This window comes from Equus caballus, chromosome X, assembly GCF_041296265.1.
Source record: "Equus caballus isolate H_3958 breed thoroughbred chromosome X, TB-T2T, whole genome shotgun sequence".
NCBI lineage: Eukaryota > Metazoa > Chordata > Mammalia > Perissodactyla > Equidae > Equus > Equus caballus.
The window spans coordinates 111,520,834-111,592,922 of record NC_091715.1 but is presented as its reverse complement, the minus strand read 5'-3'; positions in this window follow the sequence as shown (position 1 = coordinate 111,592,922).

Genomic DNA, 72,089 nt, shown 5'->3' with positions numbered 1-72,089 from the left:
AGAAAGTGAAAAGATACTCCACACAGAAGGAAAAATATTTGAAAACTGTATATGTGTTAAGGGACTGGTATTTTGAATATATAAAGAACTCTTACAACTTAACACCAAAAAGATTAACAACCCAATAAATAAATGGGCAAAGGACTTGAATAGACATTTTCCCAAAGAAGATATATGAATTACCAACAAGCACATGAAAAAATTCTCAATGTCATTAGTGATTAGGGAAATGCAAATCAAAACTAAAATAAGATATCACTTTACATCCATTAGAATGACTATAATAATCATAATAAAAAGAACAATAACAAGTGTTTGCAAGGATATGGAGAAATTGGTACCCTTGTGAGTTGCTGGTAAGAATGCAAAATGGTTCACCTGGTATGGAAAACAGTTTGGTGGTTCCTCAAAATTTAAAGATAAAATTACCATATGACCTTGAAGTTCCACTCCTAGGTGTATATCCAAAAGAATTGAAAGCAGGCATTCAATAAAACATATGTACATAAATGTTCATAGTAGCATTATTTACAATAGTCAAATGTTGAAACAGCTCAAATGTCCATCAAGGGATGAATGGATAAATAAATTGTGGTGTATACATACTGTGGAATATTACTTAGCTATAAAAATGAATGAAGTGCTGATGCATGGTACAACACGGATGAACCTCCAAACCATTATGCTAAGAGTAAGAAGCCAGACACATTATGTCACATATTGTGTGATTCCATTTATAAGAACATCCGGAATAGATAAATCCATGGAGAAAACACAAATTTGTGATTGCCAGGGACTGTGGGGAGAAGGAATAGGGAGAAAGTGTTTAATGGCTAAGGAGTTCTACTGTGAAGAGATGGAAGTATTTTGCAATTAGAAAAGGGTGGTGGTTGCATGACACTGCGTTTTCTAAATGCCACTGAATTGTTCACTTTAAACTGGTTAATTTTATATTAATTTTATCTCTATAAATTATTTTAAAAATAATGGTCCAAAATTTTTTTCCAAATTTTATGCAAAACATGCAAGAACCTTAGGGAACCCTTACAAGAATACGTAGAATGAAAACTACACCAGGTAAATCATAGTGAAACTACTAAAACCTAAAGATAAACACAAAATCTTGAAAGCAGTCAGAAAAAAAATTCACTTTACACACAATGGAAAATGATAAAAATCATAACTTATTTATCACCAGAAGCAATGGAAGTCAAGAAAAATGGGGAAAATATCTTTGAATTGCTGAAACAACAACAAAATTTTTAATTAAGCATTCCATACACAGTGAAAATATTCTTCAGAAACAAAGGTGAAAGACCATATCAGATAAATTGAGAGAATTTCTTACCAGCAGTCAGGCACTACAAGAAATGTTAAATGATATTTATAAGATTAAAGGAAAATGATGCCAGATGGAAACTGAAATCAATAAGAAGGAAGAAAGAGCAGTGGGAATGGGAAATCAGTGTGTAAACATGAAAGACTATTTACTGTTGATTTTTCATAATTCAATTTCCTTAAAATATATCTGGCTTTTTTTTCAAAGCAACATCGTTGTACTGAGGCATTTACAACATAAAAGTAAACAATAGCACAAAATCTGGATGGTGTATCAGGTCTTATTCGTGAAGTGGGAAATGGGACAGCATAAGTCAACATGAGAGTAGGAAGTTTAAAGTGTGTAGTAGGAAGTATGAAGTAGGACATGTGAAGTGTCCTGAGTGAAGTTTGAAGTGGTAAGTGGTACAATATTCAATCAGTGCTTTTACTGTTATTCTTAAAACTGTATGGATCCATTTTATAAACATTTGTATGTATAATATGCATCACACTTAGAAATGTCTAGTCTAGTTTAAAACTTCAGTCTCATATCAAATAACAAGCTCTTCCTCTCCCCCAGCAAAGGCTAGGAATATGGCCCCAAGGCCTGGGGTCAAGAGGGCATACTCTGCTAGTAACTTACATCCTCTTTCTTCTCAGTATTGGACTCTCCTCTGCTATCAGTTACGAGGTGAAGAGGTGGGCAAAAAATAGAGAATGTCTCTTTAACTGATAGCATTTTGCAGACTTCTTGATTATAGCTGCTGGTTTTCTGACTATCGATGTCTCTGCCCTCTGTGTGACAGGCACTCAAATGTTGACTCTTCCATGATGGGCACATATAAGCATTTTTGAGGATGCTTGGGATTTCCCCACTGCGGAGCTCCCTGCCCTTTTCATTCCCTATCAAATTCTTCAATGAGTAGTCCACTGGAGAACACACACCCAACTACTTTTCCCAGTGACAACTTGAACTGTAGATACTCAGCTATTGTTCCTATGTTGAGCTGTAGAAGTAGAAGCTGCTCTCCTGACATCTCTTAAGTCCTTCCTTCTTTCCTTAAGTCTCTGCTTTTTCTGATCAACTAGGTATGGGGCATAATAGCAAGCCTGCTGTCGAAGCGAATATCTAGCCAGGGAATAAAATGCTTCTCTACTCTTCTTACATGCACCTCAAACTTTATGACTGTTTTTCCTTGGAATGCCACACAATTTGGTTTCAAGAAGAAAATAGCACCCCTTCCTCACTGCCACAAGGAGGCAGAAGAATCACTTTAATAGTATTCTACCTTCCCTTGTGCTCCCCTTATACACTGGGGTGAAGTAGTAGGGTGGTGATTGATGGGTGATAGTATGGGTGAGTTGGGACACCTGCAATGTGACATCTGGACTCAATTCTAGGAAGCTTGATGGAGGCTCCTTTTAGAAAAAGGTACGTAGTGACTTAGTTTCATTTTTTTTCCTTTTCAGCTGTGGCTTCTAGTGGACAACCAGGGCAATGAGAAAAGTCCTCATTCAACGTTCTGTTACATTAGACCCCCACACTTCTGTGACCTTTACCAAGTTTCCTATATTCTCTTGATCTCACTTTTTATATCATTACATTGGAAAAAATAATGTACTTACCCTTACAAAGTTTTTTTTTAAAGATTAAATAAGTGTGGATGTAAAGGGCTTATATGAACTAAGTGTTCAAGAAAATTTTAGAGAGTACTTTCAGTTGTTTATTTGGGGAAAAACCTTGATTTCAGTAGAGATGAAACCGACACAATGAATGTAATGTCTCATGACTTTTGGGGAAAAAAATCTCTTACAGAATTTAAACTTTACTACATGTTCTTAAGTCAAAATAAATTATATCACTAGTAAAAATAATACACGAATCAATGGGTTGCTCATAGAACTATAATTATCCTTCGGTGAAATACATTTTCTTAATTTTATCATTGGCTTTAAATTTGGTTATTCTATGCATTTGATTAAAGAAGATATTATTCTTTGGAATTTGCTCAATTTTTTAAACCTAAGGACTTTCATTACTTTGCATTGTTTTCTTCTCCAAAACAGCAGACTACTTATACTGGATTACCCACTTTGAAATTAGGAACTGAGAGGATTCGTTATGATATATATATTTGATACATAAGTAGACATGATAGGCTATTTGATGATAGTATGTCTCATAATTGGGAGTTAGTTTGATAGTTGTGAAAATTAAGGGGGCTTATTTATATAAAGCACTTAGCAAGGCTCCTGGCATATTGGAAAGCCTCCATAAATGCTAGCTACGATTATAATGATTATGAAGCTTTCTACACAGGCTTTTAACTATTATGACCATGCCAAATTAACTTGTAATAATAGAATGCTAATAGGAGAAAAGTAGAGCAGGGCAATGATAATTGAAAACTATATTTATTCACACAATTTCATTTTAAAAAGCACATATTTCATGTTATTAAAAGAATGTTGAATAGGGGAGATGGAAAATACAGTAATTCTTCTCCAGAAGACTGTCTGGAATCAATAATTTCATGGCTAATCACATATCAAATGGCATTGATAAACATTTTTTTCTATGACATAGTGGTAGTTTTTTTACAGTCTGCTAAATTGAGAAAACATAAAAATGATGGACATGTGCCATAAAAGTTTAAAACATAAAACATATATTTGACTTTTTTCACATGGGGCCTTTGCTTTGAGTATACAAAATCAATAGTTTGAGCTGCACATTATCTTTCTGCTATAAACTATATCAGATAACTTATTTTTTACAATTTGAGTTTCCTTAAAGTGGATAGGAGACAAAGAAAATTGGCAAGAAATCTGAGTTCAGAAATCTTCTAAATGTTAATGAAATTTTCCTTATGTTTGCAATCTCATCCACTCCAAATTCAAAAGCAATGTTTAGAAACACACTTTTAATCATATTTTCCAAAGTATTGAAATTAGTTTTTGTAGAAAAAACAACTGTCTTTTGCAGTTATATTTCATCACTTTACATAATATTTCCTTAAATTACTTAATACATTAACATGTACAACTAGCATAAATAAGTTTTGGAACACACTCATCACATTCTTGGTAAGCATAGAATGTGAGTAGCGGGAGGAAAAGCATGTGAAGGCACTAAGAATATGGCCAACTGGCAGTGAGCTTTAGCCTGTCCAGGATATCACTTAGAATGCTTTATAGAAGAGACAGAATGCTATCGATTATTTCGGCAATTCAGTTAACTGGTAGTCTGGTAAAGGAGCTTCTTTGTATTATGTTCTAACAAGATGACACTTTAAACTGCTACAACTGAAACAATTGATCCAATTGATCCACTTAGTTGCCATCTCTAGGCAGTATTGATTTTTATCAGTGAGTTTAGAATTTTACATTTCCTTTTCCTTTTTTTTGAGGAAGATCAGCCCTGAGCTAACTGCTGCCCAAACTCCTCTTTTTGCTGAGGAAGGCTGGCCCTGAGTTAACATCCGTGCCCATCTTCCTCTACTTTATATGAGGCATGCCTACCACAGCATGTCTTGCCAAGCAGTGCAATGCCCGCACCTGGGATCCTAACCGGCCAACCCTGGGCTGCCAAAGTGGAACATGCGCACTTAACCGCTGTGCCACCGGGCTGGCCCCTACATTTTATTTTCATTTTTACTGGAATTAAGAAAATTAACTGGATCTCTTTGAATTTTAAGTGAGCTTCAAAGAACTCATGTATTACTATCCTCATCCTTTTCTTTCTTTCTTTTTTTTTTTGAGGAAGATTAGCCCCTAGCTAATATCCACTGCCAATCCTCCTCTTTTTGCTGAGGAAAATTGGCCCAGAGCTAACATCCATGCCCACCCTCCTCTATTTTATATGTGGGATGCCTGCCACACCATAGCTTGATAAAGTAGTGTGTAGGTTCACACCTGGGATCCAAACCGGCGGACCCCAGGCTGCCGAAGTGGAACACATGAATGTAATCACTGCACCACTGAGCCCCTCATCCTTTTCTTAAAGATGCCCTCCCAAAAGGTAAGTAATTTAAAATGTACCTGGCACATAATTTCAATCTAGTCAAATCATAGACTATTTCTCTTATAATAAAGGAGCATTGGTTTTGTCCCTCAGAATGTGTTACGTATTTGGGAGATGGGCATGGTCATGGGCATCCTCTCTTGGTGTCTGCTTGCATCACTAATTAACCTTAAATAGATATGAAGCCCTTCCCTCATATATTGTGATTCAGAGTTCTAGATGTCCCTTAGTTCCACCAAAAAAGAAATTTGCATTTTTTTTTCTCGTTTTCTTTTTTCTTTTGGGATGATTTTCAAAAAGTTAAAGTAGAAAATTCCATTTTTACCCCACCATTTTTAACAACTTTTTTGATGAGGAAGATTTGTCCTGAGCTAACATCTGTGACAAACTTTCTTCTACTCTGTATGTGGGTTACTGCCACAGCATGGACAATGAGTGGTGTAGGTCTGCGCCTGGGTTCCGAACCTGCAAACCTGGGCCACAGAAGTGGAGCGTGCGGAACATAACAACTTTGCCATGGAGCCAGCCCCCTACTCTGCCATTTTAAAACCAGATTTCTCAATCAAATCTTTGCGAGAACAGCTAAATTTAAAGAAATTTAAATAAACATCTAAAATCAAAGTCATTCTTCATACACACAAAGTTTTCATAATTTCTTTGGAAATTAAATCTTCATACTTGATGCACATTATTTCAAAGATCACTGACGTAATGATCTATTCAGGAATCCCAAGCCTCAAGTGAACAGCGAGGTATGAGAAGAAACACTTTTTGGTTAAAATACAAATAATAGAGACTACCTTAACATACTGTTTTGTTTTGGAATAATTTATGATTTACAACTCTGATGTTTTCTATTATAAATTTCCACATTTTCTTTTAGTATTATTTTTCTTAATTCTGAAAAACTTGCTTCACAATTTCTTATAATGCAAGTGTTAGTGATAAATTCTTTAAGTTTTCTTTTATTTGAAAATGTATTTGTTTTTCCTTCATTAATGAAGGCTGGATATCAGATTTTTTTCTAGCACTTAAAAATGTTTTTCTACTATCTACTGACCTCCATTGTTTCTTATGTGATATCACTGTTCATTAAATCATTTTCCCCTGATTTAATGAATTATTTTTTCTTGTTGTTTCCAAATTTTCTCTTTATCTTTAGTTTTAAGCAGCTTGATTGTGATATATCTAGCTCTGGTTTTTGTTGTTTTTATCCTGTTTGGGCTTTACTGAGTTTCACGAATCTGTAAATTTATACATCTCACCAAATATGTGGTTTTGTTTGCTGTTATTTCTTTAGATCTTTTTTTCCTGCTCCATTTTCTCGTCTCTTTTTCTGGAAGTCAAATTACATTTATGTTAGTTATCTGCTCATTTAAAATTTTTGTGTGTTTGTTGTTCAGATGGGATAATTTCTATTGTTCTATCTTCAAATTTCCTGACTCTTTCTTTTTCTGGCATTTCCATCATGCTGTTAAGGCCAGTCAGCAATTTATTTTATTTTAAGATATTGTATTTTTTTAATACTGGAAGTTCACTTTTGTTCATTTCATCGGTTCTCTTTTTCTGCTGAGATTTCTTTGCATTTATAACAAGCACATTTTCTTTAAATCCCTCATCATAGTTATAAAAGCTGTGTTATAAAATTTGTGAGTTTTACAGTAATCAAATATTTATAAAATCTTGAGGTTGGTCTCCACTGATTTTCTTTTCTTTTAGAATTGGTCATTTCCTCAATTCTCCATATTTTGAGTATTTTGGATTGTACATTAAAACTGGATATCCTATCTTGTGGAGACTCAGGATTTCATTTTTTTATGTTTTTCTAAAGAGTATTATTACTATTTTTAAAACAGATAGTTAATGTGGTTGAACTAGTAATGAGAACAATGTCTCCCCTGTGGTGGATGACAGGTCAGATCTCCGTTCAGTTCTTTTCCCTTAGCGTAACTCTTTGCAGTCTGTCTCATGCATGTGTAGTGCAGGGGGCAGTCTGAGACCTGGTCAGACACCATTCATAGTATTTGGGGACCTCCCTCCCTGGCTCTCTTCTTTCTGTCATTTTTCTCTTTACTTTTCAGTGGCTGTAGTTACCTAGAACTCCTTCCCCTGGTTTTTCAAGCCAGTTAGACTACACACTTTCTATGGGAGTATTAGCCACAAAGCTAGCACAAATGGCGGCCTGCCCTCAGGCTAAAAGCCATTAAAAGAAAATGGAATCTCACCTAGTACCTTAATTTTTTTTCCAACTGCCAAATCTGCTCTAGTTGCTGCTTGCATTTGGTCACAATCCAGTGCCTTAAAATATTCTGTTAAATGTTTTGTCCAGAGTAGTGTTATCTGTGCAAGGGTTGCTCTGATAAGTAATGCTTGGCCATTACTGGAAGCTGAACCCATTCTCTCTTATATGTATTCATATGGTACACGTGAGAAGACAAAGTAGTCACATGAATACTCAAGAATACCAAGATGAGTTGCTCTCTAGGTTTGGCTTCAGAGAAAAATACAGGAGGTGGTTTGATTCTTATAGTTGCTTGATATTTCTGTCTAAGTAGAAAATTAAGGGGAGAGAGAATCCTATGATTGGTCTTCAAAATAAAGCAGAAAAAGTAGACTATATTTGTAGAAAAGAAGTATGAAAACAGATATGTTGGTTTTCTAGAGTAGTAACAACATATTGTCAAATGTGTTTTGATCTGCATAGATAATCCCAAAGGCATATAATTTAGTGAACAAAATTGTAAATTATACATATATATGCACATATCCATGTGTGTGTGGAGAGACAGAATGTTAAGGTACATATTCTTCATGTTCTCAGCATTTAGTTGAAAATGCGTGGGGCAATACTCTAATCACAACTTACCTGTTCCTTATCTTTGAGCGTATCCTACCACATCTTGGTTTAGAAAAATGTGTACTTCAGCCTTAAAAAGCAAGGATTTTTTAAATGGGATTTACTCTACATGGATCACTAGGTAACTGAAAGACTTATAATTTAGCAAACGATAGTAATTATTACTTAGTGTATTACTGTGTTTAACTGTATGTGCTGTAAACGAAGAACCATACATGTAGTAGCATAAATTTTCTCCAATAAGTTAGTAATACTGGCAAGCATAAATGTATTATTAGATTCTACTCCTTCCACTGCCAATAAATTACTAATGGTTGCTGTAAAGGACTAATTTCAGTTTTCTTTAATATTAAGTTTTTCTAACACACTGATTCCTAAGTGTAAGGGGTTATTTCATGTGGTTAACTTGAGCAGAGGTACGAAAGTAGGCAGTAATTGTATTTCTTGGATTACTGACAAATTCAGAAAAATTGCAGATACAAGTAATATTTTTTCTCCTACATTTTTATATAATCATTTGAGTATTGTCTCCATCAAAATAGCTAATGGTGTTTCATAATAATCAGCAAGCTCATTTTTGCTAGTTATTCAGGTTCAAAATCTGAGTAATTTCTGACTCTTCCTTCATTCTCACAATCAACGCAGTCACAGCCTCATAATGTTCTCCATATTTGTTCTTCCCTTTTGATTATTATTGAAATTGACCTAGCTCTGATGTATAATGCCTCATGCTCGTATTACCACTATAGATTTATCACAACTTTCTTTGTTATCAATATCTTCACCTCCCCTCTATCCTGTACACTGCTGCTACTAATAGTAGCCCTAAATATTACTAATAGTCTTAAAATATTGCCTTTTAATGTTAATTGCTCGGTCATTAATACTTGATGGTTCATTATTCTGTAGAGCTTAAACTCCTTACCCTGGTGGGAAATATCCTTCCAGCTTGAGCCATCTGTTTCACCAGTCAAGTCTACTCATTACCCCCAAGCATGACATGGGATACACATTGCTGCAGGGTAGGGGCACTATAGTTATTTTTAAAATTTTAATGTTTTAAGACTCTATCTTGCAGTTTTTTTCATAATCCAGTGTAGGTAAAGATTACCTGGTATATTCCTAGGCTCCATCCACAAAGATTCTGATCCAGGAGAAATATTGTTTCTCTGTCCGTTTGTTAACCATACTTATCCTCCAAAGATACATATTTTATCTTTTAGTATGAAGCCTTCAGGATTACTCCAGTCAAGTAAACAACTCTCTATAATGCTCATTCATTCAGCTCTCAGAGAGGATTACCATCTTTTTTAGAATAGCCATCCCACTCCTTTCTATCCCCTTAACCTGCTTTATTTTCCTCCACAGCACTTATAACTGCTTGATATTACAGTATATATATATTAGTCTATATTTTTTTGTGAGGAGGATTGGCCCTGAGCTAACATCTCTTGCCAATCTTCCTCTTTTTGCTTGAGGAAGATCGTCCCTGAGCTAACATCTGTGCCAATCTTCCTCTATTTTATATGTGGGATGCCATCACAGTATGGCTTGATGAGCTGTGTGTTGGTCCATGCTTGGGATCCGAACCTGCAAACCCCAGGCCGTGGAGGCAGAGCATGCAAACTTAACCATTATGCCACTGGGCCGGCCCCTATTAGTCTATTTTCTTATTGATTGTTTTCCCCACTTGAAAATCAGCTTCATAAAGGTAGAGACATTGTGCTGTTCACTCTCACAGTATCATCAGAGCCAAGAGCAGCATAGTAGGTACTCAGTAAATATTGTTGAACAAATTAATTTGACAGCATATGGGCCTTTTATTGTTAATTGTCTTTTCATGAATGTTCCTGATGACCCAACAATATGGCATGTTCTTGAGGGGAGGGCTTCCTTCATATTTCTTTTTATTTTACTTTCTAGTACCTAATCCAGTGGTTTGCACAATAAAAACATGCACAGATTTGTTGATATATATTGTTCTACTGACAAGGGTCTGAAAATGATATTAATTGATAACTGATTGAAGTTGTATTCTTTAAGTAATTATGTGGAAGGCAGAATAACACCACCCCTCCAAAGATGTCCATGTCCTCATCACCAGAACCCGTTAATATGTTACTTTGTATGACAAAAGGGACTTTATAGATGTGATTAAGGTTAAGGACCTTGGGATGGGGAGAATATTCTGCATTATCCAAGTAGGTCCAATCTAATCTCATGAATCCTTAAAATTGAAGGACTATTCCCAGCTACAGAGAACCAGAGAGATGGTAGCGTGAGAAGGACTAAGCTTGCTGTTTCTGCCTTTGAAAGTGGAGAAGGAGGGCCATGAACCAAGGAATGTGGGTGGCTTCTAGAAGCTAGAGAAGACAAAGAAATAAATTCTCCCCTAAAGCCTTCAGGAAGAAATGTAGCTCTGCTGGTGCCTTGATTTTAGTTCAGTGAGATCCACGTTGGACTTATGATCTACAGAGATTGTTTTAAGTCACTAAGTTTATGATAATTTGTTGTGGCAGGATAGAAAATGAATGTAAACAATTACAACAATAAAAAGCACTTCTTTCCATATGAGAAATGAAGCAGATTTGTGCAGTGCTAGGGAATTTTCCATATACGCTCAATTATAAGATAATTTTGAATATTAGGAATTTATTTTCTCAAGGATTTTTTTTTTTTAAAAAAAGAAAGCCTGTGGCTAACTTAAATATAAAAAATTGTCTAAATAGAAGTTAGATAAACAAAAGCCTACTTATATTATTGACTGAAAATATTTAATAAATTAATTACACATATATATTTAAAACCACATATTTAGAAATGCTGTATTCTCCCTCTCTCACGTTTCATAAAACAATTTTATTCACACTCCATTGGGAAATTTAACATCAGTTATCATCACTAAAGTTTCTTCTTGAGTGACTTAGCACAGTTTTCAAGAGCACAACATATTCACTTCTGCCTAAGATATTTTAGAGAAAACACTTTTTGAATCTACATATGATGTTGTCACTAGAAATGTATTCTAAGACATAGAGTGTATCTGTTATTCATCATTTCTGTGCCATAATCATTTATATATTTGCCTTTAAAGTAGTCTTTAAAAGTCCTGTTTACAATGGCATCTAAAATTTGGAATTGTGAGGTCATTTACCTTCTCCACAATCATTTTAAATTTAGTATTAATTTTTTTTTGCCTCTCTTTTTTCCTACCAATTCTGCCTGGTAATTTTTATTAACATCCAAAACTAGCATTAATTGGGGTTATTTTAGACTAATGTATCTTCCTCAAGTAGTTGTTCAAAACAAAGTAATTGAGAAGGATCCTGTAATATTAGAGAGGATCTATAAGGATTTCTTCTATGAGATAAAGTTTTGGAGATAAAAATTCAACTTATATTCAGGAAGATAAATAATTTAATTCCTTTTACTTGGTTTTCTTCACTTTTTATGGATTCTTTTTTATGTTAACACAGATATTTCGACAATATCCTACTTAATTGCTATCTTCTATTTTTTCCAATCACCTATTAATGAACCTGATTAATTTAAACTGATTCTAATTTCTAACAATGAACAATGATGATGCAATAAATATGGCTTTGCATATATCATTACATGTTTGCGTGAGTATTTCTACAGGATAAATTCCTAGAAATAGAACTGCTATGCGAAAGGGAACAGGCATGACAAATTTTAGAACTATTGCCAAATTGACCTACAGAATATAAAGAAATTTATTTTGCCATGCATAATGGCATGAAAATGTGCTTCTCATATCTCTGATGGTAGGGAGTGTAATTGACCTGTGGTCCAGCTGCAGCACTTTGAAATCCATCACTGTGCTTGGTCTGTTCAGAGGCTACTCTTACTGGTTGCTCCTAGCCAGTAAATAATCGAGCACAGCATAGATACTAAGATAAATCCATTTCTGAGACATTCAGGACTGCTCTGATGGGGGACTTTAGCTCAAGGACTCCCCAGTGACCTTGCAGAAGTCTCTTAAAACTACAGTGCAGTCTAGAATGCCTTCACCCAACCTTCATTTCTTTCTTCTTTATCTTTCTTTTTCATTCACAAAGCCACATGCATGTGTAGGACTATGAACATACCTAGGGCTTTGCACATGCCCAGAAACATCTGAGAAGGCCCTAAGCTTTCACTTCTCACCAACCTTGAGGCTTTAAGAAAGCAGAAAGTGAAAGCTAAGATGAAGTTGTAAACTGCCTGGCTAAGTGTTTAAGACATGCCCCAACACACACACACAGAGCTCTTCTGCAAAGAATAGGAGATTTATTGGTCCCAGGTATCTAAGAAAATCTTTATATAATAATTAGCTGCCTGGTAAGCAACCTGAGCAAAAACATCAGAAGTCACACATGACAAAGAATACAGACTTTACAGTTTAGAAACTCCACTAAAAAAACAAACAACAAAAAATGAGATACCACTAGACACATTAGAATGCCCAAAATCCAGAACACTGACAACACCAAATGCTGGCAAGGAGCTAGAGGAGAATTTGACTTGAATATTTCTCAAATAATATTACTGAAAACGTCCAGGTTTCAATAAAAATTGCAACATATGCAAAGAAGTAAGAAAGTATGGCTGATACATAAGAAAAGAAGCAGTCAACAGGAATTGTGTCTGAGGAAGCTCCAATGTTGCACTTACTAACCAACACTTTGAAACAGATACTTTTCAACACATTCAAAAAACTAAAGGAAATGAAGCCTAAAGAACTAAGGAAAATATGAGAATGATGTCACCAAATAGAGAATATAAACAAAGAAATATAAAGTACTTTTTAAAAGAATGAAATAGGGGGTTTGCCCTTGGCCTAGTGCTTAAGTTCAGTATACTCCACTCTGGTGGCCCAGGTTCGGTTCTCGGGCATGGACCTGCACCACTCATTGGTGGTCATGTTGTGGAGGTTACCCACATACAAAATAGAGGATGACTGGCACAGATGTTTGCTCAGGATGAATCTCTCTCAGCAAAATAATAACAATAATAATAATAATGAAATGACAATTCTAAATTTGAAAAAATAAAATAACTGAAACGAAAAATTCACTAACAGGGCTCAACAGCAGATTTAAGGAAGCAAAAGAAAGAATCAGCAAATTTAAAGATAGTTCAATTGAAATTATCCAATCTGAGGAAAAGAAAGTGTTGGACACATGTGACTCAAGAGAAAATCAAATGACCATTTCTGGCTTTGAAGATACAAGGGGGCATGAGCCAAAAATTAATGCAGACAGCTTCTGGAAGCTGAAAAAGCAAGGGAACAGGTTTTCTCCTAGAGCCTGCAGAAAAGAACACAACTATGTAAACATCTTGGTTTTAGCCCAGTGAGACCTACTTAGACTTCTGACCTACCGAAATGTAATATAAAACAATGGGGTATTTTAAACCCATAAGTTTGTGGTAGTTTAGTACAGCAGCAACAGAAACCTAATACAGATTTGAAAAAACATTCTCCAGAATCAACTATATGTTAGGCCACAAAAGAATTCACAATAAATATAAAAGGAGTGAAATCATGTAAAGTATGTTCTCTGACCACAAAAGAATGAAATTTAAAATCAATAACAAAAGGAGATTTGGAAAATTCTGAAATCTATGGAAATTAATCAACACTCTCCTAAATAACCAATGGGTCAAGGAAGAAATCACATGATAAATTAGAAAATACTTTGAAGTGAATAAAACAAAAACACTAAATATCAAAACTGAAGGGATACAGAGAAAGGCAATGCTCAGAGCTAAAATTATTGCTGTAAGTGGCTATATTAAAAAAGAAGAAAGATCTCAAAATCAGTGTCCTAATCTTTTACCTTTAAGAAACCAGAAAAAGAAAGAAGAGCAAACTGAATCCAAAGCAGGCTGAAGAAATAAATAATAATGACTAGAGAGGAAATAAATAAAATAAAGAATAGAAAAATAATAAAAGAAATTCAATAAAACCAAAGTTGTTTTTCTTTTGAAAAAATCAACAAAATCGACAAACATTTAGATGGACAGATCCAGCAAAAAAGAGAAAAGACTCAAATTATTAAAATTAAGAATGAAAGAGGAGTGAAAGCATATGATATTTGTCTTTATCCATCTGACATTTCACTTAGTATAATACTGCCAACGTCCATCCACGTTGTTGCAAATGTCAAGATTTCATCTTTTTTATGGCTGAGTATTATTCCATTGCATATATACCACATCTTTATCCATTCATCCGTTAATGGGCACTTAGGTTGTTTCCAAGTCTTGGTTATTGTGAATAATGCTGCAATGAACAATAGGGGTGCGAATATCTTTTCAAATTAGTGTTTTTGTATTCTTTGGTAAATACTTAGAAGCAGAATAACTGGATCATATGGTAGTTCTTTTTTTAATTTTTTGAGGAATCTCCATACTTTTTTCCACAGTGGCTGCATCAATTTACACCTGAAACTTATACAATGTAATAAACCAATGTTATCTCAATAAAGTAAATTTTTAAAAATGAAAGAGGAGGGGCCGGCCCAGTGGCATAGCATTAAGTGCACACATTCTGCTTTGGTGGCCCAGGGTTCGCCGGTTCGGATCCCGGGTGTGGACATGGCACCGCTCGGCAAGCCATGCTGTGGCAGGCATCCCGCATATAAAGTAGAGGAAGGTGGGCATGGTTGTTAGCTCAGGGCCAGTCTTCCTCAGCAAAAAGAGGAGGATTGGCAGCAGATGTTAGCTCAGGGCTAATCTTCCTCCAAAAAAAAAATTCTAAATAAATGAAAGAGGAGTTATTTCTACTAATTTTAGAGAGATAAGGATTATAAGGGAATATTAAGAACAATTGTATGCAAACAAAATAGATAACATAGACAAAACGGATAAATTCTGACAGTGACACCAACTATCAAAACTGACTTGAGAGGAAATAGAAAATCTGAATCAGCCTATAACAAGTAAACAGATTGAATAAATAATCAAAAAAAATTCCACAAAGCAAAGCCTAGGACCAGGGAGCTTTCTTGGTGAATTATAACAACCATTTTAAAAAGATTTAACACTGATCTTTCATGGACTCTTCCACATAATAGAAGAGGAAAGAAAAATTTCAATTCATTCTAGGAGGTCACTATTACCCTGATACAAAAATAAGACAAAACATTACAAGCAGAGAAAACTACAAACCAATATCCCTTATGAACACAGAACGAAAATCCTCAACAAAATATTAGCAAACCAAATCCACCAACATATGAAAAGGATCATATGGGAGTGAGGTCAGCAAATGGTGGAGCAGCAAACAGCAATTCCTTCACAGAAACTTTGAAAAACAAGCAGGAACTGTCAGAACCAATTTTGTTAGAACCCTGGAAAACAGCCAAAGTTTTACAGCAAGCAAGTGAACATTAACTCAAGAAAAAGGCAATTTAAAAATGGTAGGAAATCTTTTTGGCATTTTCACTTGCCCTTACTCCACCCTCTCCTTGGCTCAGCAGTTTCAGGCTCTTGTTACTGGTTCTAGAGAGAGAAGAGTTGACCTTATTTGCAAATTATAGTGTTTATCTGTTCTAATCTGCCTGGGACTACCCGAAAGACTGACACAGGCTGCCATTTCTTTTGTGCCTGAATAAAACTCACTCAGGGCAGAAAAATGACAGGCATTGCTCAAAAATATTGTAAGCCTAAAGAAAAATCCACACCCAACTGGGGCCATAAATTATGGTTGAGCATAAAATAGACCACCTACAGCCTGGCAGGAAAATCTGGAGAGAGAGTTGCTTTGGGAAATAAAGACATTCAAAAGCACATATGTACACTGAGGAATTTAGAAAGCCACATGCATGTTCCAAGACAAGGTACAGGCTCAGAAAAGAGAATTAGAGGATTCAGCTAAATTTTCTGGCAGTATATAAAAAAGATCATCTTTCCTCTAGTTTCCAATGACATGTTCCTCATTTCCTTCTGAGCCCTCACCAGAAGTGCCTTTAATGTTCATATTTCCACCAACATTCTGTTTATGATGACAGGCAATGTGTATATTCCCTAAGATGATACAGGCTTTCTCCACCATGTTTCTCATTTCCTCCTGAGCCCTCTCTGGCAGAATCTTTAACATCCTTATTTCTATCAAAATTCTGTTCGAGGAAAGTTAAGCTTTTTCTATCATGTTCCTCAAATTTCTTCCAGCCTCTACCTGTAACTCAACCCAAAGCCACTTCCACAGTTTTAGTGTTTGGTACAGCAGCATCCCATTTCCTGGTACAAAAATCTCTATGAGTTTCCTATGGCTTCTATAACAAATTACCCCAAACTGCATGGATTATTCAAGAATAGACAAATGCACCCTCTCACAGTTCTGGGGGCCATAAATCCAAAATCAAGGCATCAGCAGGGCCATGCTGTCTCTGGAGGATCTAGGAAACAATCTGTTCCTTGCCTCTTCCAGCTTCTGGTGGCTGACAGCATTCCTTTGCTTGTGGCCATATCATTCCAATGGAATCTCACTCTACCTCTCTTTTATAAGAACACTGGTGATGGCATTTATGGCCCACCTGGAAAACCCAGGATGCTCTCCTCATCTCAAGATTGCTAACTTAATCACATCTGCAAAGACTCTTTTTCTAAATAAGGTAACACTTACGCGTTCCAGGAATTAGAATCTGCTGACTTTTGGGCCACCATTCAACCTACTACTGTCTTTAAAAGGGGATTCACCTTTAATTAAAGAGAAATTATAAAGCAAACTCTTGGCCCTATAGTCATTTGACCTATTCAGTTACTCTGTTGTAACTAGCTGTTTCTGAGTTGATAGCTGAAAGGTACAAATTATTTATAATGCATGGATATAAACAAAAAACCATTTACTGACTATTAAAATTGAGAAAAAATTTAAAATAAGATTAATCTGGCCTATTATGTGTTCTTAATTTTATGTAACAAATCTCTATTTACTGAATTGAATGTTTGTTAATTGAACGTTTTTGGCATTCAATAAAGTTCTCTTTTTGTCAAGTTGTTCTACTACAGTTCCTGTCTTTATCCATATGAAATGTAAATACTCAAGGTTTATTGATAATTTTGAGAAGTCATAAAATATGGCCAGTGTAAAAGATAGTAATAGTTCATATGTTGTCCCTATTGTTCATCGATTCAGATTTATATAAACTCAGTCTGGTTCTTTTCCCTTTCTTCTTGTCTATCTTAAACTGATTTTTTTTGGTTTCATATACAATAAAACTTCAGTGACTTGTGATTGTTGAAATAGTTGTTAAAATTGCTATCTCCCTGCCATTTATACCTGTTGATATGAAGCTTGAATTAAATAAGAAAAAGCTTATGATAGCCTCTAAACTTAAAATAAAACAGGAAGTTTGTTAAATTTTGACAAACACAGAGCCAGAATTTATGGATTTTCTGCTAGTGCCAGGACACTGGCATTTTCTCAGGTCATTTCCATCATCTTATTGCTGAATAACAGACATCAGAACTTTACTTAAGTTCTATTTGATAGAAAGCTATCGTCACCCAGGAACCAGGAGAGCCACAAAAATTGAAGAGCGGAGCAGGAAAGTATCGCACAGGGCAGGAAAATGTTATGCAAGGCAGGGTAGCTCACATTGGAAAATGTAGGGTGGGTTCAAACCAAAGAGAATAAAGAAGGTTTGTAAAAGTCCAGGAGGTGTTGAGCAGGAACTTTTTGTAAAGGTAAAATTTAGAAAGAGAAGGAAAAGGTAGGGTGTGGGAGAGATGCCCAGGACAAGGGAGTGCTAAGCAAGTTAGAACAATGCAGAACAAAACAGGGCATGACACAGTATGTCAGGGTGAACTAGCATAAGGTGGGCAGAGCACAGGAGAGAATTGGTCAGGATAGGGTTGAAAAAGTCAAATCTGTATAGTGGTTGGAAGGATAGAGTAGAATAAGCATATTGTAAAGTTAAGTGTAAAGCCATTTGTGGTAGGGCACAAACATACCTGACAGAGAATTGAAAGGCTATACAGGATAGAGCAGGATGAGCACAGAAGGCTCAGGTAAGGTGAGGTGAGGCAGGGAAGGGCAGTAAATAAGGTGAGCCTGTTAATAAATCTTGAGTACATGATGAAACTAAAAAGAGAAGTTTCCCATTAACTGATTAATAAGAATTTTGTGGAATATAGCTGTAATCGATATGAGTTTTCAATATTGGTAGCACATAGTCAGCAGGTCTAAATATTGATTATCCCAAATTCTAAGAGTCCTACATCAAGATGCTCATCAATACTCACGTTACCAATCACAGAATTTTGTTTTACCAATTTTCCTTAAACCTATAAAATTTGTTTTAATAGTATACCATAAATAAATCAATGCCTATTATCATAACTAGTCTCCATGTATTCATAATTTAATAGTGTTTCTTAACTTGAGTGTTAAGAATCACATATGGAATTTGTGGAAATGTATATTCTAAGGTTCCTCCTGTAATAACATAATAACAGGTGTGATGAGGTTGGTGCTATATTATTCTCACTATATTTTTGCAATCAGGAAAAGTGAAAACTCATACTGTTGTGCAAAGGTCTAGGAGGAGCCATTAATATCACTTCTGTCATTAGCTACATCTGTTCCAAAGGAAAGAATGTTCTTCCCTGAGATAGAGGGTGGGAGAACAGGAATATATTTAGTGGGTGCAATTCCCTCTTTCCAATTAGTAGATATATTTTGCTCTTTTTTAACATGCCTAGCATTTGAGTGTACAACTTAGTATAAACCATAAATGTAGGCTACTGCCTTGGTTAAGGACTAGATCATCTCTTCCTTGGACTATTGCAAAAATGTTCTAAGTGGTCTCCCAGAGTATTAGCCCTCTCCAATCTGTTCTCCATAGCACTACTCTGTGTAAAACTTTCAGTAGCTCCCAGTGCCTACAGGATAATCAAAACACCTTAGAATGGAATGGAAGAGCTCCATTCTAGATGGCTAGTTATGCCCCCAAATCTAATCTTCCCTTCTTCTTGGCCAAATGGCCACACATTCAGCTGGAATCTACATTTCCCATCCTCCTTTGCAGTTAGGTGTAACCGTATGACTAAGCTCAGGCCAATGGAATGTGAATGTAAGTAATGTACGCAAGATCAGAATCATTTACACCTGAAAGACAAATTAATTTCTTTGGATTTTGATTTTTTATCCTTCCCAAAGGCTAGTTTGAACCTGTGGACAAGATCAACACCTTAGGAGAGGGTGGAGCAACAAGAAGGAAGGAAAAACTTTTTTCTTCTCTCTATCCACCCATTCTGGAATTGAGAGATTAACAGACATAAATCTGGTATTGTGAATACCACTGTGGAATCTACTGTAATTGTGGATGTCTTTGTTAGAGTAGTGTAACCTTTAAACTAACTAATGCATTAACTGTTTTCTGATGCTCTTCCTTATTTATCTGTGTCTGGCTCACAATATGCTTCTTGAATGAATGAATAGTGACGCACTAAAATTGACCCATCATGTGGGGGCAGGCATGTGCTGCTGAATATATAAAAACAAATATTATCTGCTTTATCTTGTTACATTCAATTCTTATTTCTAGTTTATACTTCAATTAATGTAGATCTTTTTGTACGATCACCATTTTTTCATAAGATTTTTGTTAGGGGTTCAGCTTCCATAAAAATAGATTTGGCAGTACGACCAAGAGTATTAATCTATCCCCATTCTCCTGCCACAATCTGTCTAATGGTATCATTGGATTTATATCCTCTGCGTCAACTACAAGGTCTGTAGGAGGTCCTAGTTAAGATGAAAGTAAACAGATTACGTCACTCTTACCCATTTATACTCTGAAATGAATTAGTGTTGATATTACCTTAAAATACTACAGTTGGGGTTTATAAGCTCCAAATAATAAGGAATATGACAGGAAGATCTGATTAGATGGAAAGTCAGAAATAGCAGTGCAGGCCATGCAGCAGTGCTGGGAGAGCATAGATCTAGTCAGGTCCCAACTCTGTCTTTGTCACCAAGTACTGCATGTCTGAAACTTCTATATAACAAGTATTCACTAATTCTTATCACTTGTATATGCTCAGATTGAAAGTTATTAGTTACTGGTTGGTTGAAATTTTTCTTTATTTAAGAATAATATTCAATCTTTTGAATATTACCTCACAGGCTTTACCATATTATAAGTGAGCCAAGAGAAAAAATTAAAAAAGTAAAAATATGATGGCAATTAAATATAGAAGAAAAAGAAAAGTGTTTGCTAGACATTGGTTGATTATATCTTGAGTTTAAAAAGAAATATATTTTAGTTACATTAAAAATATGAAAAAAGAACTGTAATAACATTGTCAGGAAGATCACAAGCAATTTACAATGTTGATTCAGTACCATGTCAAAAAGTGAAAAAGATGAATACATTTTAAGAAACAAATATTTCTTATTTTCATTCTGAAACTGAAGAGTAAAATTATATTTGCAGTTCGAGTAAAAATTGCTCTGACCTCTTCCATGAGTCAGTGTATTAGATAGTAAAAGGATTGACTTCAAGCCATTTTTTTGACCACTGGCAAGTTACTAAATAAAAATAAAATGATTGCCCATAATAAAATTGTTATTCTCTTTAACGGATCTTGACCTTTCCATACTACAAAGGAAGTCTTGCTGGTGAATTTTCAAAATACATTATGGGCCATTGATTTTATTCATCTGAAGTTAGCATTAAAAACCTCATTATGAGATGATAAATGATAGGCAGTTGGCAAGCTCACCAATAAGTAATTTTTACTGCCTATTTTAAGTGGAATAACAAGTCACAAATATCTTCCTAGAGATGTCAGAGCCTGTTGGTCATTAACTTAAGTATTCAAATCTAGTCCTCTTCCATGGAGTTGCTCATCGCTGAAATCCCTCTTCTTGTTTCAGTTCTGCCACAAGAACTCTTGAGTGTTTGTACCAACCTACAGTTGTCCTTGCCCAGATCTTACCCATGAGATCTACTGAAGATCAGTGAACTTGATAAGCATCACAATATCAGTAGAAAGAGGAAAGATTTAGGTCTTCTTCTTTCTTTGGTATCCTCAACTCCACGTAGCCTTTAATTTAGACATATTCTATCACATCAAGAAGAGAAACAAGGGGCTGGCCCCATGGCCGAGTGGTTAAGTTCGCGTGCTCTGCTGCAGGCGGCCCAGTTTTTCGTTGGTTCGGATCCTGGGCGCGGACATGGCACTGCTCATCAAACCACACTGAGGCAGCATCCCACATGCCACAACTAGAACGACCCGCAACGAAGAATATACAACTATGTACTGCGGGGCTTTGGGGAGAAAAAGGAAAAAAATAAAATCTTTAAAAAAGAAAAGAGAAGAGAAACAAATAGTGGCAATCCTCTTTCTCCACCCCAAACCCTTGAATGGTCAACATCATCACAATGGGAACTACTCCTGGCCTAGCTATCCAATAGCCTGCTGTTCACTAAAAAGAATCCTCAGATTTAATCAGTACAATCTAACCCATTTACCACAGACATACTACCATTATTCCATCCGTAACTTTATTTCTTTTGCCAGGAATGCCATTCTTTCCCATTCTACTTACATATCTTGTATCAACTCAATTCCCACCTCTTCTATTGAAATTTTCTCTTCTATTGAATTTTCCTTGAAAATATCAATTATCAATATCTTCCTTCTTTGAGATTTACAGTCTTCACCACTCATGCAGCATGGTTTGCATATTTATCTTCTACTGATAACTAAGTGTTTTACATTAACTAATTCTGTCTTCCAACTACATTGTTTCTGTGTATTTCTAAGTCCTCCATAGTATGTAGCACAATGCTCAGCTGATTGACACTCTTGTCACATGATAATCTATTACCACAGAGCATCCAGAATAATCTTTTTGAAAGCATATACCAAATTATTTTGCTCTCCTGCTTTAAAACCCTCCAATGACTTTCCATCACAGGCACAATAAAATCAAATCTTCCTATCATGACCTATAATATCCTGTGTGATCCAAGTGGAAAATGACATTAAGGATCAGCCTTAATTAACTTTAATCCTATGATTAGGACTTCTCTACCAACTTTCCTTCCAATCAAGACTTAACTGTACAGTGTACCATTCAAATGGAGCCCAGCTCAGCTTGTTGCCACACTCAGAGTAGTATGACCAATAAACTCATAGAGTGTTATTTTACCAGTTACCTTCATTCAAAATATTTATTGAACACCAACTATATGCTAGGCTCTGTTCTAGATAGTGGGATACAGTAATAAAGAAGAAAATGTCCCTGACTTCTTGGTTCATTCTAATTAGGGTGACCAACTATCCTGGTTTAAGTGGGAGAAAGGTGTCCTGGGATGTGGGACTTAGAGTGCTAAAGCTTAGAAAATCTCAGTGCTAAAACCTGGGATGAGTTGATCACTGTAATTCTAATGGAGGAAATAGGCAATAAATATGTACAAACAGAGAAAACATCTAATAAATATCTGTTGAATCAATAAATCAATACTGATTGGTTAAGAAGAAAAGAAGCCTTTACATATTTCTTAAAACCTCAATTAATAATCCTGAATACCACTTTGTAGTTTTCACATGAATTTACAACATGTATCACTGCATAACAAATTATCCCAAAACTTACTGGGCTAAAAAACAAGCATTTGTCTTCTCACGGTTTCTGAGAGTCAGGAGCCATCTAGGAGTGGTTTAGCTTCATGCTTCTGGTTCAGGATGTCATGAGGTTGCTGTCCAGATGGCAGCTGGGGCTACAGTCATTAGAAGTCTTGACTGGGGCTGTAAGATCTTCTACTATGCTCACTGTCTCACTTATATGGTTGTTGGAAGGCCTTAGTTGTTCACAGGTTGCTAGTCAGAGGCCTTGGTTACCCACCATGTGAGTCTCTCTATAGGCTGCCTGAGTATTCTCAGATGGCTTCTTCCAGAGCCAGTGATCATAGAGAACCCCCAAGATGGAAGCCCTCAGTCTTTTTATAACCTAATATAGGAAACAATATACCATGTACCATCATTTCTGTCATATTTTATTGGTGACACAGATCAAACATGATCAAGTGTGGGACGGGACTATATAAAGGTATATTTACTGGGAGATGAGGTTTATTAAGGGCCAATTTGGAGGCTGGCTAACACACCTTGCTTCTATCCCTGATGATCTTTGCTTCTTACTGTAAACCAGTAGTTTTAAAATTTAGTAGGCTAAAAAAATCCTCTTTTCAAAATATAGAATTTCAGGGCCCATTCTTAAAGATTTTGATTCAGTATATTAGGGTACAGCACTTTCATGAAGCACACTTGGCATTTCTGATATAGACTGTGTGAAGACCACACATTGAAAACAGTACTCAGAGCATGCCCCTAGAACATTTCTACTAGTTCTACAGGATTAAATTACCTCTTACACGATGATGACTTCCAGATATATTTTTTTTCTATTCTAGCTTCAGCATCGTTTCATAGAGATGTTTCATAGGTAGCACAAATCCATTCCTTCTACTCCCTGCCCACACCATTCCATAGTTGCAACGATCCCTGAAATCCTGAATTTGATTAATAGAAATATCATTTTTTTCAATAGCTCAAGTGAAAACTCCTTTGCTAAAATCCCTCATACCAACACATCACAAAGTCTGTTGATTCTATTTTCTTATTATTTTTCTACTAGTCTTCTCCTTTTCCCTTGCCAATGCCTTAGTTCAGGCACTTATCATTTCATGCTGGATTGCTGTCAATAACCTTTTACCTAGTTACCTACTGCCAATCCTACCCTTTTCCAATCTATTCTCTATACTGCTGCCAGAACTTTTTTCTAGACTGCTAATTTGATCATCTTATTTCCTGCTTAAAACCATTCAATGTTTCCCATTACTTTCTGGATAAAATACAAACTTTATATATAGAAGGTTCTTTTTTACCAAGCCTCTGCCAAAATCTCCAGTTTTTCCTTGTGACATTCCACCAGTTCTCCAATAACCATAACAGAACTATGTGAAGTTACAGAATTCAGTGCAATATCTCAAGTCTCCCTGATCTTTTGAAATCTGTAAATTCTTATTCCTCCTGGGACTCAGTTCAGGTATCATTTCTTCCAGAAATCTTTTACTATGGTCTTCCACAAAAAATAACACCTTCCTTTTAATCCCTTTCTTTGAATTTGTAGTTTCTTAATTGAGCGCCTTTTAATTGAAGAGTAAATGTTCCATAAAATCTTGATTATTGATTGATGATTATGATATGTGAATTATTATCAGGGAATATAAGATGAATTTTTAAAAAATATTTTATTGAGGTCATATTGGCTTATAATATTGTGTAAATTTCAGATGTATATTATTATATATCAGTTCCTGTATAGACCGCATCGTGTTCTCCATCAATAGGTAGTTTTTATCCATCACCATACATATGTGCCCCTTTACTACTTTCGCCCTCCCCGCCTTCCCCTCTGGTAACCCCTAATCTGTTCTCCTTATCCATGTGTTTGCTTATATTCCACTTATGAATAAAATCATATGGCGTTTCTTTTCTCTGTCTGGTTTATGCCGCTTAGCATAATACCCTAAGAAGAACTTTTGATTTAGGTTAATGATGCATCTTCTTTGATTCTGCACTTAGAACCACAGAACAAGGAAATGGCAGACATGAAAATGACCTCAAGCTCAGATAACATCTAGTTTTGGTCTTATCTTCATGTTGCACATAAGAAAACTCTGATTTGGAACAATTAGCCTGGTTCAAAATCCATAGCAAGTTAGTGAGAAGATGGGACTAGAAAATATTCACATAGACAGCATATGCGTATGGAGTATGAGGCATAAAAAAAATCCATATCCGTATGCATCCATAGTAGAAGACCAGCTTTCACTTAACCTGGGATTCAGATATATTTGAGCATACCTGGTAATGATTGGTGAGCAAGCTTGAAAAGATATAATTTGCACAAATTTATGAGGGGTTTTGTTTTTGAGTGTGTGTGTGTGTGCGTGTGTGTGTCTGGCTAAATGAAAGAAAAGGGAGATGGAGGTGATATACCATTTGTTTGAAAAACTGGTCCCTTGACCTTGCCCTGCGAGTTAGCATTTGAGCCTTGTAGAGAAATGGGCTTTAGGCAACAGCTCAAGCAGCTGTTTACTAGGGAGACTCTGTGAAATATGGGGAATCAGTAATACTATTTCAGGGCCTGGATGACAAAGCATAACACATATCAGAAGGAAGGACGTTTTCCAATTTCTGCAAGGAGCATGACATAGCTTTGACTCCTTCAGGATTCCAAAGGGCAATGTATCACTTTAGCACCCCAAGGGCTTGCAGTTGGGAAAGAATTAGGAGATGGTTCCCTGCCATTCATACTGTGGATTTGGGAAAAAGACACCATCAGTTCAGGCTGCAATAACAAACACCATAGATGGGGTGGCTTAAACAATAAACCTTTATTTCTCATAGTTCTGAAGGCTGAGAAGTGCAAGATCAAGGTGCCAGTAGATCAGGTATCTGGTGAGAACTCTGGTTTGCAGATGACTGTCTTCTCATTGTATCTTCACATGGCGGAAAGTATATATAGAGGAAGCAAGATCTCCCATGTCTCTCCCTATAAGAGCACTAATCCCATCAGGAGGGCTCTAGCCACATGGCCTAATCACCTCCCAAAGTTTCATTGACAAATGCCATCACATTGAAGATTAGGGTTTCGACATCTGAATTTAGGGGGGACAAAAACATTCAGCCCATAGCAGACACCATGACCGGGTACTATCTTCAAGTTTTTTATTAGACATGGTTCAAAGACAAGGGTGGGAATATAACATGAAAATATTGCTTTTGTACATGTTTTAACACCTCAGTTTGGATAAGATTTTTAAGAGATTTGGAGGTCCTGTATCAGTAATTGAGGTCATAATCTAATAATATGGATTGTAATTATTAATTCAACAATATTGGATTGTTGGTAAGGCCTGGAGAAGCTTGAATTACAGGCCATCTCTGTGCAATCTTAGTGAACTCTAGAGCAGCATATAGTAACTTTGGTGTCTTTAACAGCAGTGACATAATTGTGACTCAGAAAAACCTGTATACAATCTTGGATTCATCTAAGATGTACTTGTTACCACTTCCTAATAAGTCAAAGATGTATTATTTTAATTGATCATCTGCTGTATGCCCATTACTTAAGACTCAGCAAAGGTTCACAGTTACCATAAAGCCATTCTTAGCTAAAAGATCCTAAATGTACATCCTTATCTCTAAGTTCCTCAAGTGCACATCCCTAGCACCACTACATGTAACAATTTATTAGACCATTTTGCACGTTTTATTATTATTATCATATTATTACTATAATTTCTTTACTCTTGGCTTTCCAATCCAACCTAAATCTTCCTTAAGGGAAATGGAGTATCCTCCACCCTATTCAATACTGTGCTTCTTTGAGAACTGCTGCATAGTTGATCATTCCTTACACATCTTGTATATTATCTGTCATACTCCCCAGTGCCCTTGTGCTTGTGATCAATCTCTATTTTTGCCTCCCATCAACCTGGATGAAGAGCTCAGTCCACCATCACACCTATTGAAAAGAATCCAGTCCTATCTCAAACTCTTTTCTTAATTTGATAGTACAGAGTTCTTTCTACAGGCAAGGTAGTAAATTTGTACAAAGACAATAGTTTATAAGGTGGAGCTACAAAGCAGGTACCTACATGATACAATTGTTCTTTATTAAGAGTTTACAACTCATTCAGCTCTGAAGTCCTAATGTTTTTAAACATGGAGTAATATAATTCATCACTCACAATGGTTTCTGACATGTTGCAACGGATTTCATTTTGAGGGCATGCAAGTGTAAAGAAGGCGTATCATCATTGTAGTATACTGCCTATTATAACTAGACTGCAATTCCATTTCTCGCTGTATCTCAAAGGGGGCGACACTGGAATTTGGGTGGGAAAAGTCTTTGTTACTGGGACTCTTTGGTACCCCTGGCCAACACTCACTAAATGCTAGTGTTATGGTACACTAGTCAATGGATAGTCAAAAACACTACCAGACACTTCAAATTCCCCAATATGTGCTACTCTTTTTTGAGAATTACTGCAAAATTAGTAATTTCTGCTAGTTAATAAAGCCTATCTATCGTCAATTACTCTGTTGAGGCAACAACCAAGAGCAATGGTATTTAAATGACATTGTTTTGGTGGGAGCTACTAAAAGACATAGAAAAATATACACAGTTTCAAAAAATGTACATTAATCTGTCAACTCCTTAGCAGCATAGAAAAGCCCATCATAACTAACAAAAAACTTGAGTCGTCCTTATCATTATGCCTTTGACGCAGCCAAGGGAGTCAGTAGGGAGTTGAGTAACTCTCCAAAGATGCCAAAATGGTGTGTTGCAATGTATCTTTCCCACTTTTGCTTTTTACATGTTACATTTGAATATTATTTTTGGAGTAATTTAAATGCAATTTGAAGGACAACAATGACTCTGCTATTCATCATTCTCGGGCCAGGTTTCCTTGGATTAAGCAAACTCTAATGAATGCTATTTCATTGTTCTTCATTTAATTGATAGTCAACTTGGAACAGCTTAATGAAGTACCTAAAGAGCAAGAGATGCAGAATCTAAGCTCAAAAATCTATTTGCTATAGGCAAGACAATGTTTATCTCATGTTGCTACAAATGCCAAGGTATCAAGTCTCTGGAATAGACAGAGAAAAAAAAACTAATTTGCAGATCTGCAGGCATTATTCAAAATATAACGACCATTGGAAATTAGCATTACAAAAAGTGGAGCTGGAACACATCATTCAGAGACCAAATCTAAAAGTTACTCTTGGGTTACTTTCAAAGATGATAAATTAAAATTTCCTTGGAAAAGACACAAACTGAAATGAATTTGAGAATGTGGTCTTTCTAACCTTCTAAGATCTTCCACAACAGACCCATTTGGTCTGAAGAATGCTGAATGAATCATCATTGTATTTGTAATATGCATCACCCAGACTTCAGTAGACTATAATAAACATTCTGTATATGTGTATATAATTTGCAACAAAAGTAAACATAGCATGCCTCATGGCCTTGCAATGAAATTAGCCTTGTTGACTCATGTCCAGAGGGGATCAATACATGTGTATGTGTATGGGGTGGGAGAAGTGAAGTAAAATGAGAACTATTACTGCCAAAATTTTCATGGAATTATATTTCTCTGCCTCAGTATGAGATATGCTATCTATGGAGGCAGCAAAAATTTTCTGAAAAATAAGAATTAAATGAGGCTATACTTTAAATAGAACAGATGGCTTTGTTTGTATACCAAGATATTCAACTGCTGAAATACTTTTTCTCCATATTGTGCAAGGAAGACATATTAGAATTTATTACTATGTGAGAGAAGACAATGTTCTGCAGATCTGAGCAAAAGTCAAAGAGAGCTGTCAAAGGTTCTAATAAAGAAGCTCTCCAAAAGTCCTCCCCTCCATAAAAGCAATGAGAACACTGGAAAAAAATGGCCAAAATCAACTTTTATAAAACTCTGAAAATTAAAGGCTTACAACAATCCAAGGAGTATTTCTTCAAGAAAACCAGTTTAATCTCAGTAAAAACAGCAAGCGTTGTGGCATTTTAGCTTGACATATTGCTATCCCCCACTCCTCAGATCTGTGGGAACCTTGAAAACTAATAGCTTCACAACTATAGTAGCTGTGAAAATCAGCACTCAAGCAAACACTGGAGGGAACAGAAACAGGTTCAGAGTTCCATAAAATCCATCTCTTGATAATCGTCACTATTTGACATGTCTGGAAGCTCCTTGCATTGCCCCATTCTCAAGGTTGTCTTTAATTGACCTGAGTCAGAGCTCCCTTTGTGCCAGAAACTCTATGTTTAGGAAATTTGTTGGAAAAAAAATAGTGGTAATTGTTTAACACTGCAGCTACCTGAGATAGTGATACTAGTTGGAGTTAACTAGAGGCTGACTGAATACTTAAAAGGAAAAGGTCATAAATGAGATGCTTATAGCAGGCTTGGGAAAACTCTACATATTTTTTGGATTCTAGAAGGCTACATGGGTGTGCAAGGCTGTAGGCATGCCTAAGAAAGACCTCAGATGGTCCTAATCTCTCACCTCTAACTAACCTTAGGCCTCTGAATAAGCAGGAAGTAAGACTAAGGTAGAGTCATAAACTGCAGAAGCACTGAAGATATGTGTCAAGGATACGAAATCCTTTTGCAAAGGCTGAGAGAATTATTGGTTCATGGCATTTAAGGCAATAAATGTCCAGTTATTAGCTGATCCATGAGCTAACCAAGCAGATATTTTACTGGCTACATATGACAAATACTTTAGAGAATTAGTCCAAGAAAGTCACTAAACAAATGAAAATTAACAACAGCTAACAGCAACACCAAACCCTGGGAAGAGTGAAATTCTGATTTTCAAAGTTACCATATTGTATTATTTAAAACATTAAGTATTCAAAAAAACTAAAAGACATGCCAAAAAAACAGGAATGGATGACCCATACAAAGGAAAAAAAGCAGTTGACAGAAAACGTCTCTGTGGAAGCCAAGATGTTGGACTTACTAGACAAAGACTTTACATCAGCTATCATAAAAATAGTCAAAGAACCAAAGAAAACCATATTTAAAGAATTAATGGAGTGTATTACAATGATGTCTCAGCAAATGGGGAATGTCAGTAAAGAGACAAAAATTATATAAAAAAAAAGAACCAGATAGCAATTATGTAGCTTAAAAGCATAATAACTGAAATGAAAAATTCACTAATGGAGCTCAATAACAGATTTGAACTGGTAGAAGAAAGAGTCAGGGAACTTGAAAATAGGTCAATTACGATTATACTAAGAAACAGAAAAAAGAAAGAATGAAGAATAATCTCAGAGGTCTGTAGGACACCATTGAATATATCAACATATGTATAATGGGAGTTCCAGAAGAAGAGAGAGAGATAGGGCAGAAAGAGTACTTGAAGAAATAAGTGCAAAAACTACTAAAATTTGATGAAAAACATGAATCTGCACAACTATGTGGTTCAATGCTCAACCAGTAGAATAAATAAAAAATATTCACACACGCACATCATAGACAAACTGCCAAAGAGAAAGACAAAGAGAGAATCTTGAAAATAGTGAGTGAAATGTAACTCTTACATACAGGGCATCCTCAGTAAGAATAACAATTGGCTTCTCATCAGAAATCATGGAGGCCAGAAGGAAGCAGGACAACGTATTTAACATTCTGAAAGGAAAAGAAAACCATTAAGCAAGAATTCTGTACCTAGCAAACTATACTTCAAAAATAGAGATTTTAAGACATTAAAATTAAGAATAGTTATGACTATCTTAAAGAAAAAGAACGAATTTGTAGAACTCCCAATTCCAAAACTTGCTACAGAACTACAGTAATCAGTACAATGGGGTACTGGCATAAGCTTTGACATATAGATCAATGGAATATAATTGAAAGTCCATATATAAACCCATATGTTTATGTTTGAGTTTTGACAAGAGTGCCAATACAATTCAATGGCAAAAGAATAGTCTTTGAAATAAATGGTGATGGGTCAACTGGATACCCACATGCAAAAGAATGCAATTCAACACCTAATTCACACCATATAAAAAATTAACTAAAAATGGATCATATGTCTAAATGTAAGAGTTCAAACTGTAAAACTCTTGGAAGAAGTGGAAATCTTTCCCTGGATTTGGCAATGGATTCTTAGAAATGACACCAAAAGCACAAGTAACAGAAGAAAAAAATAGATAAAATAGAGTTAATCAGAGTCAAAAACTTTTGTGCTTCAAAGGATTCCATCAAGAAAGTCAAAAGATAACCTACACAATGGAAGAAAATATTTGCCAATCATATATCTTATAAGGGACCTGTATCCAGAATATATCATTAACTTTTAAAATCAACAAGAAAAAGACAGACAAACTAATTGAAAAATAGGCAAAGTATCTGAATAGACATTTCTTCAAAGAAGCTATACAAATGGCCAATAAACACATGAAAGGTTGTTAAAGATAATTAGTCATCAGCATAATGCAAATCAAAGTGACATTAAGATACTACTTTATACCACAAGATTGGCTATAACCAAAGGGAAGAACAATAACAAGTGTTGCTGAGCAGGCAAAGAAATTGGAACTGAAGGTGATCAAAATATACCACTGCAAAATATGTCATTTTGGCATAAGGATTATTTTTAGCTGAAATCAAGAAACAGCAGACATAGGAGGAACTCTCTGCCTTCCCCCTTTCTACGTAAAAGCAGGGCATAAATTTTCCTTTTGAAGGTATTCTCCCTCTCCTCTCCCATACCAGGAAGAGAAGACAACTCACCACTGGAGATGGAATTGACTTCGGTCTACACAACTAACCTTACTAAATAACTCTTATCTTCCATTAGTTTTTCCTATATATTTACCTTCCCTCAACTTACTGCCTCTAGAAGCCCAAACCACTTTTCTTCTGTCTTGTCACTTTTCCACAATTTACACCCCTTTGTTAAAGTAGTACATAAGCCCCCAGGTCTAACTGTTTCCTTGGGGTTTATATTTCTTCCCAGTGAAGCTCCTGTGTGCACGTGAAATAAACTTTTTCTCCCATTAATCTGTCATTTATCAGTTTAATTCACAATCCCCAGACACAAAACTTAACAGGGTAGAGGAAAAGTGTTTTTCCTGTCCTACAGAATCCTTATCCATTGCTGGCGGGGATGTAAAGTGGTGTAAGGGCTTTGGAAAATGGTTTGGCAGTTCCTCTAAAAATTAAATATAGAGTTACCATATTACCCAGTAACTTCACTCCTAGGTATATACTCAAAAGAATTGAAATAGATAAGTATACACAAAAACTTGTACAAGAATGTTCATAGCAGCATTACTCATAATAGCCATAGGGAAGGGGAAATGATGAGTGATTGCTAATGTGTACATTTTTCTTTTTGAGGTGACAAAAATTTTTTAAATTAAATACTGGTAATATTCGTACAACCGTGAATGCACTATAAACCACTGCAGCATATACTTTTAGAGTCAACTTTATGACACGTGAATTTTATCTCAATAAAGTTGTTACAAAATTGCTAATAAAACTGATTGAAAAGAATATCTAAAATTTTTCAGAGATATTCATCTGCTGCTGAGAAAAACAGTTAATATTTGTCTATAAAGTGACAGCCTTTTGTACAATAAGTATTAATAATTCCATTAGCATTCCAGTATTTTTTCTTTCACATGTTAATCAGCTATAGTATTCCAATTAAATATGGGAATCTCTAGCTAAGAAACAAAGCTTTCATTGATTTCTATTGAACACCAGGAACATGAGAAGCTTGAAATCACAAGGAAATACATGAGTACTAAAGATGCTTATGAGCGCCAAAAGAAGCCAAGCCTATAAGCCAACCATCAGGTCTGGCTTCTTTTTTCAACTTTTGGTATAGTTGTGTAATAATAATAACAATAATAATAGGTAACAATTATTGAATGGTTACTACATAACATCAAATGAAATAAGGAACTATTATGATTTTTACAGATGTGGAAACTGAAACTTAAAGTGGCCTAAGGCCACTCAGTTAACAAGTGGCAGAGTTGGGATTATTTGAAGTTGTCCATATACTGACATACCTAATCATTTTGGACTTGCTTTTCAGTGACCACTTTATAAAGCCATTATTTCTTTCTTTTTTTTCTTTTTTGTGAGGAAGATTCACCCTGAGCTAACATCCATTGCCAATCCTTTTTTTTTCTCTTGAGGAACATTAACCCTGAGCTAACATCTGTGCCAATCTTCCTCCACTTTGTATGTTGGATGCCTCCACAGCATGGCTAATGACTGCAGCAGGTCCACACCTGGATCCAAACCCACGAACCTGGGCTGCCAAAGTGGAACGTGCAGAACTTAACCACTCAGTCATGGGGCTGGCCGCCAATTATTCCTTTAAATAAAGTAGAAAAATAACGTAGCATATTTTTTCTGACTCTTGAACTGAATAAAGATAGGTATAGCATAAAATTAGGTTTCTATTTTTCTAAAAAACAAAAATTTAACAACTGAGGTCTTTTTTCAGTCTCAATTTCCTCAGGGGATCAGATTTAAAGAGAAAAGTATTTTATAGTAGTGAATAGAATAATTTCTGTTATTTTCAAATCCCCCCAAAAGACAAAATAAATGTATAAATATATCTTTCAAATATGAATAAAATATTTAGTTTGATGAATTGGGTGAATAGATCAAGGTCTGCTGCATTCCCAAGTTAAAATCTAGTATTGACCACAGTACCAGTTCTGTGACAGTTTCTGACTAATAAGTACACAAGTATTTATAAATCCCAGATAAATCAAACATGTTAATTTTTTTTACAATGATAGGATCAGACTATATGAGGAAAAATGTTGATTTACTGACCATAATGAGTATTTCTCATTAGCAACAACTATATTCCACATATTTATAATTTATAACCTTTGTCTGAACAAACAACCCAAAACATCTTATAGTGTTTTTTAAAATAATGTGTTTTTTCATTATCCCCAATACCTACTAAGGAAGAATGTTTTCATTGCATAGATACAAACATTTCAGAGTCAAATGTAGTGGGAAAAAATGGAAATACCCATGTTCAGAAACTCCTCCAATAGTTGACATATACACTTGATAAACTGAAAAATGTTATGCTTTCAGATGGTGTCCCCAGAATTTCAAATAGTACCCTGAGTCATGGGAATTGCCACAGTAACTACCTACAGTAGATGAAAAGGAATTATAAGGCATATATCTTACAGTTCCTGTGTCGCTAGGCTTTTGATCTACCACAACATGCTTTGAAGGTAGTATTACGCAAGGTACTAAATTGAGTTATGTTGGCAGTCAATGAGTATCAACTATCAGTGACATTTTAGGAAAAAATATCTACAATCAAGGTTTTTTTTTTTTTGGTTTTTTTAGGGGAGGGGAAGACTGGCCCTGAGCTAACATCTTTTGCCAAGCTTCCTCTTCTTGCTTGAGGAAGACTGTCACTGAGCTAGGATCTGTGCCAATCCTCCTCCGCTTTGCATGTGGGATGCTGCCACAGCATGGCTTGAGGAGCAGTGTGTAGATCTGTGCCTGGGATCTAAACCCACGAATCCCAGGCCAATGAAGCAGTGTGTGTGAACCCAACCTCTACACCACTGGGCCAGCCCCATATGATCAAGTTTTAAAGGCTATATCTTAGAAATTTTGCTCTGAGACTTACATCTCAACATCTCAAAGAATTTCTAGGAAAAAAATTAGGAAAATTAATAGAAAATGATAATTTGACATTTTTACTTTACAAAATATGAACTGCCCTTTTAATAAATTGAGATTAATTATATTCTCTTCAAAGTAGGGATTTTACCTCAAAATATGGATCTATTATGAAAATCACATATACACCTAACCCAGTATCCTCTTTGGGCAGTGACATATTACATTTAGGTATGTGGCTACCTACTGTGATAAGCTCTCAATCTGTCCAAATATTAATTCTTCTTCTCCTTCCTGTCTAATGTCTGAACTCCTCTCTCTCTTTCCATTTTTTCCCTTTTTTTGGTGAGGAAGATTGGCCCTGAGCTAACATCTGTTGCCAATCCTCCTCTTTTTGCTTGAGGAAGATTGTCCCTAAGCTAACATCTGTGCTAATCTTTCTCTATTTTGTATGTGGGATGCCATCACAACATGGCTTGATGGGCAATGTGTAGGTCTGCACCCAGGATCTGAAGCTGCGAACCGCAGGCTGCTGAAGTGGAGCATCTGAACTTAACCACTATGCACTGGGCTGGCCTTTGAACCCCTTTCAATACTGGGAAAAGCTTGATCGATGTTTTAGTATCCTGTATTTTCTTACAGTACTGCTGCCTGGTGAACAGCTTGTTTGTGGTTCTCATGATTGGAAAGCTCAGAACTTTTTTGAAAAATACATTCTAATGTTATTGTAACAAAACTAATCACACACACACACACACACACACACACACACACATGCACAAAGTAAAGCTGTAAAGCAATTAATTCAGTTCCTCAAATGAACCAAGACAAAAAAGAGAACAAATTATAACTAAGTATCAGTTACTTTGTTTTCTTATTTGGTGGATAAATTTATTTTACTTCACTCTCCATTTTCCTCTCTCAGCCTACCCAGCAACGAAGTTGAATTTTTCATGCCTTTTCTACGAATGACTTTGTGAAAACCCACAATATAAAGGCAACTAACCTCTTTGTTTTAAGAATAAAAGAACTTCCTTTTTGCAGATGGGTCGGAAGCAATTTTTCTCTCTAAACGAAACCTCTGCTCTATGGTTCATGTCCATATGTGGGCTTCATTCCAACCTGCTTCCCTTCTTCTGAGTGGCTAATGGAAGCATATGGTAACATTTCTGCCTGTGCTAATTTAAATCATCTCCCATAAAGTGAGGCTGAGTAAATAACTTAGCAAGTTATCTCTTTTCCACAGACAGACCTATTCTGACACAGTGTATAATTGTATATGTATAATTGCATAAATACAATTTTAAAATACTAGGGTTTCTTCTCATACATACTGAATTCAGATCATTGTAAGGAGCAAATAACTGACATGCAATCCTTTTCTGACAGCAGCATTAACCAGAAAAAGTGGGGAAAGATCAATAGACCCTTGGATATGTAGTCAGGAAAGGGAAAAGCAGTGTTGGGGTAGAATTTACATGTGTTACTTTAAATATAGCTTTGCCTCAGGACATGGTCCATAATAGGGAAGTTTGTATTCCACTCCCCTTGTGGAATGTGAGTTCTTTTATCTATGAGTAGGGATAGATGTACAGCATATATTAACAAAGAACCCTGTTGCAGCATTTTAAGTGTCAAAAAATGCATGTCTGTATCCAGTCAGGTTTTTCTTTTTTAAAATTTAAATCTATTCCTACTGCTGTAAATTAAGCTATTCAAGCGATTCAGAGCTCATGCTTTTGGAATGTAAAGCTTTCAGTCCTGTTTGCTTATAAAATTGTAAAGTGCTTTCATTCCAATTTATGTTGATTTGGTTCAAATAATGGAAATTTTAAATCACATCATGTCTATTTTGACAGGTATACAGACCATGGTAAAATGGCTTTGGACATGTGTTCAGAATTCTGTAAGCAGGGAAACGAAAAAGAAATATAAAAGATTCCTAATAACAATGGTTGCTATTTGCAAGAAATTTATTTATAAGCAATTATTTTATAAGATCTTTATTTGACATACACTAAAATAAACACAATATTATAAATATGCTGAATTTCCTATTAAATTTAGTTGTTATATCAAAATTATCATAAAAAGATGGTGCATTTCATTTGTACAGGAAAAAGGGCAATGGCATTGTCAAGTTAGAAGACTGTGAGTTCTGATTCACAAAAATTCAGTTGGTGAGTTCATAAAGTTGTATATTCCAATAGATTACAGATCTTTGGACTGAAAGTGAATACTTCCCTTGATCCTGACAATGTTTGGGTGTCTTAGCTACACTGAGAGTTTTCTACACAGTACTCAAATTGATTGACAGGTTTGTAGATCAAAGTTGTTTTCCTTTTAACCTTACATTATTTTTCTTCAAAGGTTATTTCAACCCCAGAGGCTCACTGACATGTGGAGAATGGTAGTTATAATTATTTGATTTTGAACAGTTTAGCTTTCTGACCATTACCACTTGATAAGAGCTCAAGGTAGGGTTGGCCTTATACTCTGGTATAATAGGCAGTTGGGATATACAGATTAAAATCTCCTAATCTCTGCATGTACCCCTTCTTTCCTTGAGATTCATTAAAGTGCAATTCCAACCAATAAGGATTTCCCTTTTATAAACAGTCTCTTTCAAAATTTCTCTTGGAAAGGTAATAGGTTAGGTATCTGACACCTTATTGAAAATTAATTTACCAGATCCCTTTCCTCATGACTGGGAAGATCCAGGCTCTCAGGAAGGCACTGGACATGGGGCTGAGGCATTACACAGGGACCAAAGGGAATTTAAAAGGGTGGTAGAACAACTCTAAGGATCAACGTTACCTCCTTCTCCTTTGGCTAAGGGCTGACCCCTGAGCAAAAATAACCCCTCTAATGAACAGCTGCGTCCATAGGTTACACCTCTGAAGGACAATTGTTTCTGGCTGGAATGTACAAAACTAAATGGCTTATTTTTCCCTCTCTTGTTCTATTTAGGTTATAAAGTCTTAAATCCGAATTCCAAAACAAAGGTCTTTCTTTAACAAGAGGAAATTCCTCTGAGGGTGAGTAGGTAAGATTAGCAGTAGTTATCATCCCTTTTTTAAATCATGTAGCTACTTAAAACACAATGAAAGAAGACCCCTTGTCTTGCTTACACTGTAAACACATGGGAAAGAATGAGATCACATGCCCAAGCAGGCCTGCATGTGCTTGAAGGGCATTGCAAAGTCCTGCGCTCCCACCTCCCAACTGGCTTGGCATTCACACCATTGAAGTTACTCTAGATCTCTTTTAACAAATGGAAGAAGAGGATTTGGGGACCTAAGAGCCTCCAGAGTTGTCTCCTTCCCAGTTCTAAGGTAGCTCTGTGACATCATTGAATGCTTCAGTACAAAGAATAACAAAAAGATAGTATTTATTGAATGCTTATTATATGCCTGGCACTTTACATTTATCTGAGTTAACTGTGGCAACAAATTCTGTTAGGTATGCTAATTATCTTCATTTTGCAGATGCAGAAATAGGCAAGGAAAGGTTACTTAATTCCTTTAATGTGACACAGCTAGTGAGCAGCTGAAAAAGCATTTGGACCTTAGCAGTGTACCCACATTGTCCACACTTTTTACCATTATACTAAGTTGTCAGTAGACGAACAAGACCCAATGAAGTGGAGATGGCTAATGATGTAATTGAGCAGTTTGCTGAAGAGTCAAGCTTCTCAGTGGACACAGCACTAGCATCACCAGTGTCAAAACATTGAGACGGGTCAACACAAATGTCATCAATAGTTCAGCACTTTGCAAACAGTTGTATATTTGGCATCATGGAGACAAAATATCCAGATAAAAGACTGAATATTTTATTTTGAAGCTGGGTCTTCTGGCATTACAGGAAGAAATAGGAAGTGACCTCTATTCAGTTATTTACCATTTGTGGTGATATCAGCACTCTATAAACAGAAGGAGAGAAAGCACATGCTAGTGTTCACATTCGTTCCATATTGTGCTAAAATGCGCCTGCAACTTCAATTGCTTGCTTTAACAAATTTCAGTGAGATATCACCAGGAGCAGCCTCAGCAAAACTGCAAAAGTTAGATTCATCTTCAGTGCCCTTTTGCATCTTCAGGGATGCACCATCCTTTTGTGCTCACCAGATTAGCTATATCCCCCATTCACAGTATCCCCTTATAAATAAGGCATTCATAGCAAAAGCAATTTGAAAAGCGTCAAAATTTCAAGTAATTATGTTGCAAATTGATGGTAGAATTTCAGGCACCTTTCATGAGTGGCCAATTTGTAAGGATAGTGGGCTTCTGAGGCCCTATCAAGCCCCCTAAAAAGCAACTGAATTATATTATTCCCAGGCCTACAAGTCTTGAAACCCCTATAAAGGAAAAACATGGTGATAAAATCAATGACTGATTAGTTAGTAATTATGTAAGTTAAAAAAGAATGGGGGACACAAAGACTACACATGCCAGAGGTTTAGACTAGAATTATTTCTTTGAAAATATCAGCAAGCAGAATACTATGCTATGCCTTCCAAAGTCACTAATTGAAGACCCTCTGTAAAGGCTACACAGGTGCCAGTTTCTACAAAACATAATCTCTTAATCTTTCTCTGTGTCAATTTCTCTCTCTTTCTCTCCATCTCAAAATTGTCTTGGAAATACAGCTACTCAACTCTGTTGTTGTAGCATGGAAACATCTATTGATAATATGCAAACACATGGGTGGAATTTTTTTCCAATAAAACTTTATTTACAAAAACAGGCGGCCAGCACCCAGGCCATAGGTTGCTGACCCTTTCTCTACAAATGTTATGTTGATGCAAATAATCCATAATCAATCTCTAAATCAAAATTGAGGTGAGTTTATTATGAGCCAGGTCTGAGGACTATAGCCCAGGGACTTCCTTCCCCAAGGAAGGAAGCACTCCAAAGAAGTGGGGTGTACAGAGCGGTTATATATGTTTTGGAAGAAAGAGCATACATCACTTATGACATGAATATCCCTTTTAAAATAGTCATGAGATTGCTTTGCTGGCACAGAAGGTTAGTGGTCACAAAATGAATGCAGCAGGTCAGTAATTAATCCTTAGTTTCCAGGAAGAGATGCTTATCCTTAAAGAAATGCTGATATGGGGGGAGGCCACATCCCTATCTTTGGCATTGAGGCATTGTAAATGTTTAAAACAGATGTACACTGCATGCTCAACAGGCCACATCAGGACTTTTTGGAAAAACAAGGTTAGGCCAAATTAGTTTTTAACCAAATGACTTCCTCATATACTCCAATATATCCTATTGCCTGTCATTTAGTCATCATTTTTCCCCTTTTGATCAATAATATTTTGGTAGAAAACATTGATAATCAAAATATAGTCCCTTGGTGCCAGGGTGGTAGCTGCCTGCCCTGGGTCCATCATGTTCCTCAGTACTAGGCTTTTATCTCATTTACTTGCCCAGTTATCCATGTTGAGGGGGAAATAGTCAGACAAGCATAGAAGTATATATTAATAGGGGAAGCATTTCATAGGCTATATAATTTTTTAATTAATTTTAGATTGTTGCACAGTGTACATGTGCTTACATTGTTTACAGTTATAGAATGGAATCAGTAACAATGATGACAATTCAATATTTGAAAAGATTAGTTTTAAAATGTGTCTTTTGGCATAGTCTTTGTCAGAAAAGGAAATTTGTCCAGGGTTGTAATATTGATCAACCAACTCGAGTTGCTGAGCAATCATTACTCTAGCCTGCATGTCATTCTTACAACAGTAAGTAAAGAAACCAGTATTAATACAAGAATTCCAAGGAGTTATAGAAATAGAAATTGTAACCCAGATAGAAAAAGGAAACTAATACCTGAAGGGAGTGCATAATAAATTATCAATAAATTATCAAATAAATCAAGGGTGGGTGTAGAATTGCTTAAGGCACTCACTTGTTTTTCATGTGCTTTGGCAGAGATTATCCATTGGAAAATTCATCAGATATAAAACCACAGCATTCAGGGATCGTTCAGTGGTGCAGTGGCTGGGTTCACATGTTCCGCTTTGGTGGCCTGGGGTTCACTGGTTTGGAATCTGGATGCAGACCTACACACAGCTCATCAAGCTATGCTGAGGTAGGCATCCCACACATAAAATAGAAGAGGATGGGCCCAGATGTTAGCACAGGGCCGATCTTCCTCAGCAAAAAAGAGGAGGATTTGGGACTGGCCAGGTAGTGCAGCAGTTAAGTTCACACATTCTGCTTCGGTGGCCCAGGGTTTGCTGGTTTGGATCCTAGGTGCGGACATGGCACCACTTGGCAAGTCATGCTGTGGCAGGCGTCCCAATATAAAGTGGAGGAAGATGGGCACGGATGTTAGCTTAGGATCAGTCTTCTTCAGCAAAAAGAGGAAGATTGGCAGCAGATGTTAGCTCAGGGCTAATCGTCCTCAAAAGATAAAAAGAGGAGGATTTGTGGTGGATGTTAGCTCAGGGCTAATCTTCCTCAAAAAAAAGAAAACCCAAAAAACAAAAAAATCCACAGCATTCAGTTTGAATGATTGCATATGTATCACCTTGGGATGCAATTAGAATATCTAAGGCCATTCTATTTTGAAGGACAGCCTTTCTCATTAAAGACACTTCAGTATTTAATAAAGCTATTCCTCCTTGACTATTGTTAAGGGCTTATTGAGTAAACTTAGTCAGAGCTTCCATATGTGATATGACATCTTCTGGCCCCAAAGAAGGACAAATATAGCCACCAGGTGGCCATACCAGAGGAACACTGAATGAGCCTATCTGGACTAAAGGAGAGGGAGATTGGCAACAGATGTTAGCTTAGGGCAAATCCTTCCTTGCATCCAAGGGGAGCTCAAGGTGCAGTGTTATAGCCATCCAGGCAGTATCAAAGGCCAGAGATTTGTTCCACATAACCGTTTAGTTCCATTAGGAGCCACTCAATAAGTGCCTGGCCTTCAAGACTAATCTGTTCCAACCCAATCACTTTAAGTATGATAGTATTCTGAAAACCTTAAATGGAATAATTATAAAATGGGTACATGGTTTAAACATTACAAGGGTTTAAATGAGGAAATACAAGGTTGGGAACACAGGCCTGGTCTAGAGTCTTGGGACAGCTGTCTACAACAGATGCCATCTTCTTCTCATCCTGGTTTGCAGATATTTGCATTGGTCAGTTGAAGTCAGGTATCAGAAATAGGAACTGGAACCCACTCAAGTGGAGAAGGCTCTTTTAAATGAGAAATGTGAATCCATGAGTCTATGCCTTTTGATTTTGTAGCATGTGAATTGGTTAAAAGTTCCTGGCATGGTCCTTTCCCACAGGGCTGCAAAGAGTCTTTTATCTGGTGTCTTTTCCAATAAACAAAATCTCCAGGTTAAAGTTCATGAAGGTCTTTGTCTCCCAGGAGATCACTGTGAAAAGAATCAGCTACCAACCTCTCATTTCTTTTAAGTGTCTCAGTGAGACCTTGACAACAATGTAAGATATCTCCTTTAAACAAAGTTGGTTCATATAGTCCTTTGTCTAATTGCATAGGCTGTCCAGTTATTATCTAAAAAGGGGACAGCCAATGTTTACCAATAGGTGTAAATCTAAGATTGATGAGCACTAGCAGAAGAGCTTTTGGCCACAAGAATTTAAATGCCTCTGAAGGTTTTGCCAATTGAGCTTTGATTGTGCCATTGGTTAAAATGTTACATGATTGGCCAAATGTCACAAATAAATTTAATTATTTGTCTGGTGAAATGAGTTCCCTGGTCAATGTGTAATTCAGTAGGAATTCTCCAAACAGGAATCATCCTTTCCAATAATAATTTACCTAGAGCCGCCACTTTAGGGGCCTTGTGACTCATGAAACGGTTTCCCCAGATTTATTTTGGGCATATAGTACATTGAGTTTAGGCTTTATGAGCCATTGTGGGAGAAAGGTTCCAAAAGTATTGTTTTCTCCATAAAATCATCTTTTCAGGTACCCAATGGGTTAACTGGTATATGTGCTGAAGTGATGACAATTGTGCTCCAATAGGCACTATGCGTTTTCTTTCAATCAGGCCCAAAACATGTCTGCATGGTGGTGTCAAAAATTCCTCCTTTTTGTTGCCACCTTAGTTTCTCTTCTCCCATGGTGATTTCTTGAGCCTGAAGAAAGAAATCTTTTACTGGGTTAGCAGAATTAATATAAAGTAGTGGGCATTCTTGAGGCTGGACAGCATATCTAGCATGATAATGCTATAACCAAAAATAATTTGGTTTATAATGCTATAAACCAAATTAGATAACAAAATGCAGATGTGGTCCTTTTCCTTATGTAGTACTGGAAGCAAAGTAGCATGGTTAAGACAGTGAATAATATTTACCTATGTAATATAACCTAAGAAGGTTTATCATCAATTACTTTACAATGCTTCCCATGCAATTTAGCATATCAAACAAGCCTAATTAGTTTAGTATCTCCCTCTCTATAGGAAGAGAGAACAAATTTCTTTGAGAAGTCCCAGGGCCCATCTGGAGATTCCCAAGGAAATTTTTCTTTTCAGGTCAAAAAATACTTCATTTTGGATTTGAATTTTGGGGAATCTTGTCAAAAATATCAAAAGATTTTAAAACACTTGGTCAAACAGAATCAAGTATTTGCTGATCTTGTGTTTCTATGAAAGAATGGTCACTGTGAAACAATGCTTAGTCATTCGTTTAACCAAAGTGACAACAGAAGATGTTAAAGGCAAACACACAGAGTTAAATTTTTTTTTAAATCCTTAGTTGTCTTAATAGAGAGATTTCAGCCTTTTAGAACATAGGAAATTATTTTGACAAAACAGAATTTGTCTTTTAGGTAGATTTACTCAAAAACAAAGAAAAATATTTTATAGTCTCATTATCAAGAGCCAACCAAAAGTCCAGGAAAATTATCCTGTTAAGAGAGAGGAAATCAAATTCTAATTTTTGTACAACTTATTTTTGATATTAAAACTTATTCACTTAATTAAATTCATTTTAATCTTAGCCAAACTTGACCATGCACAAAACTCTTTCCTCAGGGTTCATCCTCCACAAACCCTCTATAACTCTCTTTTTACATTCAGAATTTGTTCCATGCCTTCTTTCTTCCTTCCTAGAACTTGTAGGACAAGTTTATGTTTTTTAACAAACAAAAATATCTTCATTCATTGAATAGTCTTTACTAAGACATGCATTTTTCATTCCTTAATTTTTTATATATTGACATCCTGTGGATTGGGAGATCCACAAATACCGTCTAGAAACCTGCTTTCTCATAGAAAACTTCTTAATGTGGCACAAAACATGTTTATCAATAAAACCCAATTATTTTTTTCAGTTTCTTTATAATACAAAGCCAAAGGTAGATAAATCTATGTTTAGTAATTAATATCTAATATTATATCTTATGTGAAAATGACCTAGATACTCAGTAAATTTTATCACTTAACTTAATTTAGCAAAAATCTAAAGTTTCAAGTTACCAAAAGGTTTTGAAGTTAATAACACACACCATAACACATAATTATTTTTTAAAAGTTCACCCAAAACTTTTATCTCCTTCACATATATTTAGTTTACTTTTTTCCAATAATTATTTATATTGCCTATAAAAGTTAATGAGGCAGCAGGCAAAATAAGCTATTATTCTAAGTTATTTTCTTTGCTGACAAATTTTGTAACAGAGATACCATGTCTGGATCACATCCAATGTTGATAATTTTGAAAATATATATTTTTTAATCAAACTAACAAACTGAAATAGGTTTTTACTTACCAAAATTTATTTTATATCACATTAACTTGAAAGACACCTGGGTTAGTTCCATTACATTTATATAAGCACTTACTTTAAGCCAATTAAATAGAGCTCTTTTAGAAATTATACCATCTGGAGGCAAAAAAAAATCACACACATATATAACATATATATGTACACACATGCACAGAGACTCCACAGCTATTGTTTTAAAATTACTGCCATGAATCAGGTACAGTAAAATGAAGCTCCCCCACCTTTTTTTTTCTTTTTCTTCAGTCTTAAGAATTGGTGATGGGCTAGATAACAATTCCTGGAGAGGCTATAAGCCAATTTGAGACAAAGAAAATGGGTGGAATCTAAACTGCCTCTAGAACTGCTTTCCAGTTTTGCAAAGGTTTGTAACTTGAGGACAGTTGCTCTTAATTCCTCGTAAGCTTGGGTTGTAACTTAAATGACAGTATAGGTCAATCTATCTGTTCAACTATATCATTCCTAATTTATTTCTTTCTCTCTGGGTGCTTAGTTTTGTTTTAACTTAGGTAAAAAGCCCAAGAAAAAATTCCTATCAGGCTCTGAATATCAGCTCCCAGTTTGGCTGAGTTTCTGATCATAAGTTGCTAAATCCTTTCAGATGTCTTGTCAGGTTTCAGTCAGGACAAATAGTAATTATGACTGGCAGTACTGAACAAGTCCATTAATCTTTAACATAGCACTTTCCCAGAAAATCTCTGAGTCTTGTTAACTCTGGGAGGGGCTCATATTTGGCCCTCCTTTGAAAGTAGATTATGGGAGTGTCTATAAAACCATGACCAAATATATTTTTCTTTTGGGTACCTTTTATAACATTTTTCTATTAGCTTTTTGCAACAAAACTTTCAATAAGGCTATTTTGGAATTTTGAAGTTTTTGCTTTCAGGTACGCTTCTTAAATGATCTGATCTAATCAGAATGTTCCTTATAATAGCCAATGTAATTCCTCTGAGGCTGGTGACAATTTGGTATGACCCTTAGCCATGAATGGAGTACAACCCACATTGCTGTCTGATCATCTCTGACCACAAAATGGGGAGCAACTGCATTTTTGTGCAACTGTATTTTGGGACCCCAACCTGACGGTTATTAAGCCAAGCTCTCAGGACACAAAACAAGCTTGGTAAGATTTTTGCTGTTCTTTGTAAATATTTACAGTGTCTGAAACAGTTAGTTTTTGAGCAATTGTTCTGGAAGGTGGTGAGCTTGACTCTTCAAAGATTTCTCTGGTATTTGGCTCTTAAAAAGGAGCCCCCAAGTGACCACTGTAACTTTAAATTATCCCAGGTTATCTTGCCAGCCATTTAAAACTATCTCCATTTTGTTAAACACTTGCAAGTCTCAGAATGAAGCTAGCCAGTGTTCCAAGGGGAGGCTGTCCATTCAGGAACTGGTAAGCTTTTGTAAGCTCGATTTCCCATTTTTCTTTTAGTTTAATTTTACTATAAAGTATGAACAATTTCTAGGGACAGTGTAGTGGGTCAAAAACGTGCTGCTTATGAGTGTTATTCCCTAAAGAAAGGTCATAAATACACCCTTATGTGACTCAGTTTCTCCAGCAAGCAGTCTACAACTGCTGTGGGGGCTCAAAGTGCTGGAAGAACACTCCTCATTTGTGCATCCCCAGATGAGCCATTGATTAATTAAAATGAATGTAGTAGAGTTCACTATGGGACTGCTACAGATCATGAGGATTGATACCCTGATACTTCCATGTGATTTTCAGTCAGCTGAGAATGGCTTTAGCCTAGAAGGAGCTAGTGTCCTTTCTCTTAAGAGCTCAACAAGTTCAGACACTCATTTTTCTATCAAGTAGTTTATTTGGACTTTATAAATACGATTATTTCCAAATTAAAAAGATCAGCTTGCCCCATTCACTCCAAAGTTTCCCTTAGGCTCCCCTGGCCTAGGAAATTCCCCCTAGGTTTCTCTTTCCTAGGAATTCCTCCTAGGTTCCTCTTACATAGGGTATGTACTGGTACCCCCTGAAGATACTCAGTCTCAAGTCTTGAAACAGCTCATATAAACTCTGGAACATTGACTTAAAACAAGGAGGTCCAGGGTTCAGGAGAACTCACCAGGGTCACCTGAAGAATGTAGTGATCTGGGGAGGGGGGCTCAATGGGCCTCTATTTGTATGGAACACTTGTTCAGTGTAGATTCCAGGTGGTCTGTGGTAGATTTCTCTGAAATCCTACCAACTATGTCAAGAGTTATTTTAGGTTTTACATTTAGGTCTATGATCAATTTTGAGTTGATATTTGTATACAGTGAAAGACATGAATCAAAGTTCATTTTCATACATATCAATATATAATTGGCCAGTAACATTTGTTAAAAAGACTATCTTTTTTCATTGACTTTCCTTTGCACCTTTGTCAAAATCCGTTGTCCATGTACTTGTGGGTCTCTTTCTCACCTCTTTACTTTGTTTCATTCATTTATTTGTCTATCTTGAAGGCTAAAATCACACTGCTTCATATGCTTTAAAATTACATAATGAATCTTTAAATCAGATACTGTTAGCCCTACAATTTGTTCTCCGGCTACTTCTAAGATTTTCTCTTCATTGTTGGTTCTAAGCAATTTGATACTGACATGCCTTGTACTTTTTCTTGAGTTCTTGTGCTTGAAATTCTTTGAACTTTTTGGAACTCTAGGTTTATAGTTTTATCTATTTTGGAAAGTGTTTGGCCATTCTTTCTTTCTTTCTTGATTTTTTTTTGCTGAGGAAGATTCACCCTGAGCTAATATCCACTGCCAATCTTCCTCTTTTTTTATGTGAGCCATCACCACAGCATGGCTACTGACAGATGAATGGTGCAAGTCTGTGCCCAGGAACTGCACCTGGGCTGCCAAGGCAGAGCACACCAAACTTAACCATTAGTAATAGTTGGCCCTGGCCATTATTTCTCGACTTATCTTTTCTGTCATCCGCTCTCTCTTCTCTCCTCTAAGCACATGAATTATACATACATACATATATATATATATTAGCCTCTTTTTGGAAAGTTCTTATTGCTACGTCATCGAGTACATAATCTTTTCATTTTCAATGCCTAGTCTGCCATTAATCACAACCAGTGAATTTTTCATCCCATACATTGTAGTTTTCAAGCTTAGATGTTTTGTTTGAATCTGTTTAAATATCTTTCATGTCTCTGCTTATGTTTATGCACATATATAATACAATTATAACAAATGGTTTAATATCCTTATCTGCTACCATCTAATATCTAAGTCAATTTTAATTTTTTCATTTTTATTCTCATTATGAGTTGTATTTTCCTGCTTCTTTCCATGTGTGGTAATTCTTTATTGGATGCCAGAATTTGTGAGTTTTACCTTGTTGAGGTAATATGTATAATTTTGTAAATACATATACATATATATATATATTCTTAAGCTTTACTCGAGGATATAGTAAAACTACTTGAAAATGGTTTGATATTTTCAGGTCTTATTTTTAAGAATTGTTAGGCAGGACCATAGTTGTGATTAGTTTAGCACTATTTATTCTCCACTAATGAGTCAAGGCTCTTCTGAGTACCTTGCCCAATGCCCCATGAACTATGAGGTTTTTCAGTCTGACTTGTGGGAAAAGGCATCATTCCCAGTACCGTGTGAGTGCCAGGTACCATACTCTCTAATCTTCTCTGATGATTTTTCCCTTGACTCAAGTAGTTTCTTCACACACACAATCCAATCATCCACTTAGTATTCTTCTCAATACTCCAAATTCTCTGTTTGTGTGAATAAAAGAAACCAGGCCTGAGGGTTGGCTTATGCAGGCTTGGCTTCTTTTGGTACTCATAAATATCCTTAGTATTCATGTGTTTCCTTGTCACTTCAAATGTCTTATGTTCCTGGAATTCATTAGAACTTTATGAACACTCACTCTTCTCCAATATACTGCCCTGTGTATTCTAGTTAGCTTGGTTTCTCCAGACTTCCAGTTCCTAGACACAGGGACTCCACAAGACTCTGCCTGGCTTCTCCCTGCCTGCATTATGGTCTAGAAACACTCTCAAAGCAGGAAACTCGGGAAACCAAATGGCTCACCTTATTTAACTATATTTCAGGGTTCATTGTCCTTGATTGCCTGATGTCCAGTGTCCTGATACCATTGTTTCATATACTTTGTTCATTTTCGTTTGCATATTTGTTTCAGGAAGGTTAACTCTGGTCCCTATGACCAGATATTTTTTTGCCAAAAGTGGAATTTTCTACCCATTTAACCTTATATTTAAATGTAAGAAGACATCCTTCTTTCTGATGTATCTATCAGTAACTCAGAAATTCTAGCTTTATTTTGTATGAACTCATTTAGATGGCATCCAGTAGACTAATAGAATATTTTAGTCTTTACTTGGCATGCTATAGCTACTAAAATCTTCATTTTGTTTATTTCATAGCTTAAGGTACTGAAAGCTAGTACTTGATATTATCATTATTAATTTATACGGCTATTTACCAGAGCATTGTTTATAATTGCGGAAATAAAAAAATTACACTGCAAATATTCAATAATGGTAATAAGATAAATACTTAAGGTGGAATATTATAGTCATTAAACAGCGTTTTAAAAAATATTTAATTACACTGGAAAATATTACTATATAACATTAAATAAGATTGCATATATAGTTGAATGTCAATTTCATTAGTAATGCATAAATATACATTTTAAAATTTGATGAAAATGCATTAGCTTCTTAATAATATTGGTGGTTATCTCTGAGTGTTAAAATCCATAGTCATTAATTGCTGTGTGCTAAAATTTTGGTCTTCCCAACACATAATAGGACTGCATTTCCTGGCCTCCTTCTGGTTGGATGGAGTCATATAACCACTTGTGGCCAGTGGGTTGTGAGCAGAAATAATAATATGTCAATTTGCGGATGCAGCTGTTAGTTGGCATTGTTAACCTCTCCAAAATCCCTCTGTCCTCTGACATGACTAATAGTAATGTTTGACTCAGTTGCTTCTCCAACAACCTTGCTCCTTGACTGCTACGAGTAGAGACTCTCCTTGTCAAATCACAACTGACAGGTAGAACGAGCAAGCAATAAATCTTTTGTTTTAGCAACTGATATTTGGGGGTTGCTTGTTGTAAAATGAATTGGACTATCCTGACTAATACTGGGGGATTATGGAAGATTTCTCCTTTATACGTTTCTATATTTTCCAAAATATACATTATGAGCTTGAATTAATCTTCTGATATAAAATTTCTTAGTATTAGCTTAACATCGTTACCTTACGTACCTCTAAGAAAGAACAAATGTTGTAAATAAACTACGTCTTAATGCTCTAATAATAGTTCTATGTACTATTTGAATTGGTCACATCAGTCTCTTGCTGCTTTGAAATTTCTTTTATCATCTCTGAAGGATTTGGCGATTTAGTCTGTCTTCTGCCTTCAATTGCATTACTAGATGTGTGGTCAATAATCATTTTCCACATAATTCAAAAAGAATGAACTGCGATGTAATGCAGTTTCATCTACGTGTAGACATTTTTATTTCTTAAGTTCCATAAAACTTGATTTGTTCTTTGAAAGAAAATTAGGAATTTACCATTTCTCCACTTATCACTAACGAAACTAGCCTCCTATTGCTGTTGTAAAAAATTGCTACCAATTCAGTGGCTATAAGTAACATAAATTTCTTATCTTATAACTATGGAGGTCAGAAGTCTTAAGTGGGTCTCAACAGGCTAAAATCAAGATGTCAGCAGGGCTGCCTTTCTTCTGGAGGCTCTACTGAGAATCTGTTTCCTTGCTTTTCCAGCTTCTATATACTGCCCATATTCCTTGGGTCATGCTTCCATTCAAAGCTGGCAATGCTGGGCAAAATTCTTACACTATCATCTCTCTAATCGTCTCTTTTGCAGTCACATTTCCCGCTAACTCTGACTCATCTCTTGTTTCTCTCTCCCACCTTTTAACTACCCTTGTGATTACAATGGGTTTCTCTGATAATCCAGGATAATATCCCTGTTTTAAAACTTTCTGATTAGCAGCTTTAAATACCCTTTGCTATATAAGGTAACATATTCACAGGTTCCTGGGATTAGGATGCAGACATCTTTGAGGGGGAGCCATTCTGTTTATCACAATCATTAATAGCAGATTCATGACTCCTGATTTTTTTCTGTCTCTTCCTGCATACTCAGTAACTTTTGCCTCAATGAGAATCACATTATAGTCTTTTTGGAGACATTTTAAAAGCAATGCATATATTACCAAGAAAGTATACAACACATTACAGTGATGACCATGTAGACAATGACAACCAACTTACACCTGGTTGGTAGTAAGATACCATAGAGTTTTAGGAAGCATCCCTATATCAAAGATGTTGAATGTAGAAAAACAATGTGTGTCTTAGAATCGGTGAAATAAGTGCATGCAAAGGAATAATCAACCAATCTGTCAGCTAATCATCTGACAGGTCTCTAAAGAATGGAACACATACAAGGTAAGCTTTGACAGGAAAAGTAGAACAAGAACAAGGGCACAGTCCATGTTAAATAGTGAAAAAGAGCCATGGGGGCACTACATGCCTGTGTCATGAGACACTAAAATGAGGGCTGAGATGACCAGCATATGCATTGACTGAAATGTACATAATCTCATGCTCACTCAAAAAAAGAACCCTTCAATAAATATTCAAGAAAGTTTTCCATTTTTATAAACGTAAACTAAGCTTGCTTTCTACATGTGTTTATCTATTTTGACATTTTGAATTGCACAGGAACGAATGTGCTTTGGAGAGTGATTAATTTAAAAACTCAAATCATGCACCATAAATCAGAGTATAAAATTATTTCACAATCTAAAGTAAAAAGTCTTCAAGAGCACTTTTCTAAAAGTCATTTTTCATAGTTAATTTCCTTTCCCTTTATATCCAGGATAAGGACACTGATTTATTAACTATCTTAAGGTGATAAAAATACAGGGGCAACAAATATAAACAAAACTTTACCACTGTTTACTAAATTCCTACTCTGAAAAATCACAAACCTTCAAGATGCAACCATAGATAAAACTTCAGTAATTAAGAATAATTGAGAGGAAGGCAATTCTGATTTTGTGAAAAGTCTAAATCACACATGCTTAAAAAGAAATACAGCGGAGTTACTTTCAAGCAGTTTAATACTTTTTTTAAAAAGCTAACCAATTTTTGGCAATTGGTGGGACTTGTTCTAGTAAAAATATGATTGTGATTAGCTCTAAACAAATAGCATGAAAAAGAGTGAATATATCCAATGAACTAGGAGTCAAGACATACGTACCCTGCTTCAGATCTTCCGCTAGGAGTAGTCCATTTCCTCATGTATAAAATGAGGGGATTAGAGTAAATAATATTTGAGATTTCTGAAGCTCTACAATGTTTTAAGTATTTATTTATCAGTAAATAGAAGTTGTTAAAGTGGGTTTAGAACTAAGAGCTTGAATCAGTGATTTAGGAATTCCTCCTATAATCCTTTTGAAAATATTAGCTTAGGAATGCCCTTTTCTAGACAGAGTTCAGAAATAAACCAGTATCTGGCAAGGCCTTTTGCTTTTGTTTTTGTTTTCAATTTGGAATTATTTTTATGGTATTCTGACAGCTTGCTGTAGTTTATATTTACAGATAAACATCAACTGAAGCAATTAAAAAAAGTTAACACTGTAATGGGAAATACAACAAAGGAAGATGTCAGCATTTCAACCTGCGTTCATTCTGGCAAAGCCTTAAAATTGCTCTTTATATAAAAATGATGCAATGTAGTCATTTTGTCATCAGTCAAAATCTGCTGTGTGCTTTAAACTGAATGACAGCAAGATTAGAGAGATTGATTTAATCTGAAATGTGTGTGGGGAAGAACAGGGGGTAGGGAAAGGAGGAGTAAGCTCAGAAGAATGAGGCTCAAGTTCTTTTCGGTATGTGTGAGCCCACGCTGCCACGTTTGTGCAGCTGCGACCTTTTCCAGACCTTCTTCTTTGTCTTCTCCATCCAAGATCTTTTCATTTTACCCCCTTCCTTTTATTTCCTTCTCTTCCCCAACTCTCCTTCTGTAACCCCAAAGTTAAGTCTTATCCTATAACTTCATTTCTTGCATCCACCACTATTGAGAAAAAGACAAGTCTAGATGAGATGAAATAGCGCTTATTTTGCCTAGAACTTGCTAAAATTCCAGTGAGAATGTGAACCTGAGATTAATCTGCCAGCAAGCTGTCTCCTTCCATTTTTTCAGGACCATTTTTAATAAAAGCAGCTCACAAATTTTCTTTTACAGTTTTACATTCAGCTCTTTGTTTGTAATGGAGAATTCTATTTAAATGGAAGGAAAAACTAAGTCATTTGCATGCAAATATAGCAATAAGGAGAGATTGCAGAAATAATGAACATGGTATATTAGCCAATCTTCCTGCAATCAGTGACCAGGAATATATTCATTCCAAATGATTCTCTGATTCATTCTAGTTATTACCATAAAAAGTATCCTAAGTGACACACATAAGATGTGTATATGACTTTAGATTAAATGGTAGCAACTCATAGTACATTTTCCTCGCAATATCATGAATAATAATGACTGTACCTGCATTGGATATGTTTAACAGTCATACCATTAAATTATAAATTGCCTAAGTGGACCTGGATCAGAAATCATTTGGAAAATTAACATTACTGTTCATGAATGGTCTGTGTACGTTTTTCTTCACAGAGTTGTCCTTCCTAAAACTGAAATATTACTTATCAACTATGACAAAAAAGGTTTGTATTTCTTTGACTTTGAGAACAATGAAAACATGTGGATGCTTTTAGCTAAAGATGAATGAGCTACCAACAGCAAGATGACAAGTTTGCTGCCATCCACAACAACAACCACATCTCCTTTTTGGATCAGGGTTTATGGAATTGAAAGGGCCTTCATATCTAGTGTTTCATTTAATTCCAAGCATATCCTGGTGAGTAGATAAAACTGTGTATCTATCCCTGTTTTACAGCAGGTGACTGAGGTTCTGATAGACTATATTACTTGCCTAAGTACACTCAGTGCATATTGTTATATCTGCTAAATCAGTGTTTCTCAAATGTTGTAAGAATAGATGGAAAGTGTGTTTTGAAGATAAAGCTAACTTTTGTTGCATTAACTTTAATCTGTTTTCAATCTTTACATTTAGTTTATCTTGAAATTACAAATAACATTAAGGGTAATTTAAAATTTTGTATATGTACCAAAGGGGTATGGCTTATAAAAGGTAGGAAAATAATATGCTAACTATTCTGATAAGTTCTGATAAGAAGAAAATGCTCAGAGGAAAATTACTGTTATATGAAATTATCAAGGAAATCCTAGCTTTACTTTTTTTTCCCATTCATTTGTAAACCCTTGTGGACAAAGACTTTTTTAAAATCAGTTACTCTGTTTGGAATACAAATGGCCTCTCATTATTGACAACTATCAACTGGACGATATAATAAAAATAGTAACAATAGCTACCATTTATTTAGTATTTTTTGTAATCCAACTACAGACCAACAAATATTATATTTTCAAGAGTTAAAAATAAAGTTAAATGAAATAATAATGAAGCCCCTACTATAGGCAAGAAACTCTGGGGGCTCCCAAATGATTTCAGGAGGTTTGCAATTATTGAGTCAGTTTTCTGAAATTTGTCTGTGGTGTGCACTCTAGCAAGCCCAATTTGGAAGAGTGACTTGGCAGGATGTTTCTGCTTGATAACAGAAATCTTACCCAAGATCCAGTACTGAGTTACCCAAAGCTTAGATTAAACTCATGTTTAGACCACCAGCAATATTCAGCTTTGATTAATCAATTCAAATTTTGTAATAAAAATATCTAGAAAGAAGAAAAATATCTAGAAAAATATATGAAATATTATTTTTTGAGGAAGATTTGCTCTGAGCTAACATATGCAACCAATCTTCCTCTTTTTTCTGAGGAAGACTGGCCCTGAGCTAACAACCGTGCCCATCTTCCTCTACTTTATATGTGGGATGCCTACCACAGAACGGCTTGACAAGCAGTGCGTAGGTCCACACCCGGGATCCGAACCAGTGAACCCCAGGCCACTGAAGTAGAACGTGCGAACTTAACTGCTGCACCACCAGGCTGGCCCCTAAAATATTTAATTTTAGCTTATATTCAAGTTTTGCGTCATTTTGAAAAACAAAATTTTATTTTTAATTACATATCAATGTATGAGTCACCATAATGTTTAAAGGTTTAGGATCTTAAATCCAATTTTACCGAAAATTATTTTATCAGGGACATCACTATGGTCTCTGTGACTAATCATTGAACGGAGTGTGTTCTGGAAAAGGGTCTTGGAGCAAAGTTAGCATGAATGGGATAGGCCTCTTCTAAGTAGTCTTGCCAAAGCTGAACTTTGAGTTACTATAAAACTCATTCAATTTATAACTTCCAAATTTCTTCTCACTTCTTACCTATTAGAGCCTGACACAGACTAGCAGCTTGGGAAAGTCAGGTTGGTCGACTGCCGACTGCTTCAGAGGCTTTTCTGCAGCCTTTAGAAGAGCTCTTTTCCTCCTCATCCTGTGCTGTTACTGCAACACAAGCACCTGACAGATTTTCTTGCCAAGGCTGACTGGCCATTGTTCAGGGAATGAAACTCCTTCAAGCATCCTTGAAAGGCCTTTTCTCCTTCAAAAGAGCACCTTGCAAACCCTCACAATTTTATGTTTCCTTGGATGCTAATTGGTTGTTAAGCCTGATGGGTTTACAAAAGTTAGCCAAAATTCCAAGCTGCCTTTGACATATTCAAGTACCTAATAGATGGACATCTCTAGCTGATTTTTTTCTTTTGGGTGACTTAGGCTTTGTCTATATAATCCCAGTTTTACGTTGTAGAGTTGAGGTTGAATATAGCCATTTTTGAGATGGACATTAATTACATGTTAACGGATTTCAATCACTGGGGGAAAAAGGCCATTTTATTTAAGAGTTACTTTTTAGGAGGCAGAAAATAGTTCAAGCTAACAAAAGACAAAAACAGGGTTTTTACTCCCTCACTACACTTATTAGCACTCCTGTGTACCCATATGGGCCATATAGGCCTTTCTGGGATTATGACAAGAAAGAAAATGACAATTGCTCAAAATAGTGACCCTGCCTCAACTGATCCCAGGCTCAACCTGAATTAGAACTCAGGAACTAGAATTAGTTTCCAGAAACTTTCCACTACACAACAAAGTGTCACAGGTATACAGAAGTATACACAGATACTCACACTTAAATTGTGAACACCTTATCAATTCAAAATTTAGCCTTGATATTTATTTGAATTCTGGTTAGGCTAACTTGTTTTATTTATTGTTACTCTCTACTCCTGAATAGCTTCTCTTCAACCTTACACATTCTTTTCCAAGATGCTGATGACTTAGTGATTTAGGTTGGCACGCTTGGACATGGGCAATGTTGGCTGGATGTATGCAGACATTGGAAGAAGAGTTCATAGAATCACCCATAGTCTCTTTCTCGCATATCAATTTAGAAAATCAAAGGTTTTTCTTGGAAGGACAATTCCCAGAATTGTTCAGGATGTGGATAAATGTTTGGAATTGCTTTCATTTTATAAGCACTAGTTAAAACCACATCCATGGGTTTTCACAGATGACAATGTTATTAAAATGAAGAGTGATGTCAGCAACATGGCAGAGTGAGCTGTTCCCTTTATCTCTCCCCTTATGAACTACAACTAGATGCACATTCACTGGCCAACTTAGGATACCCACAGAGCACACCAGGACACCTGAGAGAGCCACGCAGCTACATATCTGAAGGTGGATAGACTAGGCCTCTGGGAAGTAGTGGAGATAGGTGAGCACTCCCCAACCCTTCCCCAGCAGCCCTGTGTTTAGTGGTTACCAGAGGAAAAGGGGGTTGGAGGTGGGTGAAAGTGGTAAAAGGGCATGTATGTATGGTGATTGATAAAAATTAGACTATTGGTGGTGAGCATGATACAGTCTATACAGAAACTGATAAATAATAATGTACACTTGAAATTACATAATATTATAAACCATTATGATCTCAATAAAATATTTGAAAAAATAAAAATAAAAATAAATAAAATTCTCAAGTCATTACGGTTTCTTCTAAAAAGTAAGAGTTCTAAAACATTAACATTCACGTAGTTTCCCCTTTCTGGTTCATTCCATGAAAATAATGAAAAATAGAAAAGTAAAATACTAAATTCTAAAAAGGGAAATAGAAGAATAAGAAACTTAAAACCAAAGAAAAGCTTCCTTTTAGGTAAGCAATTTTCTAATAATGTGACTATCTACTTAAGTTTGGAGAAATCTTTTCTATTAGTAGTGCTGTGTATGTGGTTTTAATAGTAATGTTCATTCGAGCAAATTTATTCATAAGTAATAATAAATATTACAGAAACCTTGGAACTCCTTGAAGCAATGGATCTTCTTTACTGAATCTTCTTTATGTATAGCATAAAACGCATCAAAATGGTCACATGTGAACTTATCAAATGAAAATGTTGTGAAGATTAAGGTAATAGCCTATCCCAGGCTCATGTTACATTTGATGTGAGAAAAGCTTTGAACGACAAGAACAATAGCAATGTCTTGATGCTTTGTCAGGAAATCTCAATTCAAATCCTTATGAATGTATTCACAATGCTGCTTGGGAAAAAAAAATCTAGCTTCGATATTGAAGAGCTGTCACACAGCTTTGGTTATGTTGCTGAACTAGCGAATATTTTGATTTTTGCCCCTCTGATAATGGTTCAGTTATATATTTTTGTAAAATATTGCATGTGCACAATGAGAATTTTGAGTGAGTATTGGATCTGGAGGGAGGGTTCTCTATATAATATAATTAATGAATCAGCCTCACTAAGGACTGGAGAAGGACTGACAAAAAGTAGGAAGATGGGAGCTTTTCATTAGTTAATGAAATCAAGTTGTTAGAGCTCTAAGATTAAGCTTAATTGTATATACACATTTGGAGCCTTATTGAGAAACTCTCTTAAAATCCATGGTTGCTAACATTAGTAATTTATGAAATACTTGTTTATTATAAACAACAAATAATGTCTATTCCAAGAATTTGATTTTCATATTACTTTTCATGAATGAGAATTCTTTTCTTTACTTATTTTTACATAGTGAGCTATGTATGCCTGAACACCTGCAAATAAAGCATCTGACTTCTATTTCAGAAGTAGATTGTGATATTTTTATCCACATTTTGGGAGAGAGATTCCAAGATCAGCAAACAGTTTATTTTCTCCTGAGTACTCTGACTGCAATTAAAACTAAGCTGCCACCAGGTGGAAAGTGGTATTTTTATGACAGCTAGGATCACCATATGTCCCAGTTTGCTTAAGAGAGATCTAAATTATGCCTGTTGTCCCATATTAACTATCAATCTCATCTCCTTTTAACTCTCAAGTTTCCAAATTTGGACAATTAATTTTATGGTCACCCTAATGATAACTTTGTTATTGAAAAGCATTGCCAACTCTAAATTTGGGTGAATGGGTTCAGGTTCTTGCTAAAATGGTAACTGAGATAAATGGCATTTCCTTTCCTGTACAGCGTTTTTTCCTTAGACTTAATAATTGTCTATATTTTTTTACTTTTAAAAATTTTTTGAATTATATCTAAGTTTTTCTATGGCCGCCCACATGCTTAAACCAATCTAGTAATCTGTAGGTTCCATGGTTTTCTGGAGTCTTCCAGCCTCTAGTCTAGTCTGGACTTGTACTTTAGCTCTGCTGAATAACTGCTATCCTGGGACTTTCACTGGCCATCATTAGTGGAATTCTCTTCATCTTCCTGCTGCTCTCTCTCGCATTGAATAACCTGCTTCTGAGATCCCACTTTATTGGTTTATTTTCTCATTTTGGTAGAATACTTTCTCCAGTAGCTTTAAATTTTTGAGGCTTTTCATGTGTGAAAACATGGGGGAAAATATACCCTGATTGATAGTTTGAATATGGAATTTTAGACTAAAATCATTTTGCCTGAAAATCTTGAACATTGCCTTCTAGCTTCTCATATTAATATCAAGAAGTTTGAAGCTATTCTGATTCTTGATCCCTTGAATGTAACCTATTTATCTTTTGCTTTGGAATCTTCTCTTTGTCTCAAGAGTCCTAAATTTTATGATTGCTTGACTTCATGTGGGTCTTTTAATTTTTTTATACTAGACAATTAATAGGTCCTTTCAATCAAGCGGCTGAGAGCCTTCCATTTTAGGAATTATTTTTCAACTGTCCCTTTGGTGATTTCCTAATCTTTATTTCATCTCTCCTCTTTACTAGTTGAATTAAGCTTTTACAGTGGTGAAACACACCTCGAGTATCACTGAATATGAGCTAGAGCAAGCAGCCTAGAAGAGGTGATCCATGCCTAAGCAGTGTATGAAGGTGAGATCCAATAGAATTTCTAAAAAGTTAGCTTATTTTCTAAGGTTATTCTGCTTTAACATTAAAAAAGCTTAGTACCACAAAATACCATTTAAAAAATTAAAAAGTTTAGTGAACTCTAACATGCTTAAGTAAAAGTTTCTGAGAGGATTTAAAAGCTAGTTACTATTCAAATCCAGCTGCATGGTGAGGTCTAAACCTAAGTGGAATAGGCAGCCTCTTATCAAGAATTTTATGAGTTGTGAGACCACTCCCCTTCACAAACAAGCAACAAACTTCCCTATCATATGCCCATCTTCAACAGCACACCAATTTTCATCACTGGAGTATTTTGGGCTTTAGCATGGAAATCCCTGACTGATTAACTCTGGGGTGGCAGGAACTGCCTATCCTCTTCCCTGCGGTAGGTTATTTACTGAGAATTGGGCCTTTGCAAGAAGCTATATTCCATAACCTCCTTGGACCTTCAGAGAACCAATTGTCTTTCACCATTTCCATCCCCCCACCTACACTCAATACACACACAACCAGATTCTTAAGCAATCTCTAAGCATAAGAGAAATAAAGAATATCTCTTCGATGGTGGTGTACTTTCCAGAAATGATAAAAAAAATATCAATCTGCTGATCCATAAATTCAATGAAGCCTAAATGGAGCATATGAAAATATATATAAAATAAATCCAGGGGCCGGCCCTGTGGTGCAGTGGTTAAGTGTGCACGTTCCACTTCAGCAGCCCGGGGTTCACTGGTTCGGATCCGGGGTGCGGACATGGCACCGCTTGGCACGCCATGCTGTGGTAGGCATCCCACATATAAAGTAGAGGAAGATGGGCACGGATGCTAGCTCAGGGACAGGCTTCCTCAGCAAAAAGAGGAAGATTGGCAGTAGTTAGCTCTGGGCTAATCTTCCTCCAAAAATAAATAAATAAATAAAATAAATCCATACTAAGACACATCACAGATCAAAGGTAAAGAGAAGATTTTATAAAAAAAAAATCACAGTGGAACTGTAGATCAAAGGTAAAGAGAAGATTTTATAAAAGAAGATTTATAAGAAGATTTTATAAATAAAGATTTTATAAAAAGACTTTATAAAAGTCACTGTTAAAATAATAGTTGACTTGTCAAGTGCTACAATGGAAATCTGAAGACAATGGAATAACATTTTCAGTGCTGAAAAACCCCTGCAGATGTAGGATTCCATCGCCATTGAAATATGCTCATCCTATAAGGATTAGTGTGAAATAATGAGATTTTCAGACAAGAAGTAGACCCTCACTACAGGAAATACCAAAAAAATGAACTTTAAGTAGCATAAAAGTGATCCAAGTGCAATACTAATCATAGGAAATCTTGGCTAAAGTAACAAAGGAATAACAAGGCAAGGGGAATAAAAAGAACTGCTCTTCTCTGTGAAAATGTGGCAATCTCTGAGTTAGAAATTATCCATAGAGTCTCTATTAAATGCAAACATGCTACGAGAAAGGAATAACATATCATGTTATTAACATTTTCTAATACAGTGTGTGTTCTTATACAGAAAGCGTGTTCTCTGGAAGTTTAGTGCTCTGAGAGACACTAATAAGTGTGACTTGCAAATAAGGTACAAGTTCAAATGAGTGTGGGAAATATGGTGTTAAATAAAGTGAAACCAGATTCTTGACTGCTGGAATTCTCAGGACCTTTAAGTATGCTAAATTATATTTTGAATTACCAAAAGGGTGATATTGGGAATATTGTGTATATTATATCACTGCATTTCCCAATAATATTTAACCACAGATTTTTTTCACAGTAACTCATTGAATTGGCATTTCATGGATCATACTCAAAGACACTCTGTCCCTAGCACACTCCTTGTGATTCTTTATCAAGTTAGACAGATGTTAACTTGAAAAGCAACAAACAGTTCCTGACTCAGTAGGGCAGGAGATAAGTAAATCCTTACAGAAAGAAGACAAAAGGGCAAGAATTAGATTATGAAGTGGTTCCTGGGATAGGAGATCCAGATAGGAGAGCTACCTTTGTGAGAAGGAGAATTGCAAAAGAATGAGGGCCAAATGGCAAAGAATAACATCACGTGCTTAAAACTTGTGCTGGGGCTTCTGTTGCTCAACTACATGGGTCATATATGAGTATCCACAATCTTTTGGCAATGTAAAAGAAAATGGTTGAGATGTGAAATAAGCACAGGCATCTAAAACATGCAACTGTGTCTGCTTCTGATGCATCTGATTAGGAAGCAGTGTCCACTGACCATTTATGCAAACCTACGTACAATCCTCAATGAAAATTTTTGCCTCATTACAAGATACAAAATAACAAAATCAAATGGTTTTTCACTATACAAGATTAATATGATTTCATATGTAGTGACCAAATATATTTGTTACATAAAATAATCCTCATCAGAGGCCTATAAGACTATCAATAGGCTTCTCATTCATCACTAAGATTCATATCCATGCTAATACTAAAAGTAATGATATATTCCTTAAACATAAAAAGAATTTATCCTAATCAGTTTAGAATTTAAAATTTTAAAATTATTAAATTAGTATTTCATTGATTATAATATTTAAAAATATACTTTATTAAAATTTTTTATAGAAGAAAAGGACAGTTTTACAGATGCGTGCAGTACTTTTCTACACCTCTGCAAAGGTAACAATTCTGAGAAGCAGGCAAAGTGGTAGTATTTTCCCTGATTGGCAGATTATGTGACTTGCTTAAGGTCTTATAGCTACTAAAATATTATAAGGATTAAAGGATTATAAAGACTAGATAAAGATGTATAAGGAATACAGACTGATGTTCTACTCCAGATACTGCCAACTAAATCATATTGCCTTACTTAATTTTTTTCCATGAACTAAGGTCCATACCAGGAAGGTATTCCAACTTATTTCTTCATGGTACTGAGTGAGGAAGAAGTTTCTTTAGGTTTTATATATAACCGCTATCTTCAGAAAAACTCAAATTATTTTAAATTCTATATATTCTCTCCACATGTGACATTTCATAAATAGAGCAAATGAGCCCCAGAGAGTAAAGGCAAATTGCCCAACATTACATACAAAAATATATTTGGAATCTTTGACTAAAAACAAAGGTCTGCTTTTGTACATATGTTCAATACTGTGTGGGACTGTCCTTATGTATGCTAATGAATAGAGCTAATTGTTAATAGATATATAAATCAATGTATGTTCCTGCACTACTGATGGATAAATTGCTAGACCCAGAAATGGGACTAAGTGGGGAGAAGAGAGTAGCCAATAAAAGAAAAATATGCACTGGTCAACTTTAAGAGGTGCAGACACCAAGGAAGGCCAACAACTAGGGGAGAAGAATTTATGCATATGCCAAAATCCATCCCAGAGGGAGCAAATGGAGTTACTGTTTCCCCAGGAATGGCAAGAGCTCAAAGTTCAGGTTGCATTGACAGTAGAAACATGTGGAAGCAGAAAAAGAATTCAGATTTCTAGAAAGGACTCCAATTAGAAATAGACTGAATTCACAAGATCAAGAGGACATATTGTTCTGAATTATACTTGGTGTATTCTAAATTTACCAGCAGATATTAATTGAAATACATTATAAATATCTCAAGATCACACAAACTTAAGGACAAGTAAATGTTTCGGTTTTGGCTCTTAACTCCACCTAGCTTTGTCACTGGTGCTCTAAGCTTCTGTATTCTTCCTTTCTCATGTTTTCCTGGTTATTTTTAAGTCTTCTCAAGTGCACCACTCAGCTGCAATCCTAAGAGAGCTTACAATAGCCTTGCAGGCCTGAGGACTACAGCAACTGTAATCCCCTGAGCCTAGCAACCAGCTACACTGGGTACCTACTCAATTAACAGGATAACTGCAACAGGAGGGTGCTATTAGACCTTGTAGCCAATGGTGCTGGGGCTCCCCAAAGCTAACTTACAAACAGCCAGACAGGGAGGGAAAGACTAGACTCTCTGGGTACCTGCAGTAGGAGCAACCCTGACACAGCAGAAAGACAAAAGTACCCTACACAGGAGTCACTCCTTGATCATTTGGACTGGTGAGAGGGAAGCACACTTCTGGACCTCAAAAGACATCTTTTACATAAGTCTACTTCTCTAAGGTTAGGAGACATAGCTGACTCATCTAATACATAGATATAAGCACAGAGAAAGAGGCATAATAAGGTGGCAAAGGAATACATTCTAAGCAAGGGAACAGGACAAAACCTCAGAAAAAGAACTAAATGAAACAGAAATAAGCAATCTACCTGGCAAAGAGTTCAAACAAAAACTCATAATGATGGTCACTGATATTGGGAGAAGACTGGATGAACACAGTGAGAATGTCAACAAAGAATTGGAAAATATAAAAAATAACCAATCAGAAATGAAGAATACAATACTGGGAATGAAAAATTCACCAGAGGGACTCAATAGCAGAGTAGATGATACAGAAGAACAGATCAAGCCAGCTGGATGAAAGACTAGAGGAAATCACCAAAGCTGAACAGATAAAACAAAAAAGAAAGAAAAAGAATGAGATAAACAAAATTTACAAACTTTTAGCTACACTTACCAAGAACAAAAGAGAGAAGGCACAAATAAATAAAATCAGAAATGAAAGAGGGGAAATTATAGCAAACACCTCAGAAATTCAAAATATTATAAGAGAATATTATGAAAAGCTATACACAACAAATTGGATAAACTAGAAGAAGTGGATAAATTCTTACAATCATACAACCATCCAAAACTGGACCAGGAAGAAGTAGAGAATTTGAATAGACCAATCACCAGTAAGGAGATCAAAACAGTAATCAAAAACCTCCCAAAAAATAAAAGTCCAGGACCAGACAGCTTCCCTGGTGAATTCTACCAAATAGTCAAAGAAGACTAATACTTATCCTTCTCAAACTCTTCCAAAAGATTGAAGAGGAGGGGAAGCTTCCTAACTCATTCTACGAAGCCAACATTACCCTGACACCAAAATCAGACAAGGACAACACAAAAAAAAGAAAGTTACAGGCCCATATCACTGATATTGATGAACATTGATGCAAAAATCATCAACAAAATACTAGCAAATTGAATACAACAATACATTAAAAAGATCAAACACCATGATCAAGTGGGATTTATTCCAAGGATGCAGGGATGGTTCAACATGCACAAATCAATCAATGTGATACACCACATTAACAAAATGAAAAATAAAAATCACATGATCATCTCAATAGATACAGAGAAGGCATTTGGCAAGATACAGCATCCATTTATGATAAAAACTGTAAATAAAATGGGTATTGAAGGAAAATACCTCATAATAATAAAGGCCATATATGACAAACCCACAGCTAATATCATTCTCAATGGAGAAAAACTGAAAGCTATCCCTCTATGAAGAGGAACCAGACAAGGATACCCACTTTCACCACTCTTATTTAACATAGTATGGAAGTCTTAGCCAGAGTAATCAGGCAAGAAAAAGAAATAAAAGGGATCCAAATTGGAAAGGAAGAAGTGAAACTGTCATAATTTGCAGATGACATGATTTTATATATAGAAAAGAATCCACTAAAAAACTTTTAGAAATAATAAACGAATACAGTCAAGTTGGAGGATACAAAATCAACATATAAAAATCAGTTGCATTTCTATACGCTAACAATGAAGTAGCAGAAAGAGAAATTAAGAATACAATCCCATTTACAATTGCAACAAAAAAGAATAAAATACCTAGGAATAAAATTAACCAAAGAGGTGAAAGATTTCTACACTGAAAACTATAAAACTGTTGAAAGAAATTGAAGACAGAAAGAAATGGAAAGATATTCCATGCTCTTAGATTGGAAGAATTAATATAGTTATAATGTCCATACTTCCTAAAGCAATCTATAGATTCAATGCAATCCCTATCAAGGTTGCAACAACATTTTTCACAGAAATAGAACAAAGAATCCTAAAATTTATATGGAACAACAAAAGACCCCAAATAGCCAAAGGAATCCTGAGGAAAAGGAACAAAGCTGGAGATATCACACTCCCTGATTTCAAAATATACTACAAAGCTATAGTAACCAAAATAGGACGGTACTGGCACAAAAACAGACACACAGATCAACGGAACAGAATCGAGAGCCTAGAAGTAAACCCACACATCTATGGAGAGGTAATTTTCGACAAGGAAGCCAAAAGCATACAACGAAGAAAGGAGAGTCTCTTCAATAAACAGTGCTGGGAAAACTTGACAGCCACATGCAAAAGAGTGAATGTAGACCATTATCTTACACCATGCACAAAAATCAACTCAAAATGGATTAAAGACTTGAATGTAAGACCTGAAACCCTGAAACTTCTAGAAGAAAACATAGGCAGCACGCTCTTTGACATCAGTCTTAGCAGCATATTTTCAAGTACCATGTCTGACCGGGCAAGGTAAACAATAGAAAAAATAAACAAATGGGACTACATCAAACTAAAAGGCTTCTTCTGCACAGCAAAGAAACAATCAACAAAACAAAAAGACAACCTAACAATTGGGAGAAGATATTTGCAAATCATATATCAGATAAGGGGTTAATATCCAAAATATACAAAGAACTCATACGTGTCAACAACAAAAAACCAACAACCCCATTGAAAAATGGGCAAAAGATCTGAACAGAGATTTCTCTAAAGAAGATATACAGATGGCCAACAGGCACATGAAAGGACGTTCAACATCATTAACTATCAGAGAAATACAAATCAAAACTCCAATGAGATATCATCTCATTCCCCTCAGAATGGCTATAATTAACAAGACAGGAAACAGCAAGTGTTGGAGAGGATGTAGAGAAAAGAGAACCCTCACGCACTGCTGGTTTGAGTGTAAACTGGTGCAGCCACTACGGAAAACAGTATGGAGATTCCTCAGAAAACTAAGAATAGATCTACCACATGATCCAGCTATTCTACTGCTGGGTATTTATCAAAAGAACTTGAAAACAGAAATGCATAAAGTACATGCACCCCTATGGTCACCGCAGCATTATTCACAATAGCCAAGACTTGGAAGCAACCTAGGTGCCCATCAAGGGACGAATAGATAAAGAAGATGTGGTATATATAGACAATGGAATACTATTCAGCCATAAGAAATGATGAAATCTGGCCATTTGTGCCAACATGGATGGACCTTGAGGGTATTATGCAAAGTGAAATAAGTCAGAGGGAGAAACTCAAATACTATATGATATCACTCATAAGGAGAAGATAAAAACAATGACAAACAAACACATAGAGACAGATATTGGATTGGTGGTTACCAGAGGGAAAAGGGAGAGGGAGGAGGGCAAGAGGGGTGATTAGGCACACATGTGTGGTGATGGATTGTAATTAGTCTTTGGGTGGTGAACATGGCATAATCTACACAGAATTCGAAATATATTATGATGTATACCTGGAAGTTATATAATGTTATAATCCAATGTTACTGCAATTAAAAAAAAACTTAAACCAACAAAAAACCCTAGTACCTCGTATGAAAGTTTGATATTGCTTTATTAGCTTCCTGATGTCAAGGCTGCTGTGAGCAATTCCTCAGCATTGGGTAGCTACACCTCATATTGGAGGATCTGCAGCCCTTTTAGGCAGAGAATTAATGACGTTGGAGACAATACTTGCAATGAGCAGTAGCAAAACGGACACATAGATTAAAAGAGCCTCCTAACAATTCCCACTGACACAGAATTAGTTTGTCAGGAGCCATGACTTGGGAAAAGAGAGATCTGGATTCTTCTTAGGACAAGTAAGTTTTAATGTCTCAGGTTTTAGGGAGGGAGGAAGGAAAGGGAAAACAAAAGGTCAAGTCAAGATGTATGTCTGGAGATGCTGGAATGCTTTTAGCATCTTTTAGATTCTAGAGGGACCTAAGCAATCAGACAACAATATTGGGGAACGCTGTGTAGCTGGAAGCCAAAGTTATGTCAAAGGTAAAATCAGTCAAGAAAGCTAAATTTGTAAAGTACCAGAGACTACAGCAGTAGTTGAGATCTGGGTATCATGCCTGGCTCTTCTGCAAGCATCGTTACTCTTCACACTTTAACATAACATAACTCACTTCAGAGTTCTTATTTATTAAATTACAAGTACTAGACTAAACAACCTCTAAAAACTTTTCCAGTTATATCCTTCCTGATTCTATGATTCATAAATTTGGGAAGAGCTTGAAATTCTGACTTCTCTGAACTCCACAATACAGCCAATATGAAAGCATTCTTTTTGGCAGGTTGCTCAGTTGAAAGAATTGAATTATTAACAGACAGATCGTGTCACCTGGGATTTTTTTCTTAACACCTTACTATAGGAACTCAAGTAATCTTAAAACCCTTGCCTTTGATTTTTCCCAATGGGCATCCAAATCTGCCATTCAGTCAACCAACATTTACTGAATTCCTACAATGTGTGTGGACACTGGGTTAGGCTTTAGGAAGACAAAAATGAATAAAACAGAGTCATGGTTTTAAAGACAATCACAGTATAGTGGGGGAAATAGAAACATATGCCATGAGGACAATGTCATGATAGAGATACGCGTAGGGTATTATGAACACAGAGGAAAGGAGTTATAACTCAACTAGAGAGGAGTGATAATGCAAGGTTTCTAAGTAAAGATTTTACTGTGTGTCATTCTTCAAACTGAGGTATGCACTTGTGAGAAAATATTGGGCAGAGCATGCCAACCAAAGAGAACAATATGAGCAGATGAATAGAGCTGAAAAATAGCATTATGAAACAGGTAGGTTTCTATTGTTTTTGACTGTTCTGTACTCCTTTTCCATTTCTTATTTTACCCATGTTTTTCTCTCACTCCAACTATGTGGTGGGACTGTTAAGCATATTACACCATCCCCATGGCTATAGGGGTGGGCATACGACCCAGATACAGTCAATTATAATGTACCATTCCACTGGGCATAGCAGTTCATACAAGGGATGGTATATTACCCAAACCAGATCAATCAGATGCTTTCCTTAGGGTTTGAATATACAAGAGTAGCAACAGAAAGCAGTGTGTCACAAAATCTAGGACAATATACCCTAGTATAATGTTGCCTGGGTTCAAATATAAATTCCACCATTTATTAACTTTGTGAACTTAGATAAATTACTCAATATTTCTGTATCTTAGTTTCCTCATTTATAAAATGGGGACCACAACGGTATCTACATCATAGTATCGCCAGGATTAATGTGTTAATATACATAAAACATTAGACTATTTCTTGCCACACAGTAAGTGCTTACTAAGTATTGTCACTATTATTGTTGTGTTGTATATGCTATTGTTATATTTGTTATATACTAACTACTGATTGCTATGGGATTCTTACATTGGGATGATGTAAGATTTGAATCACCACTAGAGTAAGGTTTCTCAATATTGGCACTATTGACATGTTCAGCAAGATAATTCTTTGCTGTGGGCAGTTGTCCTGTGCATTATAGGATAATTAGCATCATTTCTGGCCTCTACCTGTTAGATGCTAGTAGCATCACCCAAGTTGTGACAAATAAAAATGTCTCTAGAAATTCCCAAATGTTTCCTGGGGGACAAAACAGACCCTGGGCAAGAATCACTGCAGGTCTTTTACCTTCTAACTGGAGAAAGATAATTTACTATAGGAAAGAATGAAGTCAATATGTAAAGAACAACTGAAACAAGAGGTGGGGAGATTTAGACAGAATGAGTCCTTAAGACAATTACATCTTCAGTTCTAGTTTCTGAATCCCCTAAACTCTCCTGGTTCCTGCAGATAGACTTTTGTTTTTCTTTATCTTTCTATTAAAAATTCTCCTGTTTTTGGTAAATTAGTTTACTTGGATTTCTCTCACTTGCAACTGGAAGAGATCTGAACATTGTTGCATAGAGTTTATCATTATCATATATATATATATCTGCCCCTACTGAATATATATATTCTGTGTCCCCACTGAAATGTAAGTGCTGTGAGAACAGGGACTTTGTGACTTTGTCTGTCATGTTCACTACTGTATATCCAGGGTCTAGAACAGTGATTGGCATATATAAGGTACTAAATAAACATCTGTGGATGAATCAGTGAAGAAAGCAGAAGTAGCTTCATGTCACTAGAGCTAAAAGTGTATGAAAGGGGCTATGTTGTATGTTATAAGGGCAGTTAAATAGCTTTAGAAGTACGCTAATTGCAATCATCACTCCAGGGATTGTTACATAACACATGAAACATCATAATCAAGAATTATTACTTAAGGATTGGTTACTTAAACTTGATCATCTTAAACAAAAGCTATACCATAAGGTCTACTCCTTACCTTCAGGGATATAAGAAATAAATTTTAATTGATGAAATTGGTGGTTAAGGTAGGTCACTGTTAGAGGTGATATATCAGACATGCTTACTCCTGCATGAAGGAGGTTTTAGAATGCAAAAAAGAGGTCTAGAACCTATTTGGTCTTATATATCTCCATTTCTCAGTCTTCTGCTGCCTAATCCAACGGCAAAGCTACCTAGTTGTACCATTACTACTACGTTGTGCCCTCCTCAGAATGTGATTTTTATGCAAAGTGCCAGTATTTGGGTTTACGTCAGAGAATGGAATCTCTCAGAGCTATAGAACAGGTTATATAGATTTTTTTGTCTCTTTCTTAATGCGTGTTTGTACATTGGATAGAATTTAACAAGAGACACTTTTTTCATTGTAACATACTATCTAATAGCCAGGATGTGGGAGAGAGAATATATAGTTCCCAAAACTCTCTCCTACCACCAGAGGCTACCAATATTTACAACAACAACAACACAAAAAAAACTTGGCATTTGATATATTGTCCAAATTGGTTTCACTCATTTGCAACACAGAGAAATGGACTTAAAAAGAAAGGTGGAGTAGGTTTAGACTTATTCTGAGTTGGAGAGAGGCCACTAAAGAGTTTAAAAGAAGTGAGTAACTAAAAAAATTTGAAATTTGATGTCATTCTTACAACTGTGTGGACAAAGAACCTCAGAAGAGGAAGAATATGAAGGCAGGGAGATTAATTTGAAAGGTTTTAAAACAGAAAATGATTGCAGGCGAGAAGAGGAGAGGACAGATTACAGAAATATACCCAGTATTCAGAAAAGGCATGTTATTAAGAAGGATGAGGGAGGTAAAGAAGGGAGAATCATAGGTGTATTCTAGGTTTCTAGTTTTTAGAACTGGGGGAAAGATGGCACCAAAGGAAACAGAGAATACAAGAGGAGGTGCAGGCGCTGGTCTTTTGTTTCTTGATTTTTCTGCTGGTTTTCTCTTCTCTGCTTCCTTATTCTGTCAGCTTCCTTTGATTGCCAAATTCCATTCTAACACCCTGACTGGCTTCCCTGCAGCTATGGTAAACATTTACTTTTCAGTGCTCCTTGAGCTATGTGTGCCCATAAGTCATTTTGATAATAAACAAAATAAAACAACAGTTGAATCCAACCAAAAGTGGCTATTAAAAAGAACAACATTGAAATAAAATAGCATTGAATTGCAACTACTTGTTGGTGATTTGTGAGCATCATCGACATTATCATCAACAAATATTTGAGTGTCAACTCAGGGCTAAGCACTGTCCTGGGCCCTAAAGATACAAAGACCCAGAGAGGCAGCCTGGTGGGATAGAGAATGTGTTCGTTTTGGAGTTAGAACTAGAGTGTATCTCTTGTTCCACCACCTACTAAGTTTGTGACCTTGGGCTATTGGTTAGTGTCTCAGAGCCCCGTTATTTTTCATCTGTAAAATGAGGATAATTGCATAGTACATACATCATTCATCTGTCATATGAAGTGAGATAACAAACCTAACTAGCACAGCAGCTGCTATATTATAAGCACTTGATAAATGGTAGCTTCTTTGAAAATAAAATTATAATTATCCTCTCAAGAAGCTTATAGTCTATCATATATATTTTTATCTATATGAGCCTCCCATATCTTTTTTATTATCAATTCAGAGAAAAGAATTGCATTGGATCATATTATCACAGGGAGGGGATAATGATTCAAAATGGTAGTATCTCACAGTCCGAAAACAGCATTCCTTCAAAACTCTGAGTATAATCAAGTATAATATTTAAAGCCTTTGGAGACTTACTTCAATGATCTGATGAAGAAAATGAAGAAAAAGTAAACTCTTTTAGAAGAGTAATTTAAAAACAACATATTGCAAACAAGCAGTTAAAATGTGTTAATTGGCTCTAATGTAGCACCAGGTGTGATGGGGTTGGAGGAGGGGTAAAGCAGAATCACACAAAGTCATACAAATCCAGTGCAATGAAAGTTTCTGCCAGATTGGCTTATAATGAACTCACCGTGTTTTAATGAAGCTAGTAACTGAGTGTCTTATTAAATTTCACTAGAAGCCATTGCAGTCTATTTTATTGGAGCCCTGTTAAGATTTTTTATGAATCCAGAATTGTGCCAGATATTATGAAAAAGAAAACCTAACTGCATTACTTTACTCCCATCATCATACGATTTGCTAAAGGTGTTTGTCAGTAGTTAATAAACTGTATTCTTTCTCATCTCAATATTTTTTATATTATAATAAATGAAGAAAATATTGAAAAATGAAAATATTCATCCGAAATATTCTTTGTTGTCACAAAATCAGAGGGACTAAGCTTGGGATGAAGCTTATGTTTTAAAAAAGTTTTAAGTTAAAGAATTAAAAAACCTTTTGGCTTAGATTTTCAATGAGTAGGATTTTGTAAAATCCAAACATATATTCTATGCAAACCTGGGTAAACTCTGCAGAATAACAAATGCCACTAAACCAGATGGCAATGACCCCTGTGTGGATTTGTCCAAGTGATGCTTTTCAAAATTCAGCAATAGCTTTTTTGACCATCCACATAGAAAGCCAGTGCTTGGGAGTGCTACCCGGTCGGCAAATTGTTTCTTTGTTTTCTACTATTCCGGGTTCTGTACCATTTTTCAGACTTTCAGTTGCCTCTTCATTTGTTGACAGTCAGCAGGACTGGCTATGCTACTGTCTTCAAATCTTCTTAGTTAATAACATCTCACGTAAGTGCAATATGTCATTTTCCAAAGGGCATTTTTATCTCATCGGTTAATGCCACAAGAGTCTCTACTGAATGCAAAACATAAGTGCATCTTAGTTTGAATTTGGGGGAATTTTAATGGAACACTGGGCATCTGTATATCTCCAACCTGATATTTTAAACTGAGTAGGCAATTCAAGGTTCTAACCTTGCCCAGAAATAATGTTTTTCCTTTTCATATGCCTTTCAAATCACCATCCAAGGCAGAACCACAATCACTTCTCTGTCTTACTCAGGAATGCTTTTTCTAATGGCCCTTAACTTGGACATGCCTTGCTTGGGGTAGAAATGGAAGAGAGGGAGAGC